This window comes from Lolium perenne, chromosome 6 (genome assembly GCF_019359855.2).
Source record: "Lolium perenne isolate Kyuss_39 chromosome 6, Kyuss_2.0, whole genome shotgun sequence".
Classification (NCBI taxonomy): domain Eukaryota; kingdom Viridiplantae; phylum Streptophyta; class Magnoliopsida; order Poales; family Poaceae; genus Lolium; species Lolium perenne.
This window is the reverse complement of record NC_067249.2, coordinates 114,867,628-114,939,716: the sequence shown is the minus strand read 5'-3', so window position 1 is coordinate 114,939,716 and position 72,089 is coordinate 114,867,628. Positions and strand designations below refer to the sequence as shown.

The 72,089-nt window shown below is 47.9% G+C and overlaps 1 long non-coding RNA gene and 1 pseudogene across 1 annotated transcript; both read left to right on the top strand.

The window, feature by feature from the left end:
- Window positions 1–42,640: 42,640 nt before the first annotated feature.
- LOC127326066 (protein SAR DEFICIENT 4-like) lies at window positions 42,641–43,760 on the top strand (annotated as a pseudogene).
- Window positions 43,761–46,882: 3,122 nt separating this feature from the next.
- LOC127326073 (uncharacterized) lies at window positions 46,883–47,644 on the top strand. The gene is made up of 4 exons (XR_011746470.1): window positions 46,883–47,004; window positions 47,093–47,162; window positions 47,242–47,346; window positions 47,448–47,644. It is a non-coding gene; the product is annotated as an uncharacterized lncRNA (long non-coding RNA).
- Window positions 47,645–72,089: the final 24,445 nt, after the last annotated feature.

The following is a 72,089-nucleotide window of genomic DNA, read 5'->3' as shown; positions in this document are numbered from 1 at the left end:
CGCAGACACTAGCGGCACCTGACATGTCGGGATCATGGACAATGTATTTCGACGGGTCAAAACGGAACACGGGTGCAGGAGCAGGAGTGATATTGATATCACCACATGGAGATAAGATGAAGTACATACTACGTATGAATTTCTCCCTGCCGACGAACAATGAAGCAGAGTATGAAGCGCTGCTGCACGGAATGAGGATGGCGAAGGCATGCGGGGCAACTCACCTAGAAATCTACGGAGACTCAAACTTAGTGGTGCAGCAGTCGATGAACTTATGTGACGCGGTCAGTGTCAACATGATCGCCTATCGACAGTTGTATCAAAATATGGGAGCCAAGTTTGAAGGATGCGAGCTCAAACATATCGGCAGAGCCAGCAAAGAGGAAGCCGACACTCTGGCGAATATCGGGTCCATGTGCTCCCCCATCCCAGACGGAGTATTCTACGAAGTCATAGCTCAGCGATCGATAAAAGAGAAAGCTTCGGCACCCTCAAAACTGTCGACTGATGAATCAACGGCAAGCCAGCAACAAACTGTGGAAGAACCTTCACCATCATCAGCGGAGCAAGTCCTCCTCCTCGAGCCGCTATGGACCAAACCATTCCTAGCATACCTAACGAAGCAGGAGCTGCCGGAGGATTCTGTGGAAGCAAGGCGGATCATCAGACGGTCAAAGGCCTTCACTGTGGTTAATGGCGAGCTTTACAAGTGTAGCATCTCGGGTATCTTTCAAAGGTGTATCGCCATTGACGATGGAAAAGCACTGTTGCGCGAGATACATGAGGGAACTTGCGGACACCACGCAGGAAGCAGGGCCCTTGTAGCAAAGGCCTTCAGGGCAGGATTTTACTGGCCAACGGCGGCGTCGGATGCTCGAGATCTAGTCATGAAATGTGACCCCTGTCAGCGCTTTTCTCCAAAGCCGCACGCCCCTGCAACAGATTTAATGACAATACCTCTAGCTTGGCCCTTTGCCCAGTGGGGACTCGACCAAGTTGGACCACTGCCGAGGTCGTCGCCTGGAGGGCACACGTACTTACTGGTCGCAGTCGACAAGTTCACCAAGTGGATCGAGGCAGTGCCCGTTCGAAACCAGAAGGCCGAAACAACAGTTCAGTTTTTCAGAGGAATAACTTGTCGGTTTGGTATGCCCCACAGTATCGTCACAGACAACGGATCTAACTTCGATTCCAAAGAGTTCCGAAAGTTTTGTGACGACGGAGGAATCAAATTGAAGTTTGCATCAGTGGCCCACCCACAGACCAATGGGCAGCTGGAAAGGATCAATGGTCTAATAGGGGATGGCCTCAAGAAATGCCTTACAGGCGCAGCTGGAGCCTGGGTCGAGGAGTTACCATCTGTGCTATGGAGTTTGCGTACTACGCCTAACAGGTCAACTCAGTACACCCATTCTTCTTGGTGCATGGAGCCGAAGCAGTTCTACCAGCCGATGTTCGGTTTGAAGCTCCTCGGGTAACAGCGTACACAGAATCTTCTTCCAACATCGCGCTGCAGGATGTTGTGGACCTCCTCGACGAGGCACGGGATATTGCCTTAGCAAGAACGACGGTATACCAACAGGCGTTGAGAAATTACCATAGCCGATGAATACGCAGTCGAAGTTTTAATGTTGGGGATATGGTACTTCGGCTGAAGCAAGAAAGACCCTTGAAACTTGAATCACCATGGGAAGGACCATACATCGTCACTGAAGTGATACCAGGAGGCGCATATCGGCTCAAAAACCCAGCTTCAGGAAAAGACGTCGAGAATCCATGGAACATCGCACAGTTGCGACGGTTCTATACATAGGATACACTTGTTTTTTATTACTCGACAGCCCTTAAGGTTACTTTTGCATTATGAATAAATTTCTAATCAGGTTTTCTACCTTTTTTCTTCATTTAGGCCCTATCACCCGAACAGATCGTTCGGGGCCCCTACCATTGGCTCTTACTCCCATCGGGAGCGCTGGCCTAAAGAATACGCTTACACAGTGTCATTGATTAAATACTCTCAACGAGAGCTAAGATTAATGACACACCAAAACAACCAATCCAAGCCTCGAGAAAATACGCGAGTGCTGCAGTCGATGGTTACATTATCACAAAATAAGGCTCAAACCGGTGCACCGCGTGACGAAGCCAAGCGTCTAATTCCCTTGACTAAGTCGATGGGTCTCTCTCTTACAAAACTTACACATCGACTTTGCAATAACATTGCAAAATTCAACGAAGTCGTTGAGAGAGCAGGTTGAACTGATCACTCAGCCGCCCTCGACAATAAATTACCAATCAAACTAACATAGCGTGTAACGCACGCTGGTAAATTTGTACAAAACAATCTTATGCAGGTACAAGGTTATTACATTCATGACTGGGCTCCCTGGTTCCCTTGATCCCTCAATTCCCTCTCAAGGCAAGACTCCATCCGAGAGATAATGGTATATGCAGGGCCTCTAGCAATATCATAATATTGGCCTAAACTCCTCTCGGTGTTTGCTACGGCTCTCAAGTCTAAGGATGGATGACATGCCAATACCGAAGCAAAGGCAAGTTCAGCACCAGCCAGAAGCTCTTTCCGCACCAACTGCTGAATCCTTTCGGGCGACTTGAATCGGGTAAACAGGGCAGACATGGTTTCGGGTGCCTGGTCCAGAGGAAACAAAGTCTTCCAAACCATCGTGAGATGGGCGTGGAACTTATCGAAGTAGTAATGCGCCTTCTCCACCCGATGCTCAAACTTCGCCATGATAACAGCCTTCGGACGATGCAGCCACAGATCGTGCTTCGGGTGAGCAACATCAGTCATCGCCTCGACCTTTTCATGGATCTTCCTGTTCTTCTCGGATTTATCTGAAGATACAACTGGAAAGGAACGAATATCAGTTAAAAAGAACATCCGATCTATGCCAGGAATCAGAAGATGGGGAAACACTTACAGCCCAAACTTTCGGTGGCGACATGAAGACCATCGAGAGCATATTGCTCAATAGCAGTTGCTATTTCGCCCTTTTTCTTCACCAACGCTGCCATGGCCCGAAGAGAAGTTATGTCTTTATTTAAATGAGACACTTGGTCACGTAAGCGGCGAACAAGGTCAGATTCATCGTTAATCGAAGGATTTGAGAAAAGATCGGCACGAGAAGAAGATGAAGGAATCTGCAGTACAATCTTCGATTCAGAAAGACATTAACATAAAACTCCCATCGGGAGCGCGTGGCATATATGTTACATCCAAAAGGTTGCTCGAATTGACAACAGAACCGAAATAAAATAGGACTAAGTCAAATTACGATTGGTCTTATTTACAATTAATGAAGCAACAAGTTCAAGGAGGCGCTGACGATGAGCCAGGGGCAGCTTCAGGAGTAGGCTTGGCATGTGCTTCGTCTACCAACTTTAGGAGTTGATTGGCACAAGTTACTGCCGATATTTTGAAGGGTTCAAGGTCGACTAAATGGTTGTCATCATCCACAGGCAATGCCTTAGATAACTTCTCCAAGTCAGACCCCATCCCATGACCCATTAGCAGCTGGAAAGTAAGAACCGCCCCAAACAATCGAGAACGGCGTTTCAATACCTCCACAGGCTCGGAAGAGTCGACAATAAAAGCATCCGCCATCTCGCCAAGGGTCTTGTCCTGCTTCATCTTCGGGAAGATCATCGAGTACAGCCTCGACAATGCTCCTTTAGTCTTTTGCAGAAGCCCAAGGACTTGGACATTAGACTCAGCAGCAAGCGACAGGGCATCGGATGGGGAGTCCTCCCGAAGCTGATGGCGTCGAGTGACGGTTATATTGGCGGCCTCTGAAAGAAAGACAGATCAGTAGCCAGTAAGGAAATACCAAGAAAGAAACTATGTGTCGTGAACTTTACCCAATAAATCCTTGATGGATTCACGGAGGACGCCTTCCTTTTTTATCAACTGCAACCGCTGCCACACGCCTGGCGTCCTGTTCATCCTTCATCTGCTGCTTCAGCTTCGACAGCTCCTCCTTCAGCAAGGCATTTTCCTTCTTGGCGTCGGTGGCAAGCCTGTCGGCTTCCAGCACTTGATCAGCCGAAGACTTGACAGTCTTCCGAAGCTGGGCGTTTTCAGCCTCTAGTCGAGTAAACTGCTCAGCGAAATCTACCACAGCATCGACTGTGGCATAAATCGGCTGCAGCAAGGGAAATCAAGAAGACTCAGTTGACATGAAGAAAATTCAGCAAAACAAGGTAGAGTAAATACTTACGTGGCAGGAGAAGGATTCGGTTCCTTAGCTGATGCCGCTCTCTCAGCAGATAATTTAGCCCTCTTTGCGAGAGGAACATGATCGTCATCAGAGCTACTTGAGAAAAGAAAATGATTAGCATACAAAATGACAAAGGTCAAATTACGAAGGAGTAAATATGCTCACAGTTCCAGGTCATCTTCGGCAGCAAAGAAGTCTGACGGCCCCTTGTCGGCAGGAGAAGGCGGAGAAGCTCCAACGGCATCATCATCTTGCTCACTGGGACTTGATTCAGCCGTTGTGATAAAATCCTCGTCTATCTGCAAGCGACGCTTGCTCCTGGTGAAAGCGGCCTCCTCGGCAGTGTCGTCCTCTTGGACATCGCTGTCCTCGAAGACCTGCTGGACGTCCTCGGTCCCCTCAGAATCATCATCATCGTCCTCTGGTTCCACACCACTTTCCGGCGAAGGAGGATAGCATTGAACGACGGAGGAGGCCTATCAGAAAAAAAGAGGAAGTTTGTAAAATACAACGAAGAAAGAAGAGATGAAAGCAAGCAAGGAGCAGCAAAAATTACCACAGTCGGGACATGGTCAAAATCGTAAGGGGGACGAGCCGATGTCAAGACAATGTTATCCTTCATACTAAGGCACGTCAAGCGGCGAACCTCGTCCCGAAGCTCATTTGCCGACAGGTCGGCAGAGCTGATCCTTGACTTGTCGCCCTTGCCAGTGTAAAGCCATAACTGGTGGGGTCGAGACATTAGCGGCTGCACTCGACGTTGCAAGAACACTGAAACTACTTCAGTGCTGCACATCGTCAAGCCTCCCGTGTTCTTCAGGACGAAGATTTGCTCGAACAACTTGTCGGCTGTCACCCTTTCTTCGGGAGAAAGGGCGTTTCGCCAGGACTTCTTCTGGTGAGCTACCAGGACGTCTTCAAAGGGAGGAAGATTCGAGCGCCGCCCAGGCACCACGGGATCTCGCAGGTAAAACCACTTGTTGCGCCAGCCCTGGACGGATTCCTTCATTGGATAGTCGAAGTAGTCGACCTCCTTCCTAACGACAAAGCCAATGCCACCGACAACGGGGGGGCATTGCTATCGTTGTGACGCTTCACGTAGAAGATCTTCCTCCAAAGACCCCAGTGAGGGTCAATGCCGAGGAAGGCCTCGCAAACGGTGATGAAGATGGAGAGATGAAGAATGGAGTTTGGGGTCAGCTGCCATAGCTGGATCCCGTAGAAGAAAAGAAGGGAGCGAAGGAACTCATGGGCCGGAAGAGAGAGAACGCGGAACAAGAAGGCAACAAACATGACGGTGAAGCCCTTTGGGGGTCTTGGGCGAGAAACCGCACCTGGAAGACGAATGTCGTCCTCAGATGCGGAGATGAAGCCGAGGGCGCGCACCTTGTTGACGTCGCGATTGGAAATGGCGGAGGCACTCCAATCGCGGCTGACTTTGGCCGCGTCCGAGGCACTGATGCTCTTCTTCTTGCCCATGGCGTGTGGAACTTTTGACGAAGAAACAGAGGAGGCAGGAAGGCTTGAGCGAGAAGATGAGCAGTAAGAGGTGTGAAAAGTAAAAACGAGGAGGCCCTCTATTTATGCCGTAAGAATTTGTGCGAGATCGTGGCCATAACTCCACAGGCGTCGTGGGAGGTGGAGCAAACCTGGCTGTACACGTGGCGCTTAAAGAAAGAACGGAACCGGCGGCCCATTATTCCCACGTTGTGCAAAAATCGAGGAGACGCCTCAGTCGCCGCGCGTGCACTAGTCAAGTCCTAAAAACTGCCCGCGCAGAACTAGGGTGGGCCCGCCAGGTCAAGTCTTGTCAATCAAACCACAGCAGCAGCACGTCAACAGTGACGTCATAGAGATTGTTGTGAGCAGCCGAAGAAAAATGGAGAAAACATCGAATGATCTTACGCCCAGACTCGGGGGCTACTCTCATCGGGAGCGCTGGACGCGCACCCGACAGAATGAGGACTCGAAGAAAAAAGGATGAAGAAAAAGATGATTGCTCAGCTCAAGTCTGCGCCCGGTTGCAAGCGCCCGTGCCCAGACTCGGGGGCTACTCCCATCGGGAGCGCTGGACGCGCACCCGACATAACTTTTTTGCACTCCAGGATCATGCCCGGGGACTTGATTCTGTGTAGGGTAATGTTGTTTTGCCATCGGTAGTTAACCAACAAAAGTTGGGAACGTTACTCATCATCCCTTGCATGCGGAAAATATATTGGATGACCTGTGAAGACTTGCAGAAAAACTTCGGCAGAGCAGAATGTTCGAGTGGTACAACTTGAGTCTACGCACGGATTACAAGCATACGTACCTAGACTCGGGGGCTACTCCCATCGGGAGCGCTGACGCGCACCCGACGGAAGAAGATGATGCTGATTCAAGATGAACAAGAACAATCAAGGAGAAGAACATCAGAAGGAGACATGCTTCAGTCTCTACCCGAACTATGTTCGGCTAGACACTCGGGGGCTACTGACGTGGGAATTACCCTTCGGATAACCGACATTGCCCTATCCTGTATTGTCTAGTTGGAGGCCCATGAAGACACTTGGAGGCAAGACGGGCCACCAGGACAGCGTACCAGAAGATTCCTTGGCGGGCAAGGCGAGGAAGCAGCCGTACAAGGAAAGATTAGATTTAAAACTACTGTAAACTTAGTCGTACTCGGTTAGACCTCTTGAGACCTGGCCTCCTATATAAAGGCCAGGAGAGGGGCTACCGAGGGACACAATCAATCTTAGCAGCCTTAGCCACCAAAAGTCTAGAGCTAGGTCGCCGCAGCGCTTAGCCTCTCGACGAGATCTCAGCCGAACTATTCGGCACCCCATTGTAACCCATTATCTTCATAATCAAGAACAGACAGGCAGGACGTAAGGGTTTTACCTCATCGAGGGCCCCGAACCTGGGTAAATCGCTCTCCCCGCTTGTCTGTGAACCAATGTCTCGTGTCAGCTTGCAGGATTCCATCAACCCTAAGCCCCAATCAGAGGGCATTGCCGAGGAGTACCCTCGACATCAGGCCAGTTCAAACCGGGCCTGGCGCCGGGTGGTGACCGGGCGGGTCGTGTCGTGCAGTACACCCGCCGGTTGGCACGAGCGTAGCTTCCGGTTGGCGCCGGGCGGACCCGACGTGGCGTCCGGCTGGACCGGGCTGGTGACCAGGCGTGCCGGCCAGTCTGACCGGGACCTGGGCCGGCCTGGACTTCATCTTCTTCCCTCGTGCATGCCTCCCTCAACTCCCTCGCGCTTCCATGAGATGTCTTCATGTCCAGCTTCATATCCAGCTCCATGTCCATCTTCACGTCCAGCTGCTTCTCCTCTCCTCGTGCGATGCTTGCTCCCTCTTCATACCTGATCATACATAAGTAATAGGACTTAGGAAGTATAAAGTTCTCAATAATCAAAGTATCACTATGGAACAAGTTCACTTGTTGTTTGAGTAGCTTCGCACGAGCCCTTGGCATAGGTCCAATCCTAACTTCATTGGACTTGAGCTTCACAGTACCTTTGTCTTCATCTTGCAATGACGGAGGTAGCAATGTAGTAGGGATGTCCTCGTCATCTCCCCCCTTCAAAAGGTGTCGACCTCGACGCTACAAGGTATTCTCCGTCATATGGTGTCAAATCAGTAACATTGAAAGAATTACTAACACCAAACTCATCAGTTGGAAGATCTATCGAGTACGCATTATCGTTGATCTTGGCAAGAACTTTGTAAGGACCAGCACCACGAGGAAGCAACTTGGACTTCCGTAGCTTTGGGAACCTATCCTTGCGAAAATGTACACAAACCATATCACCAGGCTTGAACAATATCTCCTTGCGCTTCTTGTTCACTCTTGCATCATTTCTCTTGCCTTTCTTCTCTATCAACTCTTTAGTCTTCACATGTATCTTCCATAGAAAATCTGCCCTCTTTGATGCCTCAATATTTACTCTCTCATGTATGGGCAAAGGCAACAAATCAAGTGGAGTAATGGGTTTGAAACCATATACCACCTAAAAGGGACACAACTCTGTGGTAGAATGTACCGCCCTGTTGTAAGCAAACTCCACATGCGGCAAACACTCTTCCCACTTCTTCAAGTTCTTCTTGATCATGGATCTTAACAGTTGTGACAATGTTCTATTTACCACCTCAGTTTGACCATCAGTTTGGGGATGACAAGTAGTACTGAAAAGTAGCTTTGTCCCCAGCTTTCCCCAAAGTTTCTTCCATAAGTAGCTCATAAACTTCACGTCACGATTAGAAACAATAGTCTCCAGGACTCCATATAGACGTACAATCTCACTAAAAAATAGGTTAGCAATATGCGACGCATAGTCGCTCTTGTGGCAGGCAATAATGTAACATCCCAAATTTTCAAACAAGAAGGAAAATGAATTTCCTATTTCCAAATTTTGGAACCAACAAAAACTTTTATTAAATTAAGTTGGATACATAGTGATCATGCTTAATTCTTGTGCTATTGCCATTATTATTTGTTGAAATATTTTGAAATGATCTTAAACCCTAAACCTCACCCCTCTTTTCACCATCCAAGATAAAAGAAAATAAAAAGAAATTTAACAAGAAAAGGGCCTATGTGCCTATGGCTATTTTTGGTAAAAACTTTTACCTAGGCTTTTCTACCTTGCTTAGGTGTTTTGAAAACATCAACAAACCTAACCTAGTACTTACCAACCAAATCAAGTGAGAAACAAAAATAAAATAAACATATGCATAGAAGCATATGTGGCACTTAGCCATATTCCCAAATCTTGACCTATGCACCTCTAATTTGCCCAAATGGTTTGAAACCAACACTAAACCCCATCTAACCCTAAATGGACCCTAGACCATGCCTAAGTGAAGCAAAGAAAAGGAAAATAAGAAATTAAGAAAAATGCAATTCATCACATACATGTGCTTATGGCCATTTTTGCAAATCTTTGAACTAGGCCTTTGGAATTGTTTCAATGGTTTGGAAATGTTCCTAAACAAATAAGAATCACTTTTGAATCAAGAAAAACCAAATCAAATAGAGAGAAATAAAATAAATGAGAAAAATGAAAATCTCACTCACATACACAAATGGCCATTTTTGGAAATCATCAACCAAGGCCACCTTTTCTTGTACCATTGCTTGTGAAACATTACTATATCAATAACAAACACATTTGCATCAAAGAAACACAAATCAAATCAAAGGAAATATCAAATTTCACTCACATATGATAATGGTCAATTTGCCCTTTTATAACATCATGCCCACTTTGAGCCCCTGGTTTTGGAGATTCTTAAACTAAACACTCTCACTTCTTTCCACCTCATCCAAGACCATACCAAGATGAACATTTTTGGTGTTGACCATCATAGTTGACTCTGCCTAGTTTGACCCATATAAAGGCGACAAGTGGCAACATTGAAACAAAGTGTAGATCATCCCCATTTTGAAACTTTGCAAACCAGCACCATTTTGACCACCACCACCACCATTCTACTACAACCTTTATTCAAAGCAACTCCACCAAAAAGATTTGAAAAATTTAAATATTTTCTTCATGCGGCCATTAACACAAACACTTGGCAGACATCAAATCACTTATTGCATACATGCTATTATCCAACAGATTCTTGCCTAAACCTCTTTTGCTTTGTGATCATCAACACCCTGGTACTTCCTCTGCATCAAACCAAGACTTTGCAACCCCTTTTTCAGTGGAGAAAGGATGATAACATCACCATGCCGGCCATCATTGACATCACCATGCCACTCTACCTCACCACCCCTCTCTGGTCAGCATCACCATGTCAACGAGGTAACCCTCACTCCACCATGCATGCTGGTACCCTCCCTGGCCAAAGAAGAGCACGCCCACGCCTGGAACAGGACATGCACTGACGCGCCCAGACACGCCAGTACATGCCAGAGCGTGCACGGGCACAGCCCTGGACGCGCCAGAGCACGCCGTCGCACCATCGCCTCAGTACTCCCCTACTTCTCTACTCCTGCATCAAGCTTCACCGTACCACCAACTACATCCTAGACACGCTCTAGAGCCCGCGCATGCACCGTCGCCGTCGTCCCCTTCAAAGTTTCGCCGCCAGTACCCGTGCCAGAATGAGGACGATCTCGAGCCATCCCCTCCTCTTTTCTCTGCGCTAGCACATCCTTGAGCATCGCCATGATGTCGCCAACACGCCTGCACCATTGCCTTGCCCCTTCGCCGCTCCAATCTCTGTCGCCATGATCGACCCAACGCGCACCCTCGTAGACCTCCTCGCCCCTATAAAAGGAGGACTCCCGCGCCTTCAATCTTCACACCAGCTCACCCTCCTCTCCTCTCTGATCCTCCTCGAACCCTTGCTTCTCCACATTATCGCCGGTAGCCACCCAATTGCACACCGGAGTTCCGTAGCACCGCCGCAGAAGCTTCCGTCGATTTCGGCCACCTCAAGCGCTCCCACGACCACCGGTGCCCTCGCCGTCGACTCCTCGTTTGTCTGCAACCCTCCTCGATACTCGCCAGAGCTCCGGTAAGCCGTCGACCCCCTGCCCGTGCTGCCAGTACCCTCGCTTCTGGTTGGAGACGACGACGGCCGTGCGCCGCTTGATCGTCATCTAATTCGATGGCTCACCGCGCACGTACCGCTTCGGCGTTTAAAAACACACTGACGTGTAGGTCCCATCTGTCAGGCGGCCCGCTACGTGCGAGACGCGCTAGTTAGGCCAGCCCAACTCGTTTCTCCTCTTCTGGCCCGTTTGCTTTCCCGCCAGAGCCAAATTTTTTGAATTCGTTTAATTCATTTTAGTTTCAAATTCAATACTGGTGGTCACTTAGATTTTGAATATTTTTCAATCCAGTCAACCAAATTTGACCAACTTTATATTGTCGGAAAGCCCATGAAATGCTCCATCCAACCACACTAGATTCAAACCAAGATCAGTTGAAGAAGTTGAATAGTGAAAATAACAAGTCAGAGAGTTTCAGAATTCAAATAAATTTAGAAAATCAACCATAATGAATTTTGAGGTGATTCCACCTCTCATAATTCACATTTCAAAAACTCTAATTGATTATGCAAAAATATGATATGGGTACTGTGTATGATCATGGGCTAGAATCAAAAATTGTCTATGTAGTCAATACTAGCCCATTTAAATCATTTTCAAATTTAAGTTTTCAAATCTATGAGGTGTAGAACCGCATTTAAATCATCTTCCCAAGTGTTATGAAGTAATGTGATGTCCTTAGTTATATGGTCTCACACTTGCTCACTTGAGGATATTAAATCACAATAGTTATTTAAATTGCATGAGATGATGAATCTCATTTAAACTATTTTTCTCAAATGATAAGTGTGAAGTGTTGACCTGGGTCAACATGTGATCATACCTTGTTATTTGAGGAGATTAAATCTTAACAAGATTCAATGAGGGAAATTATTTCTCCAAACTAAATAGAAACCCTAATCCATTTTTCAATGAGAGGAAATTATTTTCCTAACACTAAGTAGGAAAACCCTAGAATAATTCTGAATAAATGTTAAGTGATGATGCTAGATCATTTTGAGTGAGACATTAAAGCTAATTAAGACTACTTAAGTATTGTTTGGTGATTGTATCCTCGTATTCGTTTATAGACGCTAGTACCAGAGACTATCAACAGGAGGAGGTATTCTACCAAGAGGAAGAAGAGGAGAACTTTGATCACTACCCCAATCAAGGCAAGCTAGACTAATGCAAGTTATATTGTTGCAAGCTAATATTCTTGCAAAATGCCAAGCTCTACAAGAGCAAGGCACCATTACATATTACTTTATGCTTAATGATCCTATCCCAAGTTTTTACCTTACCAGTTTTGACTTTTGGTTTATCAAAGATTATTTTTGATTCATGATTCACTTAGTCTAGAAATGGAGTAGTACAAGAGCATCACACTTAGCCTAGAAAGCTATAAGCTATTTAGCACCCCTCATAACTAGTTACTAGTGCTAAACATTAAAAGTGACTACTCAAGTTGGGAATTTGTGAAATGAAATGACTTTGAAACCCTTGGAATGATGAGTCATTCTACTGAGAGATTTCGAAGGTGAATATGACTTGTGAATGACTTGGTGAATTTTACAAAACTGATGGTTGGGTTCGGATGCGATACCATTCCAATTCTTAAGTACCCCCACAATACATGAATCTGGGTAAGGCTTAACTGGAAACTTATGTATTTTAGTATGGGTTCCCTCTGAACAAGCGTCATAGGGGTTATGCCGGGGCTGCCTCCATTGAAAGTGAAATGACGTGAAATGAGGTGAATATCCTACCCAAGCCCTGTGCATTTCCCGGGTTGGCGGTTTGCTCTCACCGGGAGGCCAAGCTCATGGGGATAGGTGCCTATACTAGGATATGTAAATGAAAGGTTAGGATTGGTAGTTCGTGCACTGAGTGCGATAAATCAGGGCCAGTTACCCCTGACGGACTATTGCAATTGTTGTGGCACAAGTGTACAACTTATGCAGAGTTTAACCTATTCGAATAGCCGCGTCCACGGTCATGGACAGTTGGAAAGGCCATAGTGTTCCGTCATCAGAACTTTTCTAAAAATATGAATGGTGACTTGTGACTTGAATTGAAAGGTGACTTTGACTTTGAATCACAACTGAGTTGTGGGAATGATACTAATGTTCCCACTTGAGTTAAGTTAGGCAAATGAAGAGTCTGGTTTACTAAATGCTTATGAAAGAAAACTGGCTTTATGCAAATGAACCTAGAGCTTAGCACCCCCTTACCATAGTTGATAGTACTTACATTAGTATTAGTTTGCGAGTACTTTAAAGTACTCATGGCTTTGTCCCTGGCTATTCAAATGGCCAGACTATGAAGAAAATCCCCAGTACCAGGATGAAGGACAGCAGGATGTCTACGACAACTAGGATCACTCCTGACGTTAACAGTTGCCTGTGGAACAGATGGACCACAACCGCTACTTCGCTTCCGCTATGTGTTTTGTAATTGATCAATAGATCAACTATTATTGTAATGAGACTGGATCATGTGATCCCTTTTTTATTCGTAAGACTATTATGTGTTGTAATGAATGATGTGTTGTGATATCAATCTATTATGTCTCGCAAAAACAATATTCCTGGGATTGCGAGGAATGGCATAATAGGCATCTGGACTTAAAAATCCGGGTGTTGACAAATAAAGTGTGACATTTTAGAGAATCTATCCACTACCACAAATATAGAATCATGGCCTCTCTTAGTACGAGGCAAACCCAACACAAAATCCATACTAATATCTTCCCATGGTGTAGTAGGTGCCGGCAAAGGAGTATACAAACCATGAGGCTTCAGCTTGGACTTGGACTTGTTGCAAGTAATGCACCTCTTCACATACCTGTCCACATCCCGCCTCATCTTTGGCCAATAAAAGTGATCATCGAGCATTAGTAGCGTCTTCTTATGCCCAAAGTGACCCATCAAACCTCCAACATGTGATTCCTGCAATAATAGCAAATGCACAGACTATTCTGGAACACATAGTTTGTTAGCTCTAAACAAGAACCCATCATGTATGTGATAATATTCCCATGCTATACCAATAGCACACAAGTGGTATGGTTCAGCAAAATCATGATCAGTGGCATACAAATCACATAGTACTTCTAATCCAGGAATTTTAACATCAAGTTGAGTTAATAGCATATTCTTCCTAGATAGAGCATCAACAACAATATAATCTTTTCACTTCTTATGCTTGATAATGTATGGAAAAGACTAAATGAACTCAACCCACTTACCAAGACGCCTATGCAAAGTTGATTGTGCTTTCAGATATTTTAAAGCTTCATGATCAGCATGTATGATAAATTCTTTTGGCCACAAATAATGTTGCCAAACCTCAAGAACTCTAATTAAAGCATACAATTCTTTATCATAGATAGGATAGTCTAACTTAGCACCAGAAAGTTTCTCATAAAAATATGCAATTGGACGACCCTCTTGCATCAACATACCACCAATTCTAATACCACTAGCATCACATTCAATCTCAAATTGCTTACCGAAATCAGAAGTGCAAGCAACGGTGCAGAAGTTAACAATATTTTTAGTTCATCAAAAGCATGATCTTGGGCTGCGCCCCACTCAAAGATAACACCCTTTTTTAGTCAATTCATTCAAAGGTGCAACAATAGTACTAAAATTGGGCACAAATCTTCTATAAAACCCAACTAGACCATGAAAAGTTCTTACTTGACTCACATTCATGGGAGTAGGCCAATTTTGAATTGCTTCGATTTTATACACATCTACTTCTACTCCATGCTTAAAGACAACATAACCTAGAAATATGACCTTATCTTTGCAAAATGTGCATTTCTCAAGATTACCATAGAGTTTACTATCACGCAACACTTGCAAAACATGTCGAATATGTATAGTATGATCAGATTCATTGCGGTTGTAGATTAATATGTCATGAAAGTAGACAACCACAAACTTGCCAATAAAATCACGCAAAACATGGTTCATCAGTATCATAAAAGTGCTAGGTGCATTAGTCAAACCAAAAGGCATTACTAACCACTCATATAAACCAAATTTTGTTTTAAAGGTAGTTTTCCATTCATCCCCCTCTTTCATCCTAATTTGATGGTAACCACTACGCAAATCCATTTTAGAAAAAACAGCAGCACCACTCAATTCATCTAACGTATCCTGATGCGGGGTGGCCTTCGGACACCTCCACACCAAGACCAACAAGTCCCCCAAGTGGACCAATGACACGAGCCCGAGTTAATGCTCTACATGATGAGGTGAACTCGCTCCTCACCACCCTTGATCTCGGTACCCCTTTGGATGGAATGCTACCTCATGCCGATGTGCTATGTGTCATTAGGTACAAGGCACATCAAGACCCCGGAGAGGAGGACACGCCATGGTCAAGGGAAGGAGAGGAGCAGCGGGACATGGAGATGATCACGAAGCTGAAACCGACGTCGCTCGAAACACTCAAAGGTAGAGAAGGGAGCTGGCCGGTCCAGGACCCAGTCAGACCGGACCCACAACCGGACGATCCGGTCCTAGGCCCGGTCAACCGGGCGCCCAACCGGATTCCCATGCATCGTACCGGACGGAAACCGGAAACCTCGCAAGTTCCCGGTTGGCGCCCGGTCGACCGGACCCAGGACCGGAACACCCGGTCATAGGCCCGGTCAGACCGGATTCCCAACCGGATTTGACGGGAATGACCCACAAAACCGCATAAGTTATCCATTCGCGTACCTTTTCGCCCTTGCTGGCCATCTATGCCTATATAAGTAGCCTGGACCCCTCCTTTACCCCCTAGACTTGTTTTGAACTCAAACCTAACTTTGAGCTTAGTCTCCCTAGGGTTATCATCCCTCTGTAATCAAGGCATCCTGGTTGTTGATTTGGATATTGTTGAGTGAGATTCTAGTACAAGCTACTCTCTCTCCCTCATCAATCTCTTCTTCTCCAACCCCAATCTCTCTCCGGGAATTCTGCCGCGTGCCTCTTCCAGGAGATTCTATTGGCGTGGTCCATCAAGCCACGGGGGTAAGTATCGGGTGTATCGGGTTGGTGTGCGTGCGTGAGTACCGGCGTTCTTCGTGTTCTTCGTGTTCCTCGCGTTCTCCCACCTCTTCCCTTGGTCTTCGGGGTCAAATCGCGAGATCGGGCCATCCCCTTGATCTTAGATCAAATCATATGGTATCAGAGCCAGGTCTTGGTTACCGCGATTTTGACCCTCCACCCACCCGATTTCATTTCTAGAAAATTTTCATCAAAATCCCCAAAAATAGCCTCAAAGTGCCTCTTGACCGATCTGTGATTTGGTTGCGTTTTGAGTGGTTTTGGTCCGTGGATCTGGTGTTGTTGTGCTTGATCTACTATTTCCCCAACTTTTAGCCTCCAATTCCATCGTTTCCCGTCGATTTGCTCGTTTGGTTTTGGTTTGGGGAAGAACAGGAGAGAGAAACGATGAACCCGGTTGAGAAACCCGGTCAACCGGACCCCAGACCGGACCAGCCGGCCCATCACCCGGTCGACCGGGCGGCAACCGGATCCATCCGGTCCTCAGTCCGGTCCAACCGGCCCCAGACCGGGCGCAGCTCCACGCCCTTCTCTGAGCTCGATTTCTGGCGACAACCACCACCACCACCACCACCACCACCATCATCGCAGGTATAACTTGCAGTTTTCCCTTGTAACCCTCTTCCTTTTGCGATCTATCCCATCGAGCATTGCTTATTTAGTGTTGCGAGACATTGCACGTGGCCCCGCATTGTGAGGTGTGTGTGTCGTGTTGAGTAAAGCATCCAAGCAAAAACTCGTGTGGCAAGATAGCAAAAGCGAGGCTAACGCTAACATAGTGTGTGAAAAAGCCCCAAAAATACAAAAAGAGTGCAAGTCGCACCATACAACCATACATACCAAAGAGTGAAAGTGCCACCATAGATACAAACGAGTGCAAGTGCCACCATATACAAAAGAGAAAAAGCTTTTAAGCAAAAGAGAGATAAGAGAAGAGAGGCCGCGTGTGAATCTTGTTGTCTCTTCCTTTGCAACCGAAGCTTTGGCTCTCCTTGTGTTAGTGTGACACTGAGCACCTTTACATACACTTTTTCGCTCACTTTTGGTTGCACTAACCCCGCTTATCTCGTGTGTGTGTTCCACAACTTTTCCGTGTTTATAGTGATCTTCACATTGACATTTGGATTTTTGAACCTTACCCACTTTTAACAACATACTCGATCTTGGATTTGTCTTTTGGCTTTCCACAACACTCGCCTAACACCAAATTTGCTAGCTTTTGCGTGTGGCTTTGCGTGTGTCCCCGATACACTTGATCTTGCTTTTGGCTTGGTTGATTGCCTCAATACTATCTTACCTTGGTAAGAGTGCGAGGTAGTCTCCTTCCACTAACATACACAACATAGTTCTTGTCTTTCCATCATGGATAGGAACGGAGATACCCCAAGGGATGAAGAAGTCCTCTGCAACACCGAGAGGTTGGTGACTCAACACAACCTATGGACGCATCGACAAGAGTTCAAGGAGCAACTCGCCCTCTTCGAGACGCGCATCGATGAGCAATACGATGAGGTTGCTCACAACTTCTCCGCCGTGAACCAATACTTGGCTCTCCTTCGTGAAGCTACGGACAACTTGAATGGCCAAATGGCGGCCAATGATGCGAACATGGAGTGACGCATGGATAGCCTCGAGCGCGCCATCACCAACTTGGGTCCTCATCACCGACACCGCTCTACTTCATCATCCTCAAGCTCGCCACAAGATTACTACTCTCATGGTGGCCTTTCATCCTCAAGCTCTTCCTCAAGGCATGAAGACCATCATCGACCTCATTGCCCACATGCTCGTCATGAAGACTCTCGCTCCAACTCTAGGCGCGGAGAAATCCATCGCCATGCTCGTCCATTTGAGCGGCCTGCACAAGACCAAGTCCTACAACAAGATTGTCACCAAGCGGATCGCCATGCCCACCATGGGCGTGACGGCCAACCCCAAGACCAAGGTCCTCAAGATCCACCTCGGCGAGATCTTCGCCGCCATCCTCGCCATGATCAACGTGGAAGAGGAGATCCACAACATGATCAAGATGAAAGGGCCAACAATGAGCATCGTCAACAACCTCGACAAGATCTTTAACAACAACCTCACCGTGAACCAAGTGAAGCTAGTGTCCACCTTCAACGTCAACCCAGTGCTATGGTTGGCCGTGGAAGACCTCCTATCCCACCTCAAGCCGCAAGAGATGAAGGCATCCGTCCTCGCCGAAGAACCTTGGAGGATGAAGAGAACATGTTTGGACGGCTCAAGTTCACCATGCCAAAGTTCAAAGGTGAAGAAGATGCCGAGGCCTACCTATCATGGGCACTCAAGGTTGACAAGATATTCCGCATCCACAACTACTCCGGTGCCAAGAAGGTGGCTATGGCGTCTCTTGAGTTTGAGGATTATGCCAACACTTGGTGGGAGCAAGTCCTCACTCTTAGGGAAGAAAAGGATGAACCTCCAATTGACACTTGGGAAGAGATGAAGAAAGAGATGCATGCTCGCTTTGTCCCAACGCACTACATGACCGACCTCTTCAACAAGCTACAACAATTGAAGCAATGAACCAAGACCGTTGAGGAGTTCTTCAAGGAGATGGAGCTCACTATGATGCGAGCCAACATCCAAGAGTCCGAGGAACAAACCATCGCTCGTTTCTTCAATGGCCTCAACTACCCCATCAAGAGAATTGTGGAGTTCCAACCATACTCCAACTTGGTTGAGTTGGTCCACCAAGCATCGAAGGCCGAGCGCCAAGTGATTGAGGACATCAAGTACTCCAAGCCCAAGACGTACTTCGCCTCCAAGCTCGCGACCTCAACTCCTCCTACTACAAGTGTCAAGCCCGACGCGTCCTCTACATCGTCCAAGAAACCGACTATCCAAAGTCGCATGAAGCAAACGGTGTCCTCCACCGCCTCCTCTAAGGCATCTAAGGGACCCTCTAATGTCACTTGTTTCAAGTGTGGCACCCAAGGCCACAAATCGTTTGAGTGCAAGAACACCAAGGTTATGATCACTATGGAGAATGGTGACATTGAGACGCTAGATGAGGATGAATACGAGGCCCTTGTGCAAGCCGCCGTGGAAAGTGAAGAAGCTTATGAGGAAGAAAGTGGAGAAGACCCTCTCTTATGCGAGCATGACCCAAGTCCCTCACTTGTGGTCACAAGGGTGCTAACAACACAACCTCAAGCTATGTAAGACCAACGGTGCAACATCTTCCAAACCCGTGCCGGAATTGGTTGACGTGGGCATTAACCTTCGTGTAACCAGCGTTGCCCTATCCGGTATTGACTAATTGGAGGCCCATGAAGATACCTGAAGGCGTGATGGGCCGCTAGGTCGGCGTACCAGAAGATTCCTCGACGGGCAAGACAAGGAAGTGAATAAACAAGGAAAGATTGGATCTAAACTACTGTAAATCTAGTCGTATTCGGTTAGACCTCTTGAGACCTGGCCTCCTATATAAAGACCAGGAGAGGGGCTACCGAGGGATACGATCAATCTTAGCAATCTTAGCCAGGAAAAGCTTAGAGCTAGGTAACCCTAGCAATATCAATCTCGACTAGATCTCAGCCGAACTATTCGGCACCCCATTGTAACCCATTATCTTCATAATCAAAGAACAGATAGGCAGGACGTAAGGGTTTTACCTCATCGAGGGCCCCGAACCTGGGTAAATTGCTCTCCCCGCTTGTCTGTGAACCGATGTCTCGTGTCAGCCTACAGGATTCCATCAACCCTAAGCCCCTATCGGAGGGCATTGGCGAGGAGTACCCTCAACAATTGGCGCCATCTGTGGGAACCCTGTCGGCACAAGATCGGACATCGGCTGAACCCGTCATGTCATCAGCAGCTTCATCAGCACCATCATCGCCTCATCTGGGAAGCCCGATCCGTTTTGGCTCCTACGAATTCACCCCGCACAGCGAATCATCTCGCTCGACCTTCTCTGGTCTACAAGGCAACATGGAGATGGCTTTCGGGAGCGTCCACTACAACGTCAACTCAGAAGGAATTCTTCGGTTGCTGGAATCTCCTATCTCCAGATCGACGAGTCCAAGCGCATCGTCGACACCCGACCTTTCGGCTGGCCTGACAAGCCCGTCGAGTCCGTCCGCGCCATCGACTCCTCGTTCGGCATCTTCCATGTCGGTCGGATCTGATGACCCCGTGCCCTCGGAGCTGACCTCGTACTACTGCATGAACTGCGACACCAGGCATGGACTAGGGTCAAGCGACACGCCATTCATCTGCAACTCCTACTATTCATCGGGAGAGGACAACATCGGCAGCATCGCCCGAGGAGACACCCGAAGAGTGGCGCCCCTCCAAGTTTACGTCGCTAATAGGGGAGACGGAGATCGCACCCCCCGCTCCAGCAGGCGGGCTAGTTTTGAGAATAGCGCCAGCAATGACAATAGCGACCACACCATTACGGAAGAGGAGTGGGCAGCGGCCAAGGAAGCCGTACTCAACAACACACCGCTTTCGGCGGGAACCACGGTTGGCACGCTCAATGCTTACCGCTCCATATTGGAGAAAAATCGGGAGCGCCTGTCTAAGGAGCAAGCCACCCTCGAGAGACGCCTATCTACGGCAGACCGGTCCAGCGAGCGACGAAGGGGCTCGCAGGGGAGTGCCTCTTGAAGTACCCACGGAGGAGGCAAACATCGATCGAGACTGTCCAGGCTTTCGGAAGATGACGCAAGGGAGATAACATCAAACCTGACCAAGTCTTTTATAACCACGGACACCGCGGGCATGCCACGGCCAAAAACCGTCGCGGGAGCAACAGCCAATCTTGCAGCATATCTCATTAACCAGCGTCCCGAAGGATCCATGGCTCAGGCCCACCGTGGCGCTTTGGAAAGTCTTGCGATATTGGGACATAATCTAGTTCCACCAAAAGAAAAGACCCTGCAGGCCAGCGGTTCAAAACATCGTGCGAGAGATGCTCGGGATGAAATTACACAGAGCAGGATCGACAAGGCGAGGCGATGACGCGCCACCAGGGAAGAATTTGACAGTGATTCTTCGGATGAGACCCAGGAGAACGACGGCGAGCTTAGAGGAGCCGATTGTTTGAGCTACAAAATTCGGGAGGCGATGCCACCCAAGAAGTTCAAACCCACACCTACCGACGCCGCCAAATATGATGGGCAGCAGGAGCCAAGATCCTGGATAGAGGACTACCTGCAGACGATGAATTACGCAAAAGGGAATCAGATAGCAGCAATGCAATGCCTGCAGCTTTACCTAAAGGACTCAGCACGAGCCTGGCTCAGAGGACTGCCAAAGGGTTCCATCAAGTCATGGGACGACCTAGTAGAAGCCTTTGTCGCTAACTTTCAAGCAACCTACAAAAGGCCCGTCGGGATCGAGGAGTTACGGCACTGTCAGCAAAAGCAGAAGGAGTCGATGCGCGCATATATCGGGAGGTTCACCAAACTCCTGAATGCTGCGGAAGACGTATCTGTCGACAGAGCAATCGACGCTTTCAGTGATGGCATCCGACGTGAAAGCTATATAGAAGAACTTGGGAGCAAGAAGCCGAAAACCATAACCAAGTTAATGGAAATCGCCAACAGCTGGGCCGATGGTGAGGACAACGTCCGAAAGCCACGACAGCGCAGTGACGACGAAGAGGATGACCAGCCGAAGCATGATTCAGGTGGTCGAAGGGATCGGAACAAGAGAAGGAAGAACCGCAGTTACGATGACAATAACTTGGTGGCCGCAGGTTACTCTGATCGGCAGGATGATCGGTACGATGATAGGCGAGACGATCGACAGGACGGTAATCGGAACAACTCTGGGAACCGTGGCAACTATAAACCACGACAACAGAGAACTCCCGAATTGCCTTACGCTGAACAGATCAACGCCCCTTGCTACCTGCATTCATATACCGATTCCAAGGATGGTAAAATAAAGTCTAGCCACCTGCTCAGGGACTGTCGGCAGTTCCTCGATATGCATAAACTCATCCAGCAGGCAGGCCAGCAACAGCTACCACCACCACCACCGCCACCCCCATCACAACATCAGGTCCAGCAAGCTCAACCTCATCAACCCAACGAGGCGTTTCCACCACCACGTGGGCAAATGAGTATGATCCACAGGACAGGCGTTTCAAGGAGAGAGATGAAGAAGCTCACCCGAGAAATTAACCTGGCAGAAAGTGTTATGGCGAACATTCCTGAATATGTCGAGTGGTCGTCTCAGGAAATCACGTTTAGTCGAATGGACCACCCGATGACTATACCAAAACCAGGGCACGCCGCCCTAGTGGTCGAAGCACAGATAGGAGGGTTCAAGATGAGCAAAGTCTTTATGGATGGAGGAAGTGGACTCAACCTGATATTCCTTGACACAATTCAAAGTATGGGGATCACCATGAGAATGTTGGAAGACTCAGACACCCGCTTCCATGGGATACTCCCTACTTCACCAGCGCACTCTCTTGGCAAAGCATACCTGAATGTCGTCTTCGGCAAACCCGAGAATTTCAGGAAGGAGAAGATCGAGTTTGAAGTCGTGAACTGGGAATCACAGTATCACGCCATACTCGGGAGACCAGCTTATGCCAAGTTCATGGCTGTGCTGCACTATGCATACCTCAAGTTGAAGATGCCAGGGAACAACGGGACAAACATCACAGTCTACGGAAGCTTCTCGCGCTCGGACAACTGTGATCGTGACTTTCAAAGGATTGCTGCAAAGTTTGGGCCACGGCGAGAGACTGTCGACCCCCCGCCCAAATTGACGATACAAGAAATCAAGGAGGAAAAACTCGACAGGGAAATCAAGAAGAAGCCAGCTCCCGAAGCCCCAGCAGCAAAAGCATCGGTGGAAAAAGTTTCGGCAGTCGCCGAAGAAGAAGATGTAGGAGGCGGCAAGATGCTAACAATCGCTGCCCAGGCACCTGGCGAAATCAATAGCGCTGCAGCAACCACCAGCATGACGAAGAAATCGGAAGATGCTTCTGAAGAAGAGAAGAACCCCTTCCTTGATAAAACACTCCCTTAGTTTTTAAATTTTTTCCCTTTACTTTACACATGGCCTCTTGTTTTCGCCCTCTAGTTTCGTATTTACCCTATCAATAAGCACTTAAGTTTCGATTCTTGTTAAAGTATTGCAGTAATCTAAAGCATCTATGACCGTGCCGCCGCCAAGTAACGGCATAACGTAACGCTCGGCAGAAGATAGCGCCCCAGGGCAAAAGCCTCTACGAGCACTGCAAAGAAGAATGAGGACATTAATCCTTCCCTCTGCTTCAGATGCCTCTACGAGTGCCGTACAAAGCAAGAGTTTGGAAAACTTATACACAACCCACGCTCGATATTTCACTTATGGAAATATCAGAGAGCAACGGGCTCACCGGCAGAATCATTACACCCGAAATATTTGGGAATGACTGTCGAAATTTACAATTGGTTGAAAGCAAAGTTGTGCATACAACAGGTTTAGCAAAACCTGCAACACGAGCTGATCACTCATAATGATTTGCTGACCAACTAGTACACATACATCCAACGGGCAATTAAGCTTTGCTCCTTTGAATATTTGCCAACGGCATGGTAAAAGTACATATTCATGTATTAACCAGTTAAAAAGTTTCGGCTCAACAATCCTAACACTCGGATGGACTAGCCAATACAATTTACAAAAGTAACTTTACACCTTCACATCACCCTTGCGGAGTTTCCCTTTCTTCAGGTACCTTTGACTCCTCCTCAAGCCTATCGACAATTATATGGGCGGGTGCTAAAACCTTCGGGTACAGCTCTTCAAAATCACCAGTTGCATTGGCGATAGATAACAAGCAAGCTGAAGGATAACGAGCAAGCACAAGGGCAAGCGTACACTTGGCCCCTGCAAAAACTTGAGCTCTTACTAGCTCCCGAACCTTCTTGGCATTTCCAAACTCAGACATCAAAGTCAAAAGAGTAGGGGGAACTGCATTCAAAGGAAACATCATCTTCCAAACTACCCTCATAGCTTTGTAGCACTTGTCGAAGAACTGGTGGACCTGTTGCACTCGATCCTGAAATTTGGCGACAGCCGAGGCCTTCGAGTGTTCCCGCCAGAAAATCTCTTCGGATGAGGAAAGCTGAGTCAAAGCATGCACTCGCTCGTGTATCCGCTTGTTCTCTTCCGCATGGTTCAAAGCTATGACTGGCAAAAGAATTAGTAAAGACTCAGATAAGAAGTTGCTAGCAAGCAGGCAAAGGGATCAGGAAACTTACAGTTTAAACTTTCGGTAGCCTTATGCAGCTCGCTAAGAATGTACCGCTCCACGTCGGCTGCAATCTCTCTCTTTTTATTGACAATGGCAGCTAAGGCATAAGTGCTGCGTAAGTCCTTTTCCATCTGCGTGACCCGGTCCTTCATACGCTGGATCCGATCACTTTCAGGAAGGGCACCCGACGAGTCGTCAACAAACGAGGGCACTGGGAAGACCTGCAGAAAATACCGTTATAAAGGGATGATGGATATGGTACAGCCGAACATCCAAAATAACTCCCATCGGGAGAAGTGCAAGAAAGTGATATCATAACAAAAGTGTGCTAACAACATTGCTAGCACGGAGTTTATTACAAGCATAAGTTTTGCGGCAGAACAATGTTTCGCATCAGCTCAAGGCACAAGTTTGTTACAAGAATCAAGGGAGTTTGGTCTGACTCGATAAACTGGGTCCAGCCGACGACTTCCTTGATGAAACAAGTTCAAGGAGCTGACGGGCACAAGTAAGAGCAGACGATTTAAAGGTGCTCAAATCAACAAGCTGCCCGTCTCGCTCTTTCGGAAGCCCCTTAGTCATTTCCTCGATGTCACCCTTAAAGCCGTAACCCATCATAAGCTGGAAGGCAAGGACAGCACCAAAAGTGCGCGATGTACGCTTGAATACCTCGATAACCTCCTTGGTGTCAACCGCGAAGGTATCGATCAGCTGTCCCAGGGTCTTCTCTTGCTTGATCTTGGGGAAGATCATCGAGTGCATCCGCGCCAAGGCACCCTTCCCCTTCACAAGAAGCTCTTGTGTAAGCTGGTGAGAAGCAAGAATCGTTGATGCAGCATTCGCTGGGGAATTATTTGGAACTCTTTCCAGGGCATCGACAGGGATGTTCGCTGCCTCTGCAGTAGAAAGGAAGGAAAAAATTCAGTCATTGACAAAAAGTTCGAATCCATAAGTACGTCATTCGACAGAAGTATGTCAGAAATTACCAAGCAAGGCCAAAGAAGACTGACGAAGGACTTCATCCTTTTTGGCTGCCCGAGCTTCAGCCACCAGCCTGGATGCTTCCTCCTCCTTCAGCTTCTCTTTCAGCCTGACTAGTTCCTCCTTCAGAGAATCGATCTCTTGGCGAGCCACATCAGCTATCTTGACTGCGCCATCCAATTTCGAGGAAGAAGATTCGACTTCCTCTTGTAGCCGAGCCTTGTCAGCTTCTAGAGAAGTGAATCGGGAGGCGAAAGCCTCCAGAGAAGAAATAACGCCTCGCAGGTCCTTAAGATAGAAAGAAAAACAATTAAACAAGGCACGCTCCAAGAAATCTGTATCACAATCAGAAGAGGACTTACAGAAAAAGGAGTCGCGGTGGCAGCAGTTGGAGAAATATCCTTTCCTTTGGAAAGGGAAGAAGCAGTCGATGCTTGAGCCATGGGGGCAGCCTTAGGAGCCGAAGCTTCGGAAGCCACCACGACCGGCGAGGCATCATCAGATTTGGCTTTTTTAGGCGGAGGCTCGATAAAGCCCTCGTCGCTGCAAAGGTGAATGGTCGACTATGATTATAAAAGGGGTATGAAAAGTAAAAAGGCAAAGTATAACTTTTGGAAAAGAACTATTTACATGTCGAAGAGATCATCTTCATCGGCAAAGCCGCCGGTTGATCTCTTCGCAGGTGAAGCTCTGGCCCCTTCCGCAGCTGCATCAACAAAAGTATCACAATCAGCATCGTCATTACGCACTGATCCATCTGCGACACAAGTGTTATCGGCTGAGGAGGGAAGGTCAGTGTGGGCAACTTCGAGATCCATCGGACCATTATATTCATCCTCTAGACCTGTTTGCTCGGTGGTGTGAAAATCTACGGGGATTGAGGAGCCTCTCCCCTCAGAAGTATTATCCAGCGAATCAAGTGTATTTTCAGAAGCCATGGGGATCTGACGAAGAAAAATGACAAGTAAGAACAAAGGTAATTATGTCGGCTAAGAAAAAAGGCATAGATGTGAAGAAAGAAAAATACCCCTGATGGTGGATGATCAGCGTCAAGGGGAGCATAAGAAGAGATCAGCAGAATCGAATCTTCCTGGTTAAAGGAAGTAAGGCGACGGACTTCATCAAGCAACTCCTTTTCTGATAGATCGGCAGCATTAATCCTGGTTTCATCCTTTGGACCTGAGTACAACCACATCGGGTGAACTCTGGCCATGACTGGCTGGACTCGGCGCTTCAGGAATACTGCTGCCACCTCTGTACCAATCATAGTTTGGCCGTCGGCCTCTTTGATTCGAAAGAATTTGGCAAATAATTCTTCGGCTGAAGCCCTTTCGTCGGCTGAGAGAATATTCTTCCAAGAGTTCTTGGGCTTGGCTTCGGAAACATCGGCATAGCAAGGGGGCCGACACTCGGGTGACGAGGAGTCCTTGGTGTAAAACCATTTCAGCCTCCATCCTTGCACGGACTCTCTCATTGGGAAATTAAAGTAATTGACCTCTGAGCGAGCGACAAAACCTACTCCTCCGGTGACAAAGTACCCATTACTACTGCTGTATCTCTTCACATAGAAGATCTTCTTCCACAGCCCGAAATGAGGTTCAATACCCAGAAACGCCTCGCAAAGGGTGATGAACACAGCAACATGGAGGATTGAGTTGGGGGTAAGTTGCCATAATTGGATTTCGTACGTCCGCAAGAGATGGAGGAGGAATCCATGAGTGGGGAGCGAAAGGCCTCGGTGAAGGAAAGATAAGAACATCACAGTAAATCCAGCAGGAGGATCAGGCCGAGAAATCGCACCTGGAAGGATCACATCTCCCGCATCGGAGGATATCAATCCTAGGCTTCGGGACCTCTTCTCGTCACGCTTGGTGAAGGTTGATGCTACCCAGTCCCCGGGTTTGACCATTGAGCTTGGCGGCGCTGGCGGCGCCGGAGCTGGGGGAGGGGCGCTCGGAGCGCTCCCCTTCGGAAGAGAAGAGGAGGACTTGGCGGCGGCACCTCCGCTGGTGGAGCTAGCGGCGGCGGCAGGATTCTTCTTCTTCACCATTGTGGGATCTGAGGAAGATTGGAAAAGCTGTGGTGGCGGCGCGACAATGGCGAAGGAAGGAAGAAGAAGAAGAAGAATGAGGAGATACTACGGGAACTGTGGAGAAGATTAGGAATTTTTCGCCCTTTGGAGATTTTGAGGAGAAGTTAAGAGTTAAGTAAGCACGTGGCGCTTGAGGAAGGGGAGGAACCGGCGGCCCACTACGTCCACGATTGTGCGAAAATCGAGGAGCCACCTCGATCGTTACGCGTGTAGTGGTCAAGCCCTAAAAAACTGATTGCACAGAGCTAGGGCAAGCCCGTCAGGTCAGGACCCGTCAATCAGCCCGCATTAGTTACACGTCAACAATGACGTCATAAAAAAACTAGAGGCACTCGAAGGAAATATGAAAAGTCATCGGATAAAGGACTTGAGTCTACGCACGGATTACAAGCATCCGAACCTAGACTCGGGGGCTACTCCCATCGGGAGCACTGACGCGCACCCGATAAAAAAAGACTCGACAGAATAAGCAGTCGAAAGAAGAAGGTTTGAGTCTGTACCCAGACTCGATAATTACTCCCATCGGGAGGACGTGGTGCACACCCGTTAAAAGTTTTTTCCACTCCAGGATCATGCCCGGGGACTTGATTCTGTGTAGGGTAACGTTGTTTTGCCATCGGCAGTTAACCAACAAAAGTTGGGCACGTTACTCATTATCCTTTGCGTAAAGAAAGTATAACGGATGACCTATGAAGATCTGCGAAAAATTCGGCAGAGGAGAGTATTCGAGTAGAACAACTTGAGTCTACGCACGGATTGCAAGCATCCGTACCTAGACTCGGGGGCTACTCCCATCGGGAGCGCTGACGCGCACCCGATAAAAGAAGATGAAGCAGATTCAAGATGAACAAGGACAATGAAGGAGAAGAATATCAGGAGAAGACATACATTAAGTCTCTACCCGAATTATCTTTGGCTAGACACTCGAGGGCTACTGACGTGGGCATTACCCTTCGTGTAACCAGCGTTGCCCTATCCGGTATTGACTAATTGGAGGCCCATGAAGATACCTGAAGGCGTGATGGGCCGCTAGGTCGGCGTACCAGAAGATTCCTTGACGGGCAAGACAAGGAAGTGAATAAACAAGGAAAGATCGGATCTAAACTAATGTAAATCTAGTCGTATTCGGTTAGACCTCTTGACACCTGGCCTCCTATATAAAGGCCAGGAGAGGGGCTGCCGAGGGATACGATCAATCTTACCAATCTTAGCCAGGAAAAGCTTAGAGCTAGGTAACCCTAGCAATAGCAATCTCGACTAGATCTCAGCCGAACTATTCGGCACCCCATTGTAACCCATTATCTTCATAATCAAAGAACAGACAGGTAGGACGTAAGGGTTTTACCTCATCGAGGGCCCCGAACCTGGGTAAATTGCTCTCCCCGCTTGTCTGTGAACCGATGTCTCGTGTCAGCCTACAGGATTCCATCAACCCTAAGCCCCTATCGGAGGGCATTGGCGAGGAGTACCCTCGACATTGGTGGCAAATCGATCAAGGTCATCATCGATGGTGGAAGTTGCCATAACCTTGCAAGCACCGAGTTGTGTGAGAAGCTCAACCTCACTCTCCGCAAGCATCCTCACCCTTATCATATCCAATGGTTGAGTGACAAGGGCAATGTCAAGATACAACATACCGTCACCGTCAACTTCAAGATTGGACCTTATGAGGACACTATTGAGTGTGACGTGGTACCCATGACGGTGTGCCACATGTTGCTTGGCCGCCCTTGGCAATATGACAAGAAGGCTATACATGATGGACTCTCCAACACATACACCTTCAAGGTCAACGACAAGAAGTTCGAGTTGCGCCCAATGACTCCTAGCCAAATCATCGCGGACAATGCGAAGGCTTTAGCGAGGGCACAACTCCGCACCCACCATAGTGAGATGAGAGGAGAGGGAGCGACCCACCACAAAGATAGTGAGCGCCACAAGCCATATATGAGTGAGTCAAAGAGTGTTCTACTAGCCACCAAGAGTGAGTGGAGAGAGGACCAAGAGAACCCATCCACCATATTGCACTATGTGCTCATATGCAAGGGACCATCGTCGGCGACTAACGACTTAACCAACATTCCTTCGTCTTTGTTGTCTCTTTTGAAGGAGTTTCAAGACGTATTCCCCGACGAGCTCCCTCATGGACTACCACCACTTCGAGGCATAGAACACCGCATCGACCTCATACCCGGCGCCCCGCTTCCAAACCGTGCCGCCTACCGCACTAACCCCGAGGATACAAAGGAGATCCAACGCCAAATTCAAGATCTCCTCGCCAAAGGGTACGTTCACGAAAGCCTTAGCCCTTGTGCGGTTCCCGTGATTCTTGTGCCTAAACCGGATGAGACACAACGGATGTGTATGGATTGTCGCCCCATCAATGCCATTACCGTCCGTTACCGCCATCCCATTCCGCGTTTAGATGACATGCTTGATGAATTGAGTGGTGCCACGATTTTCTCTAAAGTCAATTTGCGTAGTGGCTACCACCAAATTCGCATGGCCATTGGTGATGAATGGAAAACGGCATTCAAGACCAAGCTTGGTCTCTATGAATGGCTCGTTATGCCTTTTGGTCTCTCCAATGCTCCATCCACTTTCATGCGTCTTATGAATCACATCTTGCGTCCTCTCATTGGCAAGAGTGTGGTTGTCTATTTTGATGATATTCTCATTTATAGCAAAAATCTCGAGGATCATGCGAAACATGTGAGAGAGGTCTTATGCATCTTGCGTCTTGAGAAGCTTTATGCCAACCTCCCTAAGTGCACCTTTGCTCAAAAAAATTGGTTTTCCTTGGCTTTGTGGTTTCCGCTAATGGGATTGAAGTTGATTCTTCCAAGGTGGAGGCCATCCATAATTGGCCTACTCCTACAAATGTTGGTCAAGTCCGAAGTTTTCATGGACTTGCCGGTTTCGACCGCCGCTTTGTGAAAGATTTTAGCACCATTGCTTGCCCTTTGAATGAGCTTACCAAAAAGAATGTTCCGTTTGTTTGGGGCAAGGCCCAACAAAATGCTTTTGATGAGTTGAAGAAACGCCTTACCGAAGCTCCTCTTCTTGTGCTTCCAAATTTTGCCAAAATTTTTGAGATTGAGTGTGATGCAAGTGGACTTGGTATTGGTGGCGCTCTTATGCAAGAGGGCAAACCCGTGGCATACTATAGTGAGAAGTTGGATGGCGCACGCCTCAACTATCCTATATATGACAAGGAGCTCTACGCTTTGGTTCGTGTTCTTGAAGTTTGGCAACACTATCTTTGGCCTAAAGAGTTTATCATTCATTCCGACCATGAGTCCTTGAAATATTTGAAAAGCCAACACAACTTGAACAAACGACATGCAAAATGGGTCGAGTTCATTGAGTCCTTCCCATATGTGATCAAATACAAGAAGGGCAAGGACAATGTTGTGGCGGATGCCCTTTCCCGCAAAAACACCATTTTGCTTACTCGTTTGGATTTTCATGTTTTGGGACTTGATGAGATCAAAGAACTCTATCCTTCCGATTCTTTCTTTGCTCTGATTTTTGAGAAGTGCTCCGTTCAACGAGGAGTGGATGATTTCTATTTGCATGATGGCTACTTGTTTAAAGCTAACAAGATTTGCATACCCGAGTCTTCGCTTTGAAACTTGCTTTTGCAAGAGTCACATGGAGGTGGTCTTATGGGACACTTTGGACGAGAGAAGACATATGCCATGCTCTCAACCCACTACTATTGGCCAAGAATGTACCGCGACGTGGAACGCCTTTGCCGCCGGTGCACAACTTGCTTACAAGCTAAGTCTACCTCCAACCCTTATGGCCTCTATACACCATTGCCTATTCCTCATGCTCCTTGGTCGGATATTAGCATGGATTTCATCTTAGGATTGCCTCGCACTAAGCATCGTCATGATTCCATATTTGTGGTAGTGGATAGATTCTCTAAGATGGCTCATTTCATACCTTGCCATAAGAGCGACGATGCTTCACACGTTGCTTCATTGTTTTTCAGGGAAATTATTCGCCTACATGGAGTACCGCAAAGCATTGTGTCGGATCGAGACGTCAAGTTCATGAGTTATCTTTGGAAGTCGCTCATGGCAAAGTTTGGAGTGAAGCTTTTGTTCTCATCATCCTCGCACCCGCAAACGGACGGCCAAACGGAAGTGGTTAATCGAAGCCTCTCCACTCTCCTACGCATCCTCGTGAAGAAGAACTTGAAGTCATGGGAGGAGTGCCTTCCACACGCGGAGTTCGCCTACAACCGCGCCAAGCACTCGACAACATCAAGGAGTCCCTTCATGGTCATCTACGGATTTGAGCCTCCCACGGCTCTCGACATACTACCACTCCCCCTTCATGAGCGGACGAACATGGACTTCGACAAGCGCACCGCCGCCATGAAGAAACTACATGAAGAAACAAGAGCAACCATTCAAGAACATGTGCTTCGTCAAGCTACCCGCCTCAACGCCAAGAGGAAGGAACACATATTTCAAGAAGGCGACCTCGTTTGGATCCACCTCCGGAAGGAAAGATTCCCTCATGAACGCAACTCCAAGCTCAAGCCAAGAGGAGATGGCCCCTTCAAGGTCCTCAAACGCATCAACAACAACGCTTACGTCATCGACATCCCAACCTCCAAGTACTTGGTGAGCAACACGTTCAACGTTGCGTACTTATCGCCATATCATGAAGATGAGGAGGCACAAGAGTCGAGGGCGACTCTTTCCCAAGGGGGGGAGATGATGCGGGGTGGCCTTCGGACACCTCCACACCAAGACCAACAAGTCCCCCAAGTGGACCAATGACGCGAGCCCGAGTTAAAGCTCTACATGATGAGGTGAACTCGCTCCTCACCACCCTTGATCTCGGTACCCCTTTGGATGGAATGCTACCTCATGCCGATGTGCTATGTGTCATTAGGTACAAGGTGCATCAAGACTCCGGAGAGGAGTACACGCCATGGTCAAGGGAAGGAGAGGAGAAGCGGGACATGGAGATGATCACGAAGCCGAAACCGACGTCGCTCGAAGCACTCAAAGGTAGAGAAGGGAGCTGGCCGGTCCAGGACCCAGTCAGACCGGACCCACAACCGAACGATCCGGTCCCAGGCCCGATCAACCGGGCACCCAACCGGATTCCCATGCATCGTACCGGACGGAAACCGGAAACCTCGCAAGTTCCCGGTTGGCGCCCGGTCGACCGGACCCAGGACCGGACCACCCGGTCATAGGCCCGGTCAGACCGGATTCCCAACCGGATTTGACGGGAATGACCCACCAAACCGCCTAAGTTATCCATTCGCGTACCTTTTCGCCCTTGCTGGCCATGTATGCCTATATAAGTAGCCTGGACCCCTCCTTTACCCCCTAGACTTGTTTTGAACTCAAACCTAACTTTGAGCTTAGTCTCCCTAGGGTTATCATCCCTCTGTAATCAAGGCATCCTGGTTGTTGATTTGGATATTGTTGAGTGAGATTCTAGTACAAGCTACTCTCTCTCCCTCATCAATCTCTTCTTCTCCAACCCCAATCTCTCTCCGGGAATTCTGCCGCGTGCCTCTTCCAGGAGATTCTATTGGCGTGGTCCATCGAGCCACGGGGGTAAGTATCGGGTGTATCGGGTTGGTGTGCGTGCGTGAGTACCGGAGTTCTTCGTGTTCTTCGTGTTCCTCACGTTCTCCCACCTCTTCCCTTGGTCTTCGGGATCAAATCGCGAGATCGGGCCATCCCCTTGATCTTAGATCACATCATATCCTCTAAATGGGGAATAGGATGACGATATCAAATAGTAATGTTGTTTATCGCACTACAGTCTACACACATGTGACATGTACCATCTTTCTTAGGAACAAGAATAACAGGTTCAACACAAGTACTAAGGCTTATGCGGATATAACCTTTGTCGAGTAGCGCTTGTACTTGCTTCTGTATCTCCTTCGTCTCTTCGAGGTTCGTCCTGTATGGTGCCCTATTGGGCAGTGAAACTCCGGGGATCAAGTCAATTCGATGCTCAATACCGCGCAATGGTGGCAATCCTGCGGGCACCTCCTCCGGAAACACATCGCTGAATTCCAGCAAAACACTAGAAACACCAAGAGAAATAGGGGTCATATCGTTAGAAACCAAAACCCCACCCTTGTATATGAGCACAGGAGGCATGGATGTAGGATCCTCACTAAATTCTCTCAGGTCCTCTTTGGTGGCTAATAAGACTAAGGAATTCACTCACTCACTTTTCATTATATCACTCACGGCATTACAATTCTCTCGCCTATCTATGGGTGCATCCTCCAAGTGTACTTCAGTTTTCTGACGAGATTCATTGACAATTTGTTGTGGTGACATAGGCTGCAAGTTAATTTTCTTGCCCTTGAACTCCAAGTGATATGTATTGGCGCGGCCATTGTGTTGCACAGAACGGTCATAGAGCCATGGCCGACCCAATAGTAGCTGACACACCGTCATAGGAACCACATCAAAATCAATGGAATCCTTATACGGTCCAATCTCAAAATCAACACGCACCATGTGATTTACCTTCATCTCACCATTATCACTCAACCACTGAATATAATATGGATGCGGGTGCGGTAGATACTTTAGTTTCAGCTTGGCACACAACTCCTTGCTTGCTAGATTGCGACAATTCCCTCCATCAATAATGACCTTGCAAGATTTATCAGGACCAACTAATGCCTTTGTTTGAAACAAATTGCAACGTTGAGTAGATGCACTTGGCTGCACATTAAGAGCACGCTGTGACACAACAATAGTGCAAGCTTCAGACGGAAAAGCATCTACACCATCACTGTCATAATCATCATCTTCTGGAGCATATGGATGAGCATCATCTCCAGTCTCATACTCATTGTCCTCATTAACAATCATAACTTTGCGGTTAGGACAATCTCTCTTGAAGTGACCCTTGCCACCACATGTATGACAAGCCATATCGCGGTTGCGCGCCGTTGACATGTTAGAACTAGTTCCACTTGCTGCATGAACGGGCTTCTTTGTGTTGGACACATTGGAGACCGGCTTGCTAAACGAAGTGGAAACATCCGCATGGCGCGAAGATGGCGCCATGGAGGGTGGCATCCTAGGCGTGTAGCGCCCAGCTCCCGTAGCACGGCCCCTCAATTGCACTTCTTCTGCCAACTATGACTCAGCTTCTCTTGCATGATGTAGTAGCTCATTCATTGTAGTGTAATTGTGATGACGAACAATGCCTTTGATGTTATATTTGAGACCATGAAGAAAATGTTGCATTTCCATCTCAAGGGACTCACGGATACGGGCACGCTGCAAAAGCATCTCCATCTCCATGTAGTAAGCATCAACCGTCATTACACCTTGCTTTAGTTGGGTCAACTTGTCATAGACAGAACGCAAGCAATTGGTAGGAACAAAACGAGCTCTCATTGCCGCCTTCATAGCACGCCATGTGATAATAGGTAGCTCACCATCATCTTCTCGAGCACGAACAAGTCCATCCCACCAACGCAATGCATAGCCATGAAATTCAAAGGAAGCAAGCTTGATCTTCCTATCTTCAGTATAGTCATGTAAACGCCATAATCTCTCAATTTTCAGCTCCCATGTGAGACATTCTTCAACATCAGTACCTCCTTCAAATCTGGGAATTGAGAACTTGGGCTTACCCAAACCATCGTCTTGTGGCTGTGGAGGAACACGGCAGGCTCCAAGTTCGACGAAACCACGACCACGAAGAGGTTCACCAACACCACGTCCCAAACCACGACCAATACAATGTCCTTGAGCAGCAGCATCGGCATTGTCACCTTGTATGCTGCCTTCTTCATCAAGTGGTGGTTGTGGTGATTGTACCATTGTACGTATCTCACTGACGGCTTGAGTCAAATTTTGTATAGATGGTTGAAGAGTCGTCATCGATGTTTGAACGGTGTTAATAGCCGTAGTAGCTTCATCGACCTTCAAGTTGACACTCTGAATATCTGTGTCTAATGCATCAGTAGCACCACGGATTTCACGTTGCAGATGATCACGAAGTGCCTCATATTCCCTCCAAGTAACCGGTGAGGCTGGATCCTTTTTCTGCATTACATCAACATCCTCAAGAGACATGATTAGTAGATTAGTGCACTAAACAAAAATCTTTGGTGGTACTCTCACAACTCACTCAAAACTAATAAGAAAGGTAAATCTTACCGCTCCAAAGTGAATTAGTATTTCTTACCAACTTGGATTGATGTACTAGTGCACGGATATAGCGAAGCGAATATCAAGGGTATAAGAACAATCACACGACAAAGCAGGATATATGTAGGGCTATAGGTAGGCTACCTATTTGCACCAATAACAAGCTCTAGCGCTGATTGTAGACAACCAAAGATACTCACACAAGGCGATAAATGTGGAAATGCAACTATATGGATGAAAAAGGTTGCACTGCACTCGAGAGACACTAGCAAAGCTCAATAGGACAGGCACAAGATTACTCAACTACGGGTGCAGTTAAAGAAAACTTAGGCCTTCACTTGATTCTACTAGCACTTCACTTTTCTTTTTGGATTTTCTTTTTATCACTCGCAGCTATGTAGCTCTTTTTTCTTCCTTTCTCTTTTCACTTCTTTTTTGATTGTATGACTCAACTTCCTTGATAACACGGCCAACAGAAATTGCAAAGCACCAATAACCTAACGAGCAGCCTGTTGAGCGGTAAAACTAGTCTCTTTTGGGAAAGTTCCTAGTCACTTATATCGAAAGGTTGTGTCTATGGTTGGGAACAAGCACACTATCCGCTATGTGGAATCGGAAAAACAAAACTGAAATTAGATGATAGCAAAAGCACAAACCCTAACAATTCTAGATGGAAGAAAAAGATACGCAAAAACAACTACGAAAAGCAACTAAAACTCGAAATTAGTGCAATCTAAGGCTATGGCAAACCCTAACCATAACTTTTTATGGCGGAAAACACTCACAACTCAACTATGGGGTGGATTGTGGATGGCTTACCGAGGAAACACTGAAATCTGATACCAAGATGATAAGGGGTGGTGATGAACACGCGATGAACACAACAGATGGAATCGATGATAAGTGGATGATAACTTGTATGATGCTGACGAGTCTCTCGGAAGATCCCTGTCGCCAATGCAACAACTCTCAACCCGGCAAGATATTCGCAACTCCACACACTTGCGCATGTAGCCGCCGACCACGAAGCGGTAAATTGCAATCTTCTAATCCCCAATGGAACAGCAGATCACACAAACTTTCAGTAGCATAATGTGACGCCCCGGAACCGGTACCATGAGGATTCCAGCGGTCCCACCGAAATCCACACGATATCGATTCTGAGACGCCCTCCGACACGACGTGCGCGATGAATCACACACGCGATGCCAGAGGAATTAACACGAGCGGTAACATTACAACAGGATTACAATAGAACCCACAAGAGACATATATTACAACAACGACTCTAACGAGTCAAGATACAAATATACAATACAAAGATCCAAATCATACAGAAGATCAAATACGTCCGAGTACGGACAAGATACAAATTGGACTAAGAGTCCTGAAGATAACCAGCGACGTCCTTAACCCTGCCCAGGCCAAGCCGGAAGGGTAACCTTGCTAACGTCGTCATCTCGTACCTGTCAAAGTCGGGCCATCGGTTGCCGACAAAAGGAGGAAACAAAAGAGAAAGAGAAAAGGCGAGGGTAAGTACCAAGGAACAAACTCCGGCACGTACTTAGCGAGATTAGAAATGGCTGTGCTCGCCAGGCGAATATATCGCTGGGGCTATATGGTAGGTTTAGCGGCAGCAAAACTGTAACCAATAGAGACACGCTACAACTTCTGTCTAATCAGAGAAGATAAGAGAGCGCATAAGGTAACAACTAAAAGCTACACAATCATAACCCAGCCGATTACACATATCCGCTTCAACAAAGCGAAGAAACAATGTAAAAGGCACTCAACGGTGGACAAGTTTTATTATATGTTGGTTGTATTAATACTATATTACTACGCAAGTTATTATCAGATTATTAACAAGTATAAGGTGTAAGTTGTTCTATGATCAAGCCATACAATTCCAAGTCATCCATAACCGCGGACACGGCTTATCGATAAGATGTGCACCCTGTAGGGGTTGCCCAAATGTAACCATACGCATGCTTGAACCCACTTGCTACAGGTGGAGTCTCACATCAAGACCGTTCCCAATGCAAGAGAAAGTTTAATTGGATCCATCCAACTAAGCTACCCGTGACGAAGTTCGGCCGTACTCCGATACAGACCCAGAGGTTTGTGTCAAATGCTAAGCTAAGTGTGAACAACCTGTTGTCGCTAATCGTTCCACGAGATGAGTACAGTACATAATATAAACACCCGAAGGCAACATGAAGTAAATCGTGCATATCGTGCATATGGGCAAATAAAACCAAGGTTGTGGCTCCCAATAAACAGACTCAAGGAAAGGTAGTGGTTGATGGGGGTCCCACTCCCCCACGTACGGGTAGAGCGCTCAATGTCGGAACAGATAACAAGAACTCGGGTCCTAGGGGACATTAGCGAGACAAAGATCCAATGCTTTCGCAAAGGGGCTCATAGATGCCACTGCTTACAATTTTAGTTGTTAACATAAAGTAAAGCATGCGTATCTCCAACAACTGATATAGCATGTGATAACCTCCTGTCGGGGGAAGACCCCGGGTAGGGCAAAAGACTGGGAACAGCTGGCTCAAGGCCGGCTGGCCCGCGGCAAAGGCCGGCTGAGGAGCAGCCGGCTGGAGCCGTGGCCAGGTGCCTTGGGAGCCGGCTGGTTCAAAGTCTACGTTGGTCTGGCCATGGGCGCCTGCGCTATGGCTTGGCCGGCTTCTACTTGCCATATCCGGCTTGTTGTCTCTCCCCTGACCGGCTCGAAGCTGGTGAGCCTTGCAGGAGAAGGAACTGTAATGGCAATCCGGCTGCTAAAGTCCACGATGATTTCATCCTCCGTAAAGTGCGGTGCACTGTGGAGCAACAGTGCCCCCGCCGAATAGGCCATCATGGCGTGTGCTGCACCGTACTGCTACAGGCTACCAACGGCGATGGAGACAGCTCCTCCACGATGCCTAGGCACGTCCTGGCTCGCTAACTTCGACAGCAGGATGGGACGTGCTTCAACGCCTCAACGGCTCCTGACATCAGCACCTCGGGAAGGAGCGGGAAGCTGAAGCCGGCGCATCCGGCCACTAGGTCATAGGGATTTCTTTATATATTGCCAGCGTTTATATAAGCTGCGATACCCCTCTCGTGCAGGAGGACGATCGATCCTTTGCCATTTCTAGTCTTAGAGTTGCCCTGTGAGAGAGACCTTCGTCTACCTTAGCCTCCCAGGAGCAGCCGGATTTAGCTCAAGGAGCACCATTGTACTGTGATATTGCATATACACTCATAGCAGGAGTAGAGGTGTTACCTCCACAGGAGGGTGTGGGGACCCCGGACTAGCTGTCCGGAATACCCTGTTGTGCATTCAACTCACGATCCCGCGATCATTGCACCGTGAGCACATAACCGAACTGAATATCCAGATTACATCATCCATTACAGTACCGAATAAATAAGTCCTACAACATCGGGGTCACATGACCCAGTCTTACATAAATGCCACAATGGGCAAGTTCACAAACATAGCAGCGGATACACATCAACGTCGTCGGGCCCAAGTCAAGCCTTAGACCTACAGGCGGCTGACTTGGAGATCGTCCTAGGTCGCATAGTCGTCCTGGTATCCTCCATCATCTTCGTAGTCCTCCTCATAGTCTGGCCAAGTTAATAATTCTATCTCGGGAAGGCAAGAGAGGGAGAACAGTTTCTCTCGTGGATATAGCATGCACAAGAGGATCAGTTTCTCTTGTGGATATAGCATGCACAAGCGGATCAGTTTCTCTTGTGGATATAGCATGCCGGCATCTCAAGTGATGTGGACACTATGGTGTTTCAAGGACATCTTGCTAACTTTATTGGATAAAAGGTAGCATACCGCCATCTCAATTAATGGGGACGCTAGGGAAGTCCTATGTCATCTCTACATCTTTATTGAAGAAGATACTTCAAAAGATAACTACGACATCTCTATATCTTTATTTAAGAAGAGGTAGCATACCGCCATCTCAATTAATGGGGATGCTAGGGAAGTCTTATGACATCTCTACATCTTTATTGAAGAAGATACTTCAAAAAATAACTACGACATCTCTATATCTTTATTTAAGAAGAGGTAGCATACCGCCATCTCAATTAATGGGGATGCTAGGTAAGTCCTATGACATCTATATATCTTTATTGAAGAAGAGTTCCTCTACATGAAACACTAGGAAAGAGTTCCCCACTTGGTCTTAGTTTTTCCACGAGCATCTCCATATGGTCAACACACGCCCTTTTTCCGTACCTTTCCGGTACACCCAACACAACATTTCCTTTGCAAAGCATTTGTCAAAACAAAACTCAAGCCCAGGTTAAGAATGGCCATTTCAACTTGTCCATGACCGCGGACGCGGCTATTCGAATAGATTTGACTCTGCAAAGTTTGCGCACTTTCCCCACAAGAACTGATAAATCCGCCGGGATCATCCCCGGATCGTCATACGAAAGGATGCGAGTCTTGGATAACCAGTCATAGTCTTTCGCCCGCCTCCCTTGTCATGAGTCCTTCCCTGCGGGCTTACCCCTTCCCGGCACCCCGGCAGCATACATCCTTTTGAGCATATCTCCAGCGCCATGACAGAAGACCCTCAGTAATCGTCTGGCTGCAAGTTAATGCAGTGTATTGCCTCCTTCAGAGCGCAACCCGGCGTCGGAGGTCATCGTGACCCTCCCTAGAGAGTTGTGAAGGGTGCTCATGCAAAGTTCAACAGACTACGGACTAGGCCCGTGCCCACTTTGGATAATGTGGTTGCGCGAATAAAAGTTGGGACGGCGATCACTTATACGCAGTGCTCCTTTGAAAATCATAACCAACCGGTACTAAAGGTTACCCACGCGTCCTTATCCCACCGACAGGGCGTCGTGCGCTACATACTTTATCTCATCGAGCAGGGCGTCCTTATCCTGCCGATAGCTTTAGTACCGGTTGCACCCACCAACCGGTACTAAAGGTTACCCACACGTCCTTATCCCACCGACAGGGCGTCGTGCGCTACATACTTTATCTCATCGAGCAGGGCATCCTTATCCTGCCGACAGCTTTAGTACCGGTTGCACCCACCAACCGGTACTAAAGGTTACCCATGCGTCCTTATCCCACCGACAGGGCGTCGTGCGCTACATACTTTATCTCATCGAGCAGGGCGTCCTTATCCTGCCAACAGCTTTAGTACCGGTTGCACCCACCAGCCGGTACTAAAGGTTACCCACGCGTCCTTATCCCACCGACAGGGCGTCGTGCGCTACATACTTTATCTCATCGAGCAGGGCATCCTTATCCTGCCGACAGCTTTAGTACCGGTTGCACCCACCAACCGGTACTAAAGGTTACCCACGCGTCCTTATCCCACCGACAGGGCGTCGTGCGCTACATACTTTATCTCATCGAGCAGGGCGTCCTTATCCTGCCGACAGCTTTAGTACCGGTTGCACCCACCAACCGGTACTAAAGGTTACCCACGCGTCCTTATCCCACCGACAGGGCGTCGTGCGCTACATACTTTATCTCATCGAGCAGGGCGTCCTTATCCTGCCGACAGCTTTAGTACCGGTTGCACCCACCAACCGGTACTAAAGGTTACCCACGCGTCCTTATCCCACCGACAGGGCATCGTGCGCTACATACTTTATCTCATCGAGCAGGGCGTCCTTATCCTGCCGACAGCTTTAGTACCGATTGCACCCACCAACCGGTACTAAAGGTTTGCCTCTGTCTTCCCGCCTATTTTCTTCCCGCGCTTTCCACCGGTTCCCGCCTCTGTCTTCTCGCCATTTTTTCACTATATATATATGTAGGCTTGGCCACCATTTACATATCACATCTAGACTCATATCTGCAAACCTCATCATTCTCTCCCATGGCTTCCATCGCATCTCTAAACCCCCGGGAGGCGGAGGCGCTTTGCGCCTCGAACTACCCCTGCCCGCCGGGCTACCGCGTCCCGACCGGCTGGTTGCTAAGCGTCGGAGGCGTACCGGTCCCTCCAGTCCCGCTAGGTGTGGCGCGCGAGATGGCCATCACGAACCACTACTACTTCGAGCTCACGCCAGAGCAGCGGAGGAATCCCCAGTGGCATCCCGACTACAGCCCGACTTGGGAAAGCTTCTTCATCAATCGGCGTGAGAGGGCGCTTGCCAGGCACGAGGAGGGCGGCCCGCCTCCTCCGAACTTCAACTAGGCCGGCCGTCGGCTGTGGTGGCGCGGCCGGACTCTCCAGGGCGTCACGGCCTACCGTGGCCCCCGCCTGTGCTACCCTCAGTCCCAGCCCAGCGTGCTCACCCGCCGACGTTCGAGTACCGCGACCCCGATACCAGCGACGATGATGACGGCGACTACGACGACTACAGTGGCGACTACTACAAGGCTAGGCACGAGTATGACTGAATGACTCCAACAGTAGAATTTGGCCATGTATCTTTAATTTTCAGTTAAGCTATGTACTTTTAATTCGAGTTCACTCGTAATAAAATTTTATTCCCGCCCTTTCTTTCCCGCCTTTTTCCGTCGTACGTGGCGGGAAAGTTTCCCGCGCGGACGGCATCGTGGCGGGAGTAAAGAATAGAAATAGATAATATATAGAAAAGAATTAGAAAATATATAGAAAAGAAATATAAAAAAGGATATAGAAAAGAAATAGAAAAGAAAACAAACGGAAATAGAAAAAGAAATAGAAAACAAATAGAAAAGAAAAGAAATAGAAAATAAAAAGAAAAGAAAAGAAACACAAAAGAAAAGAAAAAGAAACAGAAAAGAAAGAAGAAACAGAAAATAAAAAATAAATAGAAAATAAATATAAAAGAAATATAAAAAAGGATATAGAAAAGAAATAGAAAAGAAAACAAACGGAAATAGAAAAAGAAATAGAAAAGAAATAGAAAAGAAAAGAAATAGAAGATAAAAATAAAAGAAAAGAAACACAAAAGAAAAGAAAAAGAAACAGAAAAGAAAGAAGAAACAGAAAATAAAAAAGAAATAGAAAAGAAACAGCAAAAGAAAAGAAAACAGTAAAAGAAAAAAGAAAACAAAAAAACCCTTTGGTACCGGTTGGTACCACCAACCGGTACGAAAGGTCTTTCGTACCGGTTGGTGGTACCAACCGGTACCAAAGGGGTTCCCCTGTGTTAGTCTTAGCCCCGCGGGCAAATTTCCCCCATCTTCTCCATTCTCACACACGCCGACGCGCCCACACGCCGTCACCATCTTCGCCGCAGACCCGCGCCCACGCCGTCGCCATCTTCGCCGCAGAGCCGACGCGCCGTTGCCATCGCCCACGCCGTCGCCTTCGCCGTCGCCCGCCGCTCTCCCTCCTCGCGCGCCGGCAACCCGGCCAAGGTGAGCGCGCCGCCCCTCTACCACCCCTCCTCCTCCGGTGCTGTCGCCCGCCCCTCTACCCCTCCTCCTCCGCCGTGCTCCACGCCGCGCGCGCCGCTGTGAGACCAGGCAGATGCAGACGCCTACGCCGGCACCAAGGCCAGCGCCGCCGCTTCGTCGCCACCGCGCGCGGAGACTGTTCGACAAAATGTCTCCGTGGGTGGTGGCAGGCTCCACGCTCACCCTCCTCCGCACCGCCGCGGTCTCCGCGCTCGCCGCCTCCCTCCTCACCGCCCGGCCTCCAGGCCCCCCTCCACCCTCGCGCTCGCGGGCGCCGGCGCCCTCGCGCCCTACCTCGCCGAGGCGCACCTATCCGCCCTCCCCTCGCTCTCCCGCATGGTCTGGAACCGCACCAAGCCCAAATCCGCCGCGCTCGTCACCAAGCTCCGGAGCGCGCACCCGGGGGTCGCCGTCGAGGAGGTGGACGGCATGGACGAGGTGGTGTCCGCGCGGCGGACATCGTGAGCTGCGCCACGGGCTCGCAGGAGCCGATCGTGCGCGGGGAGCTGCTCAGGCCCGGGGCGTACCTGGACCTAGTGGGCTCGTTCACGCCGGCGATGCGGGAGTGCGACGACGAGGCCCTCCGCCGGGGCAGGGTCTTCATCGACTTCGAGGCGGCGATGGAGGAGGCCGGGGAGCTGGTGGGCGCGGTGCAGCGCGGCGTGCTGCGAAGGGAGGACGTGGCCGGGACGCTCGCGGAGCTGGCCGCCGGGACTGTGGCGGGGCGGTGCAGCGATGACGAGATCACCATGTTTAAGTCCGTTGGCACGGCAGTGGTCGATCTCCTGGCGGCGCAGCTCGCCTATGAGAACTACATTGCAACCAACAACGCATGATCTCGATAGATACATGGATTGCAAGAAGGCTTTTTTATGTTGCAGATCATACAGTATGCTCTCCTTACAAAGTGCCCAATAATTGCACGTTTCTAAAGCCCAAATGGCAAAACAAAATGTTTATGAGCAATTTCATGCTCCAAACTGTGCATACAAAAGGCCAAGTAGCAAATCTGCAAGTGACCTTTCTGGCTAAAATGAAAACAATTTACCATACATGATCCTTCATTGGATTTCTCCTGTCCATGTACACACATGGCCGGCCCTTTTTGTAATCAGAACATTGGGCGGTGGCGGAGGAGGAGGGGGAACGCCGAGTGTGTGGCGCTGCCGCCGAGTCCGTGGCGGTGGTGGCGGAGGAGGGGGAACGCCGAGTGTGTGGTGGATCCAAAGGCCTAGTTTTTTGCTTTCTTCTTTTCAATTGTTATCCATGATGAATGAAATACAATTGCTTTCTTAATTTTGTAGTGACATTGAGGTATGGAGGACGGCACCTTCGTCCGAGATGAGGAGGGGGAAGAAGCGGTGCAGAAATTGATCTATGAGAGTGCCCGTGGTCCGGAACCCGACGATGGAGATGACAACGAGTTCCAAGACTTTCTGAATGATTTTGGCGAGGGACTTGAGTCTGAACAAGTTAGAAAAGACAATGAAGTGTCCATCACAAACTCCAGCGAGGTGTATATCTATGTATCAATTAGTCTATGTTCATCCCTAGATGAATTCATTTATTTGTATTGCACTTATTAACGAATAATTTTTTCTTTTAGCCTTCTGGATCATCGAGCAAGTCTGTTAGAACAAAACGAGGCCCGACGCGGGTGCTAAAGGGCGAGGGCAGGTTAGCCCTCACTGCATTCAAGGATAATGGTGAACCAGTGCATCCCAAGGAGTTTTGCCACAAATTTACAAGTCAAGCCGGAGTTATTGTTAGGGACCATGTACCGATCAGCATTCAAGAGTGGCATAAGCCGAAGAACGCGGAGAGTCGTGCTAGTTATGTCAACGACACGATGAAAAAATTTCTTTGGGACACGCTACTGACAAAGTTCAGCCTACCGGAAGACATGACGGAAGGCCAGAAGAATAAAGTCAAGGAATGGACATGGAAGAAGATGGCCATACAATTCCAGAGCTGGAAGAAAAATTTATGGGACAAATATAAGAATGAAGATCCAGTATTCGATGATAATCTAGTGAAGATAAAAGATCACTGGGCCGCATTTAAGGAGTATAAGAAATCGTCTACTTTTGTGTCCCGATCGAAGAAAAATACCGAAAATGCTTCAAAGAAGAAACTTCCGCATCATTTGGGGTCAGGTGGCTACAAGAGTGCCATTCCGAAGTGGACAGCATTTGAGAATAAACTGATGAATGCAGGAATCACTCCACAGACATGGGACTGGCCCAAACGGTCCAAGTTCTGGTTGTTCGCTCATGGGGCAGGGTTGGACCCAAAGACAGGGCTGATCGTTGCGAAGGGAAAATGGAAGGAAAAAATTGAGGCAATTGTACCGAAGCTTGTAGATGCAATTGAAAAGGTCAGAAAGGGAGAGTACATTCCCGATCGAGAGAATGACGAGCTGACACTCGCTCTGGGGAACCCTGAACACGTTGGACGGGTACGAGCTCGCCCAGGTCTCACCATGAAGGAAGCGTGGCCGAACAACGCTGACACTTATAGAAGCCGTTCGCGAAAGAAGAAGAAGGATGCCGACATTGTAATGGAATTGTTAACTAGGGTGGAGGCTCTTGAGAGAAATCAGAGGGCACCTGATCAGCCGCTGTTTCTACAGGATCCACAAGCCGATGCTGCCCCATCTCAGCGAAGAAGCAGTGTCGGTTCCTCGCATCTTGACGGATGTGGAGGAAGCTACCCCGTGGATTATGTCACGGAGAAGACAGATTGCGAGCTACATATGTTATTCAGGACCGCGTCCGTTAAGGTGGCGGTCGGCTATGTGTACCCAAGTGAAGATGGAGCAATGCACCATCATATGCCCATTCCACCTGGCTGTGTTCGTGTCGGGGTGGATGAAGTTGTTCCGGGTTTTGAAACAGTGGAGCTTGATATTCCTAGAGGTGAAGATGAGAGGACACTGGCCGATGTCAAGCACGGTTTCGCCCTATGGCCGAAGAAGTACGTCGTCCTTTTGCAAAGGCCACCGACTCCTACACATGAGCAGCAAATGCCATCGACTCCTCCTGGTGGCAGTCCTGGTGAGCAGCCAAGTCCACACCTACCTGAGAGGGACCCCAGCGTGAGTCCACCATCTCGAGATCCTCCGCGTAAGACAGCGTCCGTTAAGCGGAACGGTACGCCGCCTAGGAAGAAAGCTAGAAAGGAGAAACAACTGCCGCCTAATGAGAAGTTACCTTGGGAAAAAACTCCCGAGGAAAACGCGGAGGCCGTTCAGAAGGAGTTGAAAAAAAAAATTGCACCGAAAGTGCCAGAGATACCTTTCGAGAAGACACTAGATCCGGTGAAAGTTGTGCGTACCATTGAGAATCTATATGAGCCTGTACCATCGCCGCCATCTGACTATGCGCGTTCTATTGAAAGGTCGTATGACAAGATGATCGAGGCGACAAAACCCGTTCAATCGGGTATCAGGGAGATAAAAGGGATACACAGTGTCTACCAGCTCGTACAACAACCCGTTCAATCGATCGCCCCTCTCAAGGTGTTTGACGGGAAGCCCGTTCAAAATTCTCGACAAGACACAACTGATTACGCCTTCGCTGAACGAGCATATCAATTTGTTCAAGGGAAAGATTTGGTCGAGAATCTCAGGAAGGTACCAACATGTATGCGTAACTTGCATTCGTGGTACCTTAATGCCTCAAAGGAAGGGATCGAGACTATCATGGTGCGAGTTAGGGAAGAGCACTACTTCCAAGAGTACTGTGTGAACGTTGACTTCGCCGAACTCTTTCAGTTATACAATCTCCGGGCCCTCGACAAATCAATCATCAGTTGCTATTGTCTGTAAGTGATTTATTTATTTAATTTGAGAAGTCTTTAGCTCAGCTCGTTCATTGTCTGCAGATTATAATCTTTTGTGCGCTATATTATGCAGATCGAAGATGCTCGAATGCAAAAGGGACGATATCACAGACATTGGGTTCATTGACCCGCACACAATGCATGTTAAAACCATAGAAGATCCCCTCTATAACAAGGATACACCGCAGACTTTGCTAAGGTTTTTGAAGCGACAACGTGACAAAAAGCTAATAATTTGGCCTTACAACTTCAAGTGAGTCTTACTGTCTTATAACACATTATATTTTTCTCACCGTATGTCAAAATTTTAACTAATAACTTATATATATGACACTACATATTGAAACGTGCGTATGTTTCACTTTATTCTTCTCGTCATCAATATGGAAATTGGAGAAGTTGAAGTCTTTGACTCACTAAGCAAAAAATCGGAACTATACTTGTCTTGTTATTTAATGCTCAGAAGGTAATTTTAATTCTTATCGGTTTGTTTCGTTAATTTCCTGCTATGAACTAATTGATGACTCTTTTATGCATTTTCTTTTGTCGAGCAGCGTATGGGAAACTTTCATCAAGGAAGATAAGTCCCATGAATGGCCACCGAAGCTGCGATGGAAGGCGAAAGTAAGTAGTACTACCTAGGTCCACACACCTTTAATTATCATAATTGACTATTGTTTGATTGAATTATATTCTTGTAAAGAAATTCCCGCAACAACCAGAAGGGACTGATCTCTGTGGATTCTTCATTTGCGAGTACATCCGCAGAATTGTCAGCGAGAGAACGAATAATGAAAGAAATAAAGAGGTACACAAACAATCTTCACAAATTTGTTTTCTTATCATAAGTTGTGCTGAGTTTCAGTAATAGTTGTTTCATGTATTCATTTGTATCTTATTCTTTTATAGTTGGCAAGAAAGCGGAACAAGCTCTCAATCGATGACCGCTTCATAGCAATAGGCGAGGAATTGGCGGGATTTTTCCTTCGGGACGTCATACCACCATTCGCAGAGTACCACTATGAATGAAGATGTACATGTTACATATATAGTTGACTCGAAGAGTACCACTATGCTACATGTAATAGACATATATAGAGTACGCCTCGGAGAGTACCACTATGCATGAAGATGCTACTTAATTTGCGATCTTATGCAATTACATGTGTGTTATATTATATGCATCAACTTGCTATGCATCATCTTGATCTTCATGTACTACCTAAACCCAAACGCGTTTCTGGTGCATCGATGCGATATGAAACAAACCGATATCCCTAAACCCCTCCAAAAACCCTAAAAATTCAATTCTCTGCCGCGGCAGAGATTTGGGCAATTTCCCTGCCGCGGGTGGGAACCTTTGGTACCGGTTCCTATTACCAACCGGTACCAAAGCTCCTTGGCCCTGAGCTCTCCTGGTGGCCCACGTGGAGGCCCCTTTTATACCGGTTCGTAAGCAACCGGTACGAAAGGGGGGGGCCTTTAGTGCCGGATAATTTATACCGGTTGCTCAACCGGTACGAATGCCCCTCTGGAACCGGTATTGATGAGAGATTTTCTACTAGTGCCTGTAGCTCCATTGTTGTTGAAGGTGTATATTTAGCCACCCATGGGGAAGAGGTTCCCAGTGTTTGGTGCATCCGTTAGGTTTGTTGTGGGAGTTTTCAGTGCAGAGTGGTTTCTTGCCTTTTTTTTTCTGTCAGGCTACATGCTACTAGCCAGCGAATTAGTATTCCGTGCCAATATTTCCCTGAATAACCTTATACTTTTATTCTATAAGCAGATAAGCATACTGCTTTTGCGGATCAAGCAGTCTCCTACTGTCTGCCAGGTCTTTTTGTTTGGGTGAAGGCGCACACAACTCGAACAAATGACAATACCTCATATCTTGGCAATACAATCATTATATTTTAATGTACTCGATGGTGCCCATTGCGACCATACCAGCCACACACTGCATCTAAGTGCTATAGTTCCATCTCACGGATCTGATCCAAGTCTCCACTGATGGTAACTGCAGATTTCCAGTACTTGATGTATCTATAGAGGCTGGTGCTGTCTCAGACTTGGTGTACTTTGCTTAGACACTACTATGATCAGTCTCTACGTGTGTTGTATGATGGCTGTTAGATTTAATTTGTAACATAGCCCGTTGTATTATTGCTTATGGTTATAATCTCTTCCGTCAAAAGAAGTTCATGTTTTCTCTGGTTTAACATGGCCTGTTGTACCGGTCAGAGAAAATTTAGGCGTTACAACTGTTTACTTTGTATGGTTTCTATTGGCTCACAATTTCTCTAAGTACCGCTAATTATTTCATGCATTTTCTTCATGTTGTACTAAGTTCTATTTTTTTCCAGTCTATCTACTGTGTAATTCCATGAATATCGTCGCACGGGCGCGGCGTGTCGCCGCGCCTAACCTTCCTAGTCAGAGATCAAAGATGGCTTGCCTTGGTTGGCTTGTCCCTGGTCTTCCTCAAATCCTTCTCCAAAGTCCTCCCCTTCGACTTCTCCCTCGTTTGTATCTAGCGTTGCAAAAGTAAACGATGCATACAATCAATAAGCAACTTATGAACCAAGGGTAAATAAATAAAATATGAAAATATGCAGGGGAGTTGTTTGGCAGTAACAAATTATGGTTTGGCCATTTTGATAAAAGAAAAGTAACAAGGTTTCATTAATACAATCAAACTTTAATCCTATCATTGTATGTGACACACATACAATCATAACCAGAGACAAAATATCACGAACAGAGAATACTGGTATTTTTCCTAGATGCACAGTAACAAAACAAAACCAACGCAATTGGATTCATTCAAAAATATTTATTTTTCAATTTTAGGAATTAGGAATACTAACCAGAATACAGTGATCATGTTTTATTTATTAAAAATCGCACAAAAATCCTAAAAATATGAGGCCAGTGGCATCTGAAAGATATTTTCAAACTGGTTTTAATTCAATTGGAATCACATCAATCGGAGCTACCAAACTAATTTTATTAGCAAAACAGTACACTGTCATATTTCAATTTTTATTTCCTGTTTTATCAAATTTTAAACAATTATTTGGGCGGGAATGCTCTGGGCCGTGCAGGTGTTGCCAAGATGGGCCGGCCCAGTGGGGCTCTCCGGTGGTTGCAGAAAAAAGAAGAAAAAGAAAAAGGGCCGGGGCCCGTGGCGGGCCAGGCCATGCATGGCCAGCGTGGCTGCATGGCCCATGCAGCCGCTGGATCGGGATCCGACGGCCAGGAGCCGTCGTGTCCACGACGCACGCGAGGCGCTCGCCGGCGCAGAGGAAAAGGGGGCAGCCAGGGGCTTACCGGCGGCCTGCGGTGGCGTGGCTTGGCGTAGGTGGCTAGGTGGCGGTGGTGTACTGCTCGTGGGCGTCCTGGCGGTGCTCGGACACATCGGCGTCGCCTTGCTTGGTGACGTCTGCGTCACGGGCGTCGCTGGTGCGTCGCCGTCGTCGTTGCCTCGCTGCAGATCTGCGCGGCAGAAGACAACGGAGGGGGTTAGGCGAGGCAGTAGGTGGTGCTGGCGATGAAGGAGAGAGAGGGAAGCAGCAGGGGAGTGGCATCGTCGATGGCTCCTCCTCATCACCTTCACGGTGACCACGGCGGCGATGGCATCGGGTGGCAGCAGCAGCGGCGGCTCGAGCAGCTGCTCGAGCGGCCAGGCAGTGAGTGGGGCAGCCTAACGGCGTGGTGAGTGGGGAGCTGAAGGGAGAGGGGTGGCGCTCGGGCGGGTTTTATAGGCAGGGAGGGGAGCGGGTGGTGGCGTGGGCGGTGGAGTCGGACAACGGGCGCGCAAGGGCAGACGTCATCGGCTGGGCCCGCGGTGACGTCGAGCGGTTGGTGTCAGCAAGGGGGAGAAACGAGGGGGTGTGCGGCAGATGAGGGTGATGGCGGGCGACGCGAGGCGTCGGGCCATCATGCAACTGCCAGCGTGGCGCGCGCGTGCGTTTAGGGCTAGGGTTTGGAGCGGGAGAGGGGTGCTGGTGGGGTTTGGGCCAGATATGGGAAAGGTGGAAGGGGCCAGGGTTGGGTCAGGGCAAGAGAGGGAGTGGTGGCGTTGGCCACGGCCCAAACCAGAGAAGAAAAGAGGGAGAGAGGGAAGAAGAGAGAAGAGAGGGGGAGGTTCCCCTCCTCTTTGCCTCTCGGCCAAATTCCAAGAGAGAAAAGGAGAAAAAGGAAAAAAGGGGCAGGGGTGAAAAGAAAGAAGGGGGCCATGCCAAGTGCATGTGCCAAGTTTTGGTACCAGGTGCATTAGCACATGTGTTGAAGAAAATAAATGGATAAATAAGGGGTGTTGGTGTTGGTGGTGTAACCCTAGGTGATGAGGTGACATAAACCAAAGAAGAGAGGGGAGTGTTCCTTCTTATCAAGATGGTGATGATCAGCAAGAAGAACTAGGGTTTTTAGAAGTGAAGAGAAATAATTAAGGATGTTGTCACAAACATAAGAGGGAAAACCCTACTGATTCTATATGAGGTACTAAAATATCACTCAAGGTTACTTTCCAAGTTAAAGTCTTAGTGAAGGTTTTAAAACTAGACCAAGCATGAAACACAATTAAGTACTCTCACAAACATAAAATGAAGGTTTTTGTTGGTTCAAAATTTTAAGAAAGAGGAAAAAAATGCAGGTTCTGAAAAATGGGGTGTTACAGACCTTCCCCCCTTAAAAGAATCTCGTTCCGAGATTCCAAGGCTAGGAGCTTGAACAAATAGGGAAATTCCTGTCTTAGGTAATCCTCTCTTTCCCATGTGGCTTCATCTTCAGAGTGGTTACTCCATTGGACCTTGAAGAACTTAATCTTCCTCCGGCGGGTAACTCTAACGTCTTCCTCCAAAATACGAATGGGGTTCTCTCGGTAGGTTAAGTCATGATTTAGATCGATTGCCCGATAATCGATATACTTGAAGACCTCGGGTTTGTCCGGTGCTTGGAGACATTTCCGAAGTTGAGAGATATGGAAGACGTCGTGGAACTCCGACAATTCTGGGGGCAGTTCTAGTTGGTATGACACTTCTCCTCTTCGGCCTAGTACCTTGAAAGGGCCAATATACCTTGGCGCAAGCTTGCCCTTGACATGGAAACGTTTCATTCCTTTGAGGGGTGTTACTCGAAGATAGGCAAAATCTCCGATGCTGAAAGTCAATTCCCGACGCTTGGTGTCGGCGTAACTCTTCTGGCGGGACTGTGCAGCTTTCAGACGATCACGGATGAGCTGAACTTGTTCCTCGGCTTCTCAAAGTACATCAGGCCCGAACACTTGGCTTTCTCCGGTCTCGGATCAGTTGAGAGGGGTTCGGCACTTTCTTCCATAGAGAGCTTCAAAAGGTGTCATCTGAAGACTGGCCTGATAGTTGTTATTATAAGAGAACTCTGCGAATGGCAGGCAATCTTCCCATTTGGTTCCATAAGCAAGAACGCAGGCTCGAAGCATGTCTTCCAAAATCTGATTTACTCGTTCAGTTTGTCCTCCGGTCTGAGGGTGATACGCGGTGCTGAAAGATAACTTGGTGCCCATAGCTTCGTGAAGCTGTTTCCAGAAATGGGAAGTGAACTGAGTGCCTCGATCTGATACGATAACCTTGGGAACTCCATGAAGACTAACAATACGGGAGATGTAAAGATCGGCTAACGTTCTTCCTCGGTCAGTGGTCTTGACAGGCAGGAAGTGAGCGACTTTTGTGAGACGATCGACTATCACCCAGATTTAATCATGTCCATGGTTAGATCTGGGAAGGCCAGTGATAAAGTCCATTCCCACTTTGTCCCACTTCCACACCGGTATTTTCAAAGGTTGCAGAAGTCCAGCAGGGCGTTGGTGCTCAACTTTAACCTTCTGGCAGATATCAGATTGAGCGATAAAGAACGCAATATCCCGCTTCATTCCGTGCCACCAAAAGGTGCCTTTCAGATCTTGATACATTTTAGTTCCTCCAGGGTGAATAGAATACGGAGTATTGTGGGCTTCCTCCATGATTAGGTTCTTCAAAGCAGGAATGTTTGGTACACAAAGACGTCCGTTGTACCACAGAACTCCTTCGGGGTCTATAGAAAATCCAGCTACTCCTTCCTTGCTTATATGGCGCTTGATTCCTTCAATACTCTCATGTCCCATTTGGGCTTCCTTGATCTGATCTTGTAAGGTAGGTTTGGCCTCCATGGCAGCAAGAAATCCGTGGCTAACTAATTCTAATCTGAATTCTTCAAATTCTTGATATAGCAAGGGTTGCTCGACTCTTAGTCTGTTGTTGAGGGAACAAGGTTCTCTGCTGAGGGCGTCGGCGACTACGTTGGCTTTTCCAGGGTGATAATGGATACTGAGATCATAGTCCTTGATTAATTCAATCCACCTTCTCTGTCGCATGTTTAACTCTCTCTAAGTGAAGGTATACTTGAGGCTCTTGTGATCAGTGTAAATATCACACCGATTTCCAATGAGATAGTGGCGCCAAGTCTTGAGGGCATGAACTACGGCGGCTAACTCCAGGTCATGGGTGGAATAGTTGGCTTCATGAGGTTTAAGTTGTCGGGATAGATAAGAGATTACTTTTCCGTCTTGCATTAAGACACTTCCGAGACCAAGCTTGGAAGCATCACAATAGATCACGAAGTCCTTGGTGACGTCGGGCATGGTCAAGATGGGAGCTGAGACAAGTCGCCTTTTTAATTCGTGGAAACTCTCTTCACACTTATCCGTCCATTCAAACTTCTTATCCTTTTTTAGCACAAGGGTCATTGGTTTGGCGATACTTGAGAATCCTTCAACGAACTTGCGGTAATATCCTGCCAATCCGAGGAAGGATCTTACTTCCGTAACGTTCTTAGGGGGTTGTCGTTCCACAATGGACTTGATCAGAGAGGGGTCAACCGAGAGTCCTCCGGCAGATAAGACGTGGCCAAGAAATCCAACTTCCTTGAGCCAAAACTGACATTTACTGAACTTAGCATAGAGTTGATGTTGCCTAAGGGTACCCAAAACAAGTCTCAGATGTTCTTCATGCTCCTCTTCAGTTTTGGAGTAAACCAAGATGTCATCGATGAACACCACAACAAATTTGTTGAGGTATTCCATGAAGACCTTGTTCATGAGGTTCATGAAGTAGGCGGGGGCATTGGTGAGTCCAAAGGACATTACGGTGTACTCGTACAATCCGTAACGGGTAGTGAAGGCAGTCTTGGGAATGTCAGATTCTCTAACCTTGAGTTGGTGATATCCGGTGCGAAGGTCTATCTTGGAGAAAACCTTTGCTCCATTCATCTGGTCGAATAGGTCATCAATCTTGGGCAGGGGATACTTATTTTTGATGGTGACATCATTGAGCCTCCGGTAATCCACACATAAGCGAATGGTTCCGTCTCTTTTGTCCACGAAGATCACAGGTGATCCCCATGGTGAAGCACTAGGTTGGATCAGACCTTTCTCTAACATGTCATCCAATTGTTTCTTTGACTCGATCAGCTCTTGGGGGTTCATACGATATGGTCTCTGGGCTATGGGTGCGGTACCCGGGATTAGCTCTATGATGAACTCGATATCCCGATCTGGGGGCATACCGGGCAATTCTTCAGGAAATACATCAGGATACTCACAGACAATAGGAACTTGGTCTAGATCGGGTCCAGAGATGCTTTTCTTGCAGAAGGCTTTGGATGAGTGTATAGAGGCAGTGTATTTTACTGGTAGGCCTTGATCATTGGTTGGGGTAATGGATTTTTGGACGCAATCAATGCGTCCCTTATACTTGGTCATCCAGTTCATCGCAAGTATTACTTCTAAGCCTTGGGCTCCTAGGATTATGAGTTCTGCTTGGAAAGGTACTCCTTGTATGATAATAGGAACTTGTTTGCAAGATAGGCGGGTTTTAGCGGTGGATCCGGGAATTTCAACTAACATGAGGCGTTTCATAACGGTTGGTTTCATCCCACTTTTCTTTACGAAGGGTTCGGTAACGAAAGAATGAGATGCTCCGGAATCAAAAAGAACTCGGGCAGGAGTGGAGTTGACTAGGAACGTACCCATCACAATGTCCGGAGCTTCCTCAGCCTCTTCAGCGTTGGCATGGTTCAGGTGTCCATGGGCGGCATTGGCTTGCTTCTTGATAACCGGCTTCTTTCCTGATGGAGTTCTAGCTTGAGCTTTATTGGGCCTTGGTGCATTGGCGCGCTGAGGCGTCTTCATCTTGGTAGGGCACTCACGAGAGAAGTGCCCCGGCTTCCCACAAGCAAAACATTCATCTCCTTGAGGACGAGCTGGTGGATTGGGGCGAGGGTTGTTGTTGTAACCTCCTCCTCCGGTACGATACTGTGGAGCTGAACGGTTGGTGTTGTAGGTGTTGGGACGGTATGCAGGAGCTAAGGTGGGGTTTCTCTGGGGCGGATTAGATGATCTGGTAGGAGGCGGGCTGCGGTACTTGGGGTTGCTGGGTCCACTCTATTGCTGTTGCATCTTGCGCTTCCTGGTCTCAAAAGCAGCCTTGCGCTTGGATTCCACATGATGGCAGCATCCACTAGCGCCTCCAAGTCAGGGTAGGGTATAGCCACGAGGATACTCTGGATCTCTTCATGCATACCATTCATAAAACGGTCGCGCTTCTTCTCATCAGTGTCGGTGTCCTGAGGGGCGTACCTTGCTAAGGTGTGAAACTTGTCGAGATAGTCCACCACATTGGAGTTATTCTTCTTTAAGTTGAAAAACTCATCACGCTTCATCTTGATCAATCCCGTAGGAATGTGAGCCTTACGGAACTTGGCGGTGAACTCTTCCCAGTTAATGACATGATCAACAGCTTGCATAGCTTTGACGTTCTCCCACCAGGCTCTTGCAGAGCCGGAAAGAAAATGGGTGGCGAGAAGAACTTTCTCATGATCTCCCGCGGCAGCGACTTCCAAGTTGTTCTCGATGGTGCGGAGCCAATCATCCGCGTCTAGGGGAGTGGTGCATTTGGAAAACACGGGCGGATTGGTGTTCTGGAAATCCCTAAGACGTGACCTTGGTGCTTCCTCTCCGTGTCCATCTCCTTCTTCATTGCCACGGTTTCCCGCAGCAGCTTGAGCAATTTGCCGGAGTGCTGCTATGCTGGCTTCACTTTCTGCGCGTGCGCGCTGGCGGTCTTCCATCAAGAGGCGCAGGATTTGAGCCATGTCAGGATCCGGGGGTGGTGGTGGGTTTTCGGAAGTGGAACCTCGACGGCGAGTCTCAACCATCTGGGGAGGTAAAGATGATAGACAAGGTATGAGATGACGGAAAAAGAACTATGGGAGTTCAAGTTCTTGCCAAGGGGAAGGAATGCATATGCATGAGAAATTTTTCCGGAAAGTAAAAGAAGCATAACAACACAAATTCAATCATTCAAACCACAAACGTCGGTACTACCAAAAGCATCAAGGTTCACAACCAACAATGTCACATAAGGACCAACATAGTACGGCGTTACATCGGGGACAACATCTCATAACAAGTCTCGCAAGTGCACAACTAGAAGTCATCAAGAGGGGTGGAAAGGCCATCAAACGGGAGCTCCTCGGGGTCTTCCTCCTCACCATCCGAGGTGGCCTCGATGGTCCGGAGAGGCGTGGGTTCTTCAGCCTCGTCGTTGATGAAGGCGCGGTCATCGTCATCCTCTTCATCAAGCCCATCGAGCTCTTCCTCTTCCATGTAGTCCTCATCGTCACTAACGAGAGCGGTGTCCTCCTTACGGAGATCCTCGCCCTCGTCCTGAAGACCCTCCAGCTTTTCTTCGGCATCACGAAGAGCGGACTTAAGGTGCATCACCTTCACTTTGAGCATATAATTGGCCTCCCGAACCCGGAGCTTCTTTTTCTGCTGGCGGCGGTACTTCAGTTTGGCAAGCTTCAGATCCATCTTGAGTCCCTCCATCTCATGCTTCAGCACTTCATTCTCCATTCTGTTGGAGTCAAGGCTAAGCTGAGTCTTGAACAACAGGTTCTCCATCTGGGCAGCCTGGCATCCAAGGGGACAAGTGTAGGGAGTCATAGTGGGAATCCCTTCCTCGTTGCGGCGCCCCAAGAGAGCGTGAGGGAGCCCCTTTGCCTCCAACTCGGCACGGTGGTGGAAGCAAAGGCGTGCGAGAGCTGCCTGCAACACCCTCACAAGACCCTCCTCCCAAGTGCGGTCGAAGACCTGGACCTCAATCTCCTCGATGTTCCTCACATGAGAGCCCCGGAGTGTGCAAACCACCATCCAAGACATCTCGCCTTCCTTCGTGCACTCCATCTGTCCTCCCTTCACCTCGGGCAGCAGGCGTCCAACGGCCCGCAACACCTCGATGAGGGCGGTCTCAAACAGTGTAACATCCCAAATTTCAATAAAAAGAAAGTTAGAAGAATTCCAGAGAGCAAATTTTCAAACCAACAAAAACTTTTAAATTGCATATAGTGCCATGCATAGGACTTGTGCATTTGAGTGATATACCATGATGATTGTTCTTATGTATATGTGCTAAACCCTAAAATCCTAATGTGATCAAGTGAAGATCACAAACCAAATAAATCAAAAAGAGAAAGAAATCAAATAAGAATAAAACCCTAAGACCCTCACATATGGCTTATGCAATTTTTGCAAATCCTTACCCTAGACCATTTTGGTCTTCACCATTAGTGGTATTATGTTATTAAACACTTATTACAACTTTTGGAATCAAAGAAACACAAATCAAATCAAATTCAAACTCAAAATGGGATAACATATGATAATGGTCAAATCTGCCATTTATAGTCTGATCCCTTCTTTGAGCCCTTGCAATTCAATTTTTTCAAACTAAACTTTCTCAATTCTTTGCACCTCATCCAAGAGCACATCAAGGTGAACAACTTTTGTAAAGACCACCATGCCAAATTCACTTTGAATCAAATTCTATGCTCATGTAAAGTTGGAACTTTTTATTACGTGGAACAATCCCCCACTTAGCAAATTTTGCAATTCTTTGAATCTGGAAATTCCACCACCACCCATCATTCTCTCTGGTCAAATACAACTCAACCAAACCCACATTTTCCAAATCTTGCCACCTTTTGAACTCATTCGAATTTGGACAATATTTGCAAATTCCAAATTTGGAACAATACAACACTATTTCAAATAGTGATCTACTCAACCCTAACCTGCCCCAAACTACCCTACATGGTCCCCTGGTTCCCTCACTCTCTCTTGCATGCATAGAAACCCTAGGGAGGCAATGCATAGCTTGCATGCACACACCATGCCGGCCATGTTCCTCTCTTTCTTCTCCCCTTCACCCACCACCCTGGCCACCTTGTCCAACGACGCCACCTCGCTCCTCTACATCACCTAGCAACGGCCATGTCGACGTAGACGCCGTAGCCTCGCCGGAGATCGCGTACCCAGAGCTCGCCAGGATGCCGCTCGTGTCGCGCGTGTGCACGTCGTGGACATCACTGGCCACGCGCCACCCCACCAGCTCCCTCTCGCTCTGGCCCCTCCAGCAACACGTTGAGCACCGCAGCGCCACCTCAGACCCGCCAGACACGCGTAGAACAGCGACCCTGGACCGCCGCCGCCGGAGATGACGACACGATCCCGTAGACGCCGCTGCAGACACGGAAGAAACACGAGCTATCTAGCCGCCGCCCGACCGTGCTGTCGCCGCCTTTAGCTTCGCCTGGACTCGTAGACCACTGCTGCGCCATCGCCTAGCCCCAACGCTCGCCCGAATCGCCGCGAGCATGTCGACTTCGACCCTGCCCCGCAACACCCAAGCTCCTCTATAAATACTGAGTTCCCCTGAGCAATCCAGGCACCACACCATCCTCTCCTCCCATCCCTGCTTCTCCACCACCACTCCACTCACCGAATAGACGCCGGAGCAAGCCCAATCGAGCGATCGGAGCCGCGAAAGCCCTGGTGAAATCGCCGCTGATCCAGGCCTCCTCGAGCTGCGCCACTGCTACAGGATTCTTCCCCTTCATCAACAACCTCGAACGGAACACCGCCGCCGCTCGCTGGACCCACGGTTCTTCCTCCGACCCCCTAGGCTCGCCGCGCCAGTAGCTTCCTCTCACCGGAGAAGACGATGCACTGGCACCGTCCGATCTTGTTTTAATCCAACGCCCCTCTTTAATCCATACCGATTCGGGTTTAACAGCCGCTGACATGCGGGACCCACACTGTCAGCAAGCCCAAGCGCACTGGCTGCGTTACTGGGCTGATTTGCTGTATTTCAAATGGATTCGGCCCAACTAGTTTCCCGCCAGCCCATTAATTCAAATTCTATTTAATCAATTCAAATCAAATTTCAATACTGAACCCAACTTAGAAAATTAATACAATCTGTTTGACTTGGCCAAATTTAGCAAATTTTATATTGTTGGAAAGCTAAGAAAAAGATCTACAATATGCCACTGGTCTCACCTTGAGATCTGTTGTACAAATAAAGTGATAAAAAGATGAAGGCAGGGAATTTTTCACATTCAAATAATTATTAAAAATCAACCAAAATAGATATTTAGTTAATTCCAACTCCAATAGCTCACATTTAACTTACACTAATTGTTTCTGCAATAAAATGGTGTGGTCACTTTGAATGATCATGCCCTAGTTTAATTAATGGACAATATGGCTAGTTTGTTTAAGTGATATTGTCCAAAACTATTATGCAAATCATATGAAGTATTTCACTTCATTTAAACCTTGTCCCAAGTAATTTCATATGATGTTTGGACCCCTGGTCAAATACCCTTATATGAAATACTTGGAGATTTAAATCATTTGTAGAATTATTAAATGGTATGAGGTGGCCTACCTCATTTAAATCATTTTCTCAAATGATGATCATGAATGGTTGACTTAGGTCAATATAAATTCATGTATGATTGCTGAGAAATTAAATCTTAAGAAGATTTCAATGAGAGGAAATTATTTCTCAAGAACCCTATGGAAACTATCATTTACATATGTAATAAGAGGGAATTAAATTTTCTCAAGCAACATAACCAATGCACCCTAATTTTATTAATTGTGTGCTTAGAATAGTTTGTGTGAATATATGTGATGTTTGGAATAGCCATTGAATTAGTTGAGTGATTATACTCGTATTTCAAATTTAGACGCTAGCACCGGAGAATACCCGGAGGAAGAAGGTTGCTACCAAGAGGAGGAGGAGGAGAACTTTGAGAACTACCAAGGAAAGCTAATATTCTTGCAAAGTGCAAAGCCCTTTGGGGCAAGGCACCATTAGTCTTATCTTTTCTTACCATAAGCCTATCCCAAGTATTGTACCATACAAGTTTTACTTGTTGTTTTCCAAGAGTTACTTTTATAGTTAAATTTTGTCAAAGTTAAAGAAGGTTACTAGAGTAGTTAATTTAGTCCCAAGCTAGCCAAGCAAGATTAGCACCCCTCATGATTAGTGCTAGTGCTAAATACTAAAACTTGACTACTCTAGATGGGAACATGTGACCTTGAAATGAATTTGAAACCTTGGAATGATGAGTCATTTCATTGAATGAATTTTGAAGGTGAATGTGACTAAGAGAAGATGGTATTTTTGATAAAACTGATATTGGTTTGAATGCGATACCTTTCCAATATTGAGTACCCCCACAATACCTGATTATGGGTAGGGCTTAACTGGAAATTTATGCATCTTAGTATGGGTTCCCTCTGAACACACATCATAGGGGTTATGCCGAGGCTGCCTCCGTTGTTGAGAAATGATGTGAATTGAGGTGAATTGTACGGCCAAGCCCTGTGCAGTTCTCAGGTTGACAGTTGGTCTTCACTGGGAGGCCAAGCTCATGGGGAGAGGTGCTCATACTAGGATTTGTAAGTGAAAGGTTATGGTTGATGATCCGCGTACTGCGTTACGATGATTCGAGGTAATCCCGACGGATGAAATCAAATGTTGTGGCACAAGTGTGCAACCTCTGCAGAGTGTCAATCTATTCGAATAGCCGCGTCCACGGTTACGGACGGTTGGAAAGGCCATACAGTTTCCAAATGTCAAATTCTTGAAAATGTTGGTGAAATGAATGGTGAATTGGTGACTTGACTTTGAATAACCACAATGTTGTGGGAATGACACTAATGTACCCACTTGAGTTAGTCTAGCACATGAATAAGCTTTTCTCAAATACTTGTGAACTAAAATTGGCTTTATGCAAATAAACTAGAGCTTAGCACCTTTACAAGAAATGTCTAGCACTTACACTAGTATTAGTTTGCGAGTACTTGAAGTACTCACGGCTTTGTCCCTGGCTATTCAAATGGCCAGAGTATGAAGATGAACAAGGAGATGACCAGCAGGACGCCTACGACAACTAGGAGTCTTCCAACGTCAAGCGTTGGCATGTGGACTAGAGAGTCCTTGTATCTTACGCTTCTTCTATGAACTTGTGTTTGTTCGTTGATCAATAGATCAACTATTCGTGTAATATGGATCATGTGATTCCATTTGTAAGACATTATGGTTTGTAATGAATGATGAATGTGATACTTAACTATTATGCCTCGCAACAACAATATTCCTGGGATTGCGATGTTTGACATAATAGGCATCCAGACTTAAAAATCCGGGTGTTGACAAGTTGGTATCAGAGCCATTGTTTGACCTTAGAAGACCCTAGTTAAAATGGACATTCTGAAAAACTTAACTTTGAAATCAAATGAAGAGAATTTTTGTGAAAATTTACTTACACTCTTGTCTTTGAGACTTTTTCAAAAATTTGATGAATCACGCTCTTTCTTATTTGAATCTACTTAAAGTTTTGCCACACTTGTTCACTCTCTAACTTACTCATCCATTTCGCTTTTAGATGGAGCCGAATGAACCCATCAACACCAAGTTTTACCAGCTTGGGAATGGAGGGAGCTTGATCTTCGAGCACGACCTCAATGCCGTCTCTGACTTCCTTGGGCGCCCACACCCTGAGTTCCACGGGATTCAGTTGGACGACACGCCCGGAGGAGAGTTGCAGTGGGTGATCACTGCTGACTTGAGGGGCAAGATGGAGCCTCCCACCTCGGAGAGGATCCTCTTCTCCTTCCGCGAGAGCAACAGGCTCGACGGACTCGCACGTGGCCTTCAGGAGGCACTTGCGCGTCTGTGTGGACAGAACGTGGTGCGCATCCTCGCTTCTCGCTTCGCGCATCTCGTGAGGCGTGACGCCATGGGAGTGCCCATGGAGCTGCAGCCGCATCCGGAGTTGAGGCACCATGCTGAGCACCTTGACTTCATGCTCTACCAGACTCAAAAGGACCTCGACGCCACTCGCGCTTACGCGAACCAGACCCATGCTCACATCATCGAGCAGGGTGAGGCGATCAAGCTACTCAACAACGACCGCAAGAGCCTTCGCCAGCAGCGTGCCAAGAAGGACGCTACGATTGTGCGCCTTCGCGCCAAGATCGCGTCTCTTGAGGCCACTGTCAAGGCCCAGGAGGATCAGCTGAGAGAGATGGAGGAGGACGACGGATGTATCGACCTTCAGGGAGGAGGAGCCTTCCTGAGCGACGACGACGACTTTGAGGAGGACGAGTTCACCGAGGAGGAGGACTACGAGTTCCTGGAGGCAAGACCTGACGACTACGTCCCGATCGACGTTGAGGATGAGGAGTAGTTGCACTAGATCACTTATGTAGGTGTGAGTTGTATCCCGCCTTTGTATCGTAGCATGAGAATGGTTCTTAAAACCATGGTAGTATGAGTGTGTTAGTTTGTACTATGTGATGTTGAATGAATGAATGAATGTTATGTTTGTCATGAAAAGATTACAAGTTTCAAATGTTTTCAAACTTACTCAAAATAAACCATAGAAATTTCCCTCTTATCTCATGATCTTCTCTATATTCAGATGGCCCCTCCCAATCGCAACAACAACGATGCGATGATGCAACTGCTGCAAACCCTACTCGCCGACAGGGAGACTGAAAGAGCTGAACGCCAAGCCAATATCGCAGCTTTGCACAACCTTGCCAATCAGGGCCAGACCACCCAGGATCCAAGCTCAAGAACTTTCAGAACACCAATCCTCCGGTGTTTAGCAAGACTGAGGAACCACTCGACGCCGACGACTAGCTCCAGACTATGGAGAACAACTTGGAAGTAGCCGGAGTGGAAGCCAATGAGATGGTTTTGTTCGCAACCCACTATCTTGCTGGACCAGCCCGCGCTTGGTGGACAAGCACCCGTGCCATGAACGGAGGTCAATTCATGACTTGGGCAGACTTGAAGCTCAATTTTAGCAAGTACCATGTGCCCCCGGGCCTTATCAAGAAGATGAGGGATGAGTTCCGTGAACTGAAGCAAGGTCGCATGACGGTGGTAGAATACCGTGACAGGTTCCTTACACTGTCAAGGTACGCACCCGACGAGATCGACACCACCGAGAAGAGGCAGGAGAGATTCCTGAACGGACTGCATGATGAGATGCAGACTGTCCTCGTCAACATCCCCTTCGCCGACCTTGAAGCCCTTGTTGACTCCGCCATCCAGATGGAGGGCAAGCTGAACCAAGCCAATGAGAACCGCAAACACCGCATGATGCACCAGAGTGGGTCTAGCAATGCCCAGAAGTATCGCCCCAGCTCAAGCGGACGTTTCACTCCGAGAAACACCAACAAGTCCCCGATGCAGAACTCGCGCCCCGGTTATCAGAACCGGAGTGGAGGAAACTCCAGGCCAGGAGGCCACAACAACAACAGCAACTACTACAACAACAACGACTACTACAACCGCGCTCCGCCCAGAGCCCCCAACAACAACAACAACAACACCAACACCGCCCCTAGAACCAGAAGCAATGCCATCCCCGTTGCGACCAAGGACAAGGCCACCATCACTTGTTATGAGTGTGGTGTAGTGGGGCACTACTCCAACGAGTGTCCCAAGAGGCTCGCCAAGCTCGCAGGCAACACCGCTGCACCTGCTCAGCAGCAACGCCGTGTCTCCACCAGCAAGAAGTTCGCCCCCAACAACCCCAATAACCGCAACGGCCGTCTCTACCACATGAACGCCGAAGAAGCCCATGAAGCACCAGATGTTGTACTGGGTATGTTTTCTGTCAACCACATCCCTGCCAGAGTGTTGTTTGATTCCGGAGCATCTCATTCTTTTGTCACCGAAGACTTTGCATCAACAAGTAAAATTCAACCTATCAGTTTGAAGCATGTTATGATAGTTCAAATCCCCAGATCAACCACCAAAGCCAGAAAATTTTGCAAAAATGTACCCATCAGAATTACATGAAGTAGATTTCTATGCCAATCTGATAATTCTGGGAACCAAAGGTTTGGAAGTGGTACTAGGAATGGACTGGATGTCAAAACACCATGGACTGATAGACTATGCCAAGAAAGCCATCACCATGACTAGCAGCACCGGTATCCTAGTAGAACATGTCTCTGAAAGACTACCCAGAAAATTCACCTGCAACCAAAGTGTAGCCAAGCCAACTCTGGATCAAATCAGGGTCGTTTGTCGATACCCTGATGTGTTTCCGGATGATCTACCCGGTATGCCCCCGGATCGGGATATCGAGTTCATCATCGAGTTAATCCCCGGAACTGGACCTATAGCGCGGAGAGCCTATAGTATGAACCCAACAGAGCTTGTGGAGCTGAAGAAGCAGATAGATGATATGTTAGCCAAAGGTCTGATTCGACCTAGTGCATCCCCCTGGACATCACTAGTTTTGTTTGTGGACAAGAAGGATGGTGCCACTCGTTTATTTACGGACTACCGTAAGCTTAACGATGTCACCGTCAAGAACAAATACCCCCTACCCAAGATAGAAGACCTGTTTGATCAGTTGACAGGAGCCAAAGTTTTCTCCAAGATAGATCTTAGAACTGGTTATCATCAGCTGAAGATTCGCGCCACCGACATTCCAAAGACTGCCTTTACCACCAGATATGGGTTGTATGAGTACAACGTCATGTCGTTTGGATTAACCAATGCCCCCGCTTATTTCATGAATCTCATGAATAAGATCTTCATGAACTTTTTGGACAAGTTTGTCGTTGTCTTCATCGATGACATTATCATCTACTCCAAGTCCGAAGAGGAGCATGAACAGCACCTGGAGACTGTCCTAGAAACCCTTAGACACCACAAGTTGTATGCCAAGTTCAGCAAGTGTGAGTTTTGGTTGGAGGAAGTAGGATTCCTGGGACATATCTTGTCTGCAGGAGGAATTGCCGTAGATCCCGCCGAGATCAAAACTGTTATGGAATGGCAAGCCCCAACCACCCAAACCGAGGTCCTGGGGTGAAGGGGTAAGTTACATGCTGAATCTGCCAGTTTTGGTGCTGAAACGTGTGTAGGCAGAAGTTCCGGCCTCAGGGGGCGGAAGTTCCGGTCGGGCGGAAGTTCCGGTCGTCCTGGGCGGAAGTTCCGGCTAGATTCCCTTAACTGGAGGCTGGACAACATCTTGGAGGTATCTGGGCAGAAGTTTCGGTCCTGGAGGTCGGAAGTTCCGGTCGGGGCGGAAGTTCCGACCAACTTCCGGCCTAGTTCCGGAAACGACCGATTTCCTTGCAGTAACATCCCGGGGCGTTTTGGCGCATTTTCGGAACTAGGGCGGAACTTGGGCGGAAGTTCCGGTCTCCCGGGGCGGAAGTTCCGGCTGGATTCTCTTCACAGGGAATCTGGGCAGAAGTTCCGGTCCTGGGGGCGGAAGTTTCGGCTGGGGCGCTGTAGCTCCATCTTCTTCATTTTCAGCTCCCTGTCCATTGGCTTGGTCTCCATGGCTTGTGTCTTGACCGATGTACCTGATTGAACACAAGGTATTTGCATGAAGTAGCATGCCATCCAAAGAGGTATCAAATGCATACGTGGAAAGGAGCGAATTCACCTCTTGGTGTATGGCTTGGGCTCGAGCTTGTGTCATTGGACCACGAGGAGGGCTTGTCGGTCTTGAGGAGGCGGTGTCCAAAGGCCACCCCGTATCACATCTCCTCCATGCGTGATCATGCTCCAATGCTTGTCCTCCTCATCCATGCTTGATCCATCATTCCTAATAGTAACAAACATATCTGATTGAGGTAGCATCATATTCTCATGTATGTGAGGAATAGTTCCAAGAAACGGAAGTACATGATAGTTAAGTTGTTTGGCACGAGCTCAAGTGATTGGTCCTTGTATTTGTGTGGCTGTAGGTACAGTTGTCGTATCAATAGATGGGATGTCCTCATCATGCCCCTTCTTGAATTGAAGTCGTCCTCGACGAAAGCTGCTCTTCTTCACCAAAGCAAGGCTTCAAATCTGCAATGTTAAATGTAAGACTAACCGGACCCAATTCTGCGGGAAGTGTCGAGGGTACTCCTCGCCAATGCCCTCCGATAGGGGCTTATGGTTGATGGAATCCTGTAGGCTGACATGAGACATCGGTTTACAGACAAGCGGGGAGAGCGATTTACCCAGGTTCGGGGCCCTCGATGAGGTAAAACCCTTACGTCCTGCCTGTCTGTTCTTTGATTATGATGACAATGGGTTACAATGGGGTGCCGAATAGTTCGGCTGAGATCTAGTCGAGATTGTTATTGCTAGGGTTACCTAGCTCTAAGCTTTTTCTGGCTAAGATTGCTAAGATTGTTCGTGTCCCTCGGCAGCCCCTCTCCTAGCCTTTATATAGGAGGCCGGGTCTCAAGGGGTCTAACCGAACACGACTAGATTTACAGTAGTTTAGATCCAATCTTTCCTTGTTTGTTCGCTCCCTTGTCTTGCACGTCAAGGAATCTTCTAGTTCGCCGACCTAGAGGCCCATCACGCCTTCAGGTATCTTCATGGGCCTCCAATTAGTCAATACCGGATAGGGCAACGCTGGTTACTCGAAGGGTAATGCCCACGTCAGTAGCCCCCGAGTGTCTAGCCGAAGATAATTCGGGTAGAGACTTAATGCATGTCTTCTCTTGATATTCTTCTCCTTCATTGTCCTTGTTCATCTTGAATCTGCTTCACCTTCTTTTTATCGGGTGCACGTCAGTGCTCCCGATGGGAGTAGCCCCCGAGTCTAGGTACGGATGCTTGCAATCCGTGCGTAGACTCAAGTTGTTCTACTCGAATACTTTCCTCTGCCGAATTTTTCGCAGATCGTCATAGGTCATCCGATATACTTTCTTTACGCAAAGGATAATGAGTAACGTGCCCAACTTTTGTTGGTTAACTGCCGATGGCAAAACAACGTTACCCTACACAGAATGAAGTCCCCGGGCATGATCCTGGAGTGCAAAAAAACTTTTAACGGATGTGCACCACGTCTTCCCGATGGGAGTAATTATAGAGTCTGGGTACAGACTCAAACCTTCTTCCTTCGACTGCTTATTCTGTCGAGCCTTCTTTTTTTTCGGGTGCGCGTCAGCGCTCCCGATGGGAGTAGCCCCCGAGTCTAGGTTCGGATGCTTGTAATCCATGCGTAGACTCAAGTCCTTCATCCGATGACTTTTCATGTTTCCTTCGAGTGCCTCTAGTATTTTTTTTATGACGTCATTGATGGCGTGTAACTGCTGCGGGCTGATCTGACGGGTCCTGACTTGACGGGCTTGCCCTAGCTCTGTGCAATCAGTTTTTTTAGGGCTTGACCACTATACGCGTAACGATCGAGGTGGCTCCTCGATTTTCGCGCAATCGTGGGCGTAGTGGGCCGTCAGTTCCTCCCCTTCCTCAAGCGCCACGTGCTTACTTAACTCTTAACTTCTCCTCAAAATCTCCAAAGGGAAAAAACTTCCCAATCTTCTCCACGATTCCCGCAGTATCTCCTCATTCTCCCCCTTCTTCCTTCCTTCGCCATTGTCACGCCGCCACCACAGCTTTTCCAATCTTCCTCAGATCCCACGATGGTGAAGAAGAAGAATCCTGCCGCCGCCGCTAGCTCCACCAGCGGAGGTGCCGCCGCCAAGTCCTCCTCTTTTCTTCCGAAGGGGAGCGCTCCGAGCGCCCCTCCCCCAGCTCCGGCACCGCCCGCGCCGTCGAGCTCAATGGTCAAGCCTGGGGACTGGGTAGCATCAACCGTCACCAAGCGTGACGAGAAGAGGTCCCGAAGCCTAGGATTGATATCCTCCGACGCGGGAGATGTGATCCTTCCAGGTGCGATTTCTCGGCCTGATCCTCCTGCTGGATTTACTGTGATATTCTTATCTTTCCTTCACCGAGGCCTTTCGCTCCCCACTCATGGATTCCTCCTCCATCTCTTGCGGACGTATGAAATCCAATTATGGAAACTTACCCCCAACTCAATCCTCCATGTTGCTGTGTTCATCACCCTTTGCGAGGCGTTTTTGGGTATTGAACCTCATTTCGGGCTATGGAAGAAGATCTTCTATGTGAAGAGATACAGCAGTAGTAATGGGTACTTTGTCACCGGAGGAGTAGGTTTTGTTGCTCGCTCAGAAGTCAATTACTTTAATTTCCCAATGAGAGAGTCCGTGCAAGGATGGAGGCTGAAATGGTTTTACGTCAAGGATTCCTCGTCACCCGAATGTCGGCTCCCTTGCTATGCCGATGTTTCTGAAGCCAAGCCCAAGAACTCTTGGAAGAATATTCTCTCAGCCGACGAAAGGGCTTCAGCCGAAGAATTATTTGCCAAATTCCTTCGAATCAAGGAGGCCGACGGCCAAACTATGATTGGTACAGAGGTGGCAGCGGTATTCCTGAAGCGCCGAGTCCAGCCAGTCATGGCCAGAGTTCACCCGATGTGGTTGTACTCAGGTCCAAAGGATGAAACCAGGGTTAATGCTGCCGATCTATCAGAAAAGGAGTTGCTTGATGAACTCCGTCGCCTTACTTCCTTTAACCAGGAAGATTCGATTCCGTTGACCTCTTCTTATGCTCCCCTTGACGTTGATCATCCACCATCAGGGGTATTTTTCTTCCTTCACATCTCTACTATGCCTTTTTTCTTAGCCGACGTAATTACCTATGTTCTTACTTGTCATTTTTCTTCGCCAGATCCCCATGGCTTCTGAAAATACACGTGATTCACCGGATGATACTTCTGAGGGGAGAGGCTCCTCAATCCCCGTAGATTTTCACACCACCGAGCAAACAGGTCTAGAGGATGAATATAATGGTCCGATGGATCTCGAAGTTGCCCACACTGACCTTCCCTCCTCAGCCGATAACACTTGTGTCGCAGATGGATCAGTGCGTAACGTCGACACTGATCGTGATACTTTTGTTGATGCAGCTGCGGAAGGGGCCAGAGCTTCTCCTGCGATGAAGATGATCTCTTCGACATGTAAGTAGTTCTTTTCTAAAAGTTATACTTTGCCTTTTTTTTACTTTTCACACCCCTTTTATAATCATAATCAACAATTCACCTTTGCAGCGACGAGGGCTTTATCGAGCCTCCGCCTAAAAAGGCCAAATCTGATGCTGCCTCGCCGGTCGTGGTGGCTTCCGAAGCTTCGGCTCCTAAGGCTGCCCCCATGGCTCAAGCATCGACTGCTTCTTCCCTTTCCAAAGGGAAGGATATTTCTCCAACTGCTGCCACCGCGACTCCTTTTTCTGTAAGTCCTCTTCTGATTGCAATACAGATTTCTTGGTGCGTGCCTTGTTTAATTGTTTTTCTTCCTTTCTCTCTTAAGGACCTGCGAGGCGTTATTTCTTCTCTGGAGGTTTTCGCCTCCCGATTCACTTCTCTAGAAGCTGACAAAGCTCGGCTGCAAGAGGAACTCGAATCTTCTTCCTCGAAATTGGATGGCGCAGTCAAGATAGCTGCTGCGGCTCGCCAAGAGATTGATTCTCTGAAGGAGGAACTGGTCAGGCTGAAAGAGAAGCTGAAGGAGGAGGAAGCATCCAGGCTGGTGGCTGAGGCTCGGGCAGCCGAAAAGGATGAAGTCCTTCGTCAGTCTTCTTTGGCCTTGCTTGGTAATTTCTAACATACTTCTGTCGAATGACGTACTTATGGATTCAAACTTTTTGTCAATGACTGATTTTCTTCCTTCCTTTTTACTGCAGAGGCAGCGAACATCCCTGTCGATGCCCTGGAGAGAGTTCCAAATAACTCCCCAGCGAATGCTGTATCAACGATTCTTGCTTCTCACCAGCTTACATAAGAGCTTCTTGTGAAGGGGAAGGGTGCCCTGGCGCGGATGCACTCGATGATCTTCCCCAAGATCAAGCAAGAGAAGACCCTGGGACAGCTGATCGATACCTTTGCGGTTGACACCAAGGAGGTCATCGAGGTATTCAAGCGTACATCGCGCACTTTTGGTGCTGTCCTTGCCTTCCAGCTTATGATGGGTTACGGCTTTAAGGGTGACATCGAGGAAATGACTAAGGGGCTTCCGAAAGAGCTAGACGGGCAACTTGTTGATTTGAGCACCTTTAAGGCGTCTGCTCTTACTTGTGCCCGTCAGCTCCTTGAACTGGTTTCATCAAGGAAGTCGTCGGCTGGACCCAGTTTATCGACTCAGACCCAGCTCCCTTGATTCTTGTAACAAACTTGTGCCTTGAGCTGATGCGAAACATTGTTCTGCCGCAAAACTTATGCTTGTAATAAACTCCGTGCTAGCAGTGTTGTTAGCATACTTTTGTTATGATATCACTTTCTTGCACTTCTCCCGATGGGAGTTATTTTGGATTTTCGGCTGTACCATATCCATCATCTTTTATAACGGTATTTCCTGCAGGTCTTCCCAGTGCCCTCGTTTGTTGACGACTCGTCGGGTGCCCTTCCTGAAAGTGATCGGATCCAGCGTATGAAGGACCGAGTCACGCAGATGGAAAAGGACTTACGCAGCACTTATGCATTAGCTGCCATCGTCAATAAAAAGAGCGAGATTGCAGCCGACGTGGAGCGGTACATTCTCAGCGAGCTGCATAAGGCTACCGAAAGTTTAAACCGTAAGTTTCCTGATCCTTTTGCCTGTTTGGTAGCAACTTCTTGTCTAAGTTTTTACTGATTCTTTTGCCAGTCATAGCTTTGAACCACGCGGAAGAGAACAAGCGGATACACGAGCGAGTGCATGCTTTGACTCAGCTTTCCTCATCCGAAGAGATTTTCTGGCGGGAACATTCGAAGGCCTCGGCTGTCGTCAAATTTCAGGATCGAGTGCAACAGGTCCACCAGTTCTTCGACAAGTGCTACAAGGCTATGAGGGTAGTTTGGAAGACGATGTTTCCTTTGAATGCAGTTCCCCCTACTCTTTTGACTTTGATGTCTGAGTTTGGAAATGCCAAGAAGGTTCGGGAGCTAGTAAGATCCCAAGTTTTTGCAGGGGCCAAGTGTACGCTTGCCCTTGTGCTTGCTTGTTATCCTTCAGCTTGCTTGTGATCTATCGCCAATGCAACTGGTGATTTTGAGGAGCTGTACCCGAAGGTTTTAGCACCTGCCCATATAATTGTCGACAGGCTTGAGGAGGAGTCAAAGGTACCTGAGGAAAGGGAAACTCCGCAAGGGTGAAGGTGTAAAGTTACTTTTGTAAATTGTATTGGCTAGTACATCCGAGTGTTAGGATTGTTGAGCCGAAACTTTTTATCTGGTTAATACATGAATATGTACTTTTACCATGCCGTTGGCAAATATTCAAGGGAGCAAAGCTTAATTGCCCGTTGGATGTATGTGTACTAGTTGGTCAGCAAATCATTATGAGTGATCAGCTCGTGTTGCAGGTTTTGCTAAACCTGTTGTATGCGCAACTTTGCTTTCAACCGATTGTAAATTTCGACAGTCATTCCCAAATATTTCAGGTGTAATGATTCTGCCGATGAGCCCGTTACTCTTCTGATATTTCCATAAGTGAAATATCGAGCGTGGGTTGTGTGTAAGTTTTCCAAACTCTTGCTTTGTACGGCACTCGTAGAGGCATCTGAAGTAGAGGGAAGGATTAATGTCCTTATTCTGCTTTGCAGTGCTTGTAGAGGCTTTTGCCCTGGGCGCTATCTTCTGCCGTGCGTTACGTTATGCCGTTACTTGGCGGCAGCACGGTCATAGATGCTTTAGATTACTGCAATACTTTAACAAGAATCGAAACTTAAGTGCTTATTGATAGGGTAAATACGAAACTAGAGGGCGAAAACAAGAGGCCCTGTGTAAAGTAAAGGGAAAAAATTTAAAAACTAAGGGAGTGTTTTATCAAGGAAGGGGTTCTTCTCTTCTTCAGAAGCATCTTCCGATTTCTTCGTCATGCTAGTGGTTGCTGCAGTGCTGTTGATTTCGCCAGATGCCTGGGCAGCGATTGTTAGCATCTTGCCGCCTCCTACATCTTCTGCCAAAACATTTTCCGCCGATGCTATTGCTGCTGGGGCTTCGGGAGCTGGCTTCTTCTTGATTTCCCTGTCGAGTTTTTCCAACTTGATTTCTTGTATCGTCAACTTGGGCGGGGGGTCGACAGTCTCTCGCCGTGGCCCAAATTTTGCAGCAATCCTTTGAAAGTCACGATCACAATTGTTCGAGCGCGAGAAGCTTCCGTAGACTGTGATGTTTGTCCCATTGTTCCCTGGCATCTTCAGCTTGAGGTATGCATAGTGCGGCACAGCCATGAACTTGGCGTAAGCTGGTCTCCCGAGTATGGCGTGGTACTGTGATTCCCAGTTCACGACTTCAAACTCGACC